Source organism: Lactuca sativa, chromosome 1, assembly GCF_002870075.4.
Source record: "Lactuca sativa cultivar Salinas chromosome 1, Lsat_Salinas_v11, whole genome shotgun sequence".
Taxonomy (NCBI): domain Eukaryota; kingdom Viridiplantae; phylum Streptophyta; class Magnoliopsida; order Asterales; family Asteraceae; genus Lactuca; species Lactuca sativa.
In genome coordinates this window covers 107,042,155-107,114,243 of record NC_056623.2, presented here as the reverse complement: position 1 = coordinate 107,114,243, position 72,089 = coordinate 107,042,155, and the positions used below count along the sequence as shown (strand labels likewise).

The 72,089-nt window shown below is 36.0% G+C and overlaps 2 protein-coding genes across 3 annotated transcripts; both read left to right on the top strand.

Moving 5' to 3' along the window:
• The first annotated feature begins 34,604 nt into the window (after positions 1 to 34,604).
• Positions 34,605 to 39,226, top strand: LOC111879296 (MACPF domain-containing protein At4g24290). Of its 2 annotated transcripts, none has more exons than XM_023875749.3 (7): positions 34,605 to 35,231; positions 35,356 to 35,594; positions 36,060 to 36,255; positions 36,542 to 36,589; positions 36,840 to 37,026; positions 37,349 to 37,512; positions 38,267 to 39,226. In XM_023875749.3, exons 1-7 carry the CDS (start codon positions 34,956 to 34,958, stop codon positions 38,939 to 38,941), a joined length of 1,785 nt encoding a protein of 594 aa, XP_023731517.1. In that variant the 5' UTR covers positions 34,605 to 34,955; the 3' UTR covers positions 38,942 to 39,226. The 2 variants fall into 2 exon arrangements, with proteins under 2 accessions (XP_023731517.1, XP_023731518.1); XM_023875750.3 differs by having other exon boundaries at positions 34,610 to 35,231; positions 36,060 to 36,252.
• A 17,664-nt stretch (positions 39,227 to 56,890) lies between these two features.
• Positions 56,891 to 58,429, top strand: LOC111879289 (STOREKEEPER protein). Its single transcript, XM_023875744.2, has one exon. The coding sequence runs from the start codon at positions 57,050 to 57,052 to the stop codon at positions 58,256 to 58,258; it is 1,209 nt and encodes a 402-aa protein (XP_023731512.1). The 5' UTR covers positions 56,891 to 57,049; the 3' UTR covers positions 58,259 to 58,429.
• Positions 58,430 to 72,089: the final 13,660 nt, after the last annotated feature.

The following is a 72,089-nucleotide window of genomic DNA, read 5'->3' as shown; positions in this document are numbered from 1 at the left end:
GTACTACAGTAAAGAGTCTTCGGAGCTACCTACACAACAAGAAAAGAAGTCGGATTTTGAATCTATGCTAGCAAGATCTCTAGAGGTGTTTGACAAAATACATAGGGAGACTAAGCAACTGGTGAAAAGAATCAGACCACGTATAGAAATTGCAATGAGGAACCAACAAGCATCTATCTTGAGCACGGGAAATTAGGTTGGAAATTTTCAAAGGTGTTGCAATTCTATTTCCTGGGTACTCTTTCGAGATACATGGAGACAATTTCCTAGAAGGTTTAAGTCGGGGAATGAAATCCAGCTAAAGACTCATTAATTAAGCGCTTCTGAGAGGCAACTCGGTGTTTAGTTTTTAGTTTTCTAGTTTGTTCTTTTAAATTTTAGACTTATGGGCTTTTGGATTATATTGATTGCATTACACCCTTCAAAAGATTTTTGGTCATGATTCTATGATGTATTTGGGCTATAACCAAGGTTGTAGAACTCGTTACTCGGTACCTGTTCGGCTGACTACCGAGTAGCGAGTACTCGCGAGTACTCGGATTTGGAAATTTGTGTAGAAATATTTTTAGGGAAATTATATATGTCAAAATCATAAGATAAAATCATAAGTTGATTGAAATATATAACAAAATCGGATACATGTGAATACACAAAAAATGAAAAACACATAATGGTCTCACTTCGTGAATAATTACTGAAAATTTAACATATATGTAGTAATAATGACACGGTGAAAACCTAACACACACTGTCCCAATACGGAACCCAAACCCGCCGATGTAGAGTCAACAATCCACGTCTATCATAATCGAAGGAAGCCACCTAACCCACAATACGCTCACTCTTTTGGTGCTCTTCTTTCATAGCGTCAACCCGAGCCTCACGAATCTTCTCCAACAACGGAGTAATCATGGTCATCCTCAAACATATGTCTTTGATCAGAGCCGCGACCGCCTTACGGCTGAGAGAACTGGTCACCATGTTGGCGTTCCCTGGGTGATAAAGGATCTCACAATCATAATCCTTCACCACATCCAACCACTGGCACTGCGTCACATTTAGATTCGGATGATCCATTAAATACCTCAAGCTCTTGTGATCCGTGTAAATAGTACAACAAACCCCATAAAGGTAATGCTACCAAATCTTGAGGGTGAAAACCACGGCCCCCAATTCCAAATCATATGTCGGATATTAGTCACCGAGTTGACCAAATTTCACAACACTAATCAGTTCATAAGGGGCCAATCGGGGAGTACTCGGGATTATGTAACTCACCTCGGCAAGGGGGAGTAGCGAGTACTTGGAGGAGTAATCGGCCAACTCAGCGAGTTTTACAACACTGGCTATAACTGATGTCGGGTTTCTTGTTATGAATAACTGGTGAAGTTCAAGTTTGAAAGCAATAGGAATTACGCGACGTGTCTTGAAGAAAAACATGATGCATAAAATGATAAATCTCGATCTGAAGAGCCCTTTGTCATAAAACGTGATGCGTCTGATGGTTATTCAAGATGCGTACTTGAGTTTAATAGGTTTTATCTTCTTCAATATGTAATGTCCCAAAAATAGGACCCAAAAGTTTCATTTTTAAGTTAATAAAACTAGTATCCAAAGAACACCATCATAAAAATCTAGATAAAACAAATGTATAAATCAACGTATCACATCAGAGTAAATCAAGAAAATGCAGAATGAGGTGGTGTGTGCCTTGCAATCATTCCGAGCTCTTCCCTTTGGAACTGGAAGTACCTTAAACATAAACTAAAGATCATAAGCACAAAGCTTAGTGAGTTCCCAAAAATACCACATACCATACATAATAAACATATAATAGGGCCCGTCCGACATCGTGCCCCGCTCGGTACACAGATCGGGCCCCTACCCGACATACATATAAACATATATCATATAAACACATACACATGCAATAATCACAAAGATACATAGCATAAAAAATGGTCATCGGGCCCCGCCCGGTAAGCATACAACTACATAATACATGCAGGAGTCATGCAGACATCTAGCACCCTAACATAACAAAATCATGGGTCGGCATTGGTACCTTCGGCCCGCTAAACAGAGTGAGGAAACTCACCTCGAACTGTTGAATCACACGAATAAATCTGGTTGTTGGTCCTACAAATCCCCGAGCTATCAATACCAAATAATATCCAACTAACAATTTGATTCCAATCCAGAACCTAGACTTATGCGCCTTCTCAATCAGAACCTAACATACACTGTCCCAATACAGAACCCAAACCCACTGATGTAGAGTCAACAATCCACGTCTATCATAATCGAAGGAAGCCACCTAACCCACAATACGCTCACTCTTTTGGTGCTCTTCTTTCGTAGCATCAACCCGAGCCTCATGAATCTGCTCCAACAACGGAGTAATCATGGTCATCCTCAAACATATGTCTTTGATCAGAGCCGCGACCGCCTTGCGGCTGAGAGAACCGGTCACCATGTCGGCGTTCCCTGGGTGATAAAGGATCTCACAATCATAATCCTTCACCACATCCAACCACTGGGGCTGCGTCACATTCAGATTCGGATGATCCATCAAATACCTCAAGCTCTTGTGATCCGTGTAAATAGTAAAACAAACCCCATAAAGGTAATGCCACCAAATCTTAAGGGTGAAAACCACGGCCCCCAATTCCAAATCATATGTCGGATAATTCTCCTCATGAAGCTTCAGCTACCTCGAAGCGTAAGCAATCACACAACCCCTCTGCATCAACACTTCCCCCAATCCTGTGATCGACGCATCACAATATACCACAAAATTCTTAACACCCTTCGACAAGGTCAAAATGTGTGCCTCGCACAACCATTTTCTCAAGGTCTCAAAAGTTGTCTGTTGCTTAGGCCCCCAACGAAATGTAACCATCTTCTTTGTCAGTCGGGTCAAAAGAACAACTATCTTGGAGAAATCATGGATGAATCTCCGATAATAACCCGCCAAACCAAGAAAACTTTGAATCTCATATGGAGACCTCGGAACCTCCCACTGCATCATGGCCTCAACCTTGGCCGGATCGACCAGAATAGCATTCTGGTTGACAAACAGCCCCAGAAACTGCACCTTGCGCAACCAGAACTCACACTTAGACAACTTTGTGAAAAGTCTCTACCACCTCAACGTCTCCAACACTTCCCTCAAGTTCTCCTCGTGCTGCTCTTGAGTCTTGGAATAAACTAAGATATCATCAATGAATACAATTACAGACTGATCCAGCATCGATTTGCACACGCGGTTCATGAGATCCATAAACGCAGCTGAAGCAATGGTGAGCCCAAAAGGCATCACCACGAACTCGTAATGACCATAACGAGTCCGGAAAGCTATCTTCTACATATCCTCATCCCTAAACCTCATCTAATGATAACCCAATCACAAATAAATCTTGGAAAACCAAGATGGACCCTGAAGTTGGTCAAAAAGATCATCAATCCTCGGGAGTGGATAACGGTTCTTCACCGTTACCTTATTCAGCTCCCAGTAGTCAATGGACATACGATGAGACCCATCATTCTTCTTCACGAATAAGATCGGTGCTCCCCAAGGCGAACTGCTTGGTGGAATGAATCGCTTGTCTAACAACTCCTGCAACTATATAGGCAACTCCTGTTGGATTAGGTGTCTAAGCCCATAACTAAATTGGTATGTACTTGACCCGAGAGAAACATGGTCCTTTTGGGTTGCCTTCATCAATGCAAATTGATTGGATGGACTTTTGAGAATAAGGTTATTTGTGATTTGTTAATATATTACAAGTATAATATATTAATATGAAATCATATAATTTAATTAGTATTGATCAAGAATAATTTGGAATTAATTTAGTGATCAAAAGGGACTAATTAAATATACGGGGACTGATTTGGTAAATCAATGATTCATATAGTGTGGGCCAATGATCCATTATTATTTAGGATGGGATAAACCAACATGGATAGTCCATGGAGGTTAACCCATGGAGCCTAAGTAATGTGAAGAGTCATGGTGCATTAGGGTTTGCATGGATGTAACCCTAGCACTTGTCACACTATAAATGGAACCCTCTAGAGCCAAAATTGGTTGCCACATACATTCTTGGAGAATGTGAATCGATTTTGTGCTAAGTAACTTATTCTCTCAAGCCTCCTTTTGCACTTGGTGTTTGTAACACATTAGAGGCATCACATTTGAGGTGCTAAAGCTTTTGAAGGCCAAGAACTACAAGTCCTATTAAGATGTAAGTTATCTAACTAGTTATTTTGTTCAATTGTATGCTAGTTAGGATGAATGCTTTGGAAAAACAAATTGCATGTATAATTAGAGAAAACATAGATCCAAAGCATCTAGGGTTGCATGTGCACCATAAGGTTGTTAGAGTGCTTAAAACCCATCAGTGGTATCAGAGCCTAGGATTGTTTTCTATTATACTTGATGCTTATTAGTTTTCCAAATTGAAAAAATCAATTTTCTAGCTTCTGACTGATGAACTCGCCGAGTCCACTGGCTGACTCGACGAGTCCACTCAGAAAAAGACCAACTTGATGATTTAGGTTCATGCACTCGTCGAGTTTATGGCTCTGGCTGCAAATTTTTGAGTTTTGGCCAGAATTGGATTAGGATCATTTCCACAAACTGTTTTTTGAAACATAAAATTTGTTTTCTTGATATGGTAGTGATCATGCTTATCCAATTAAAAGATAATTGTCAAAATTTCAATATTTGTATTAGTTTATATGATTAGGCTAATTTCTTGCAAATTGTTGATATGAATTATCCTGACTTATGAGTTTAACTAGATTATGGATAAATTATTTGATTATTTTGTTAATTAAAATATTGATCTAAATGCCTTTAATGAACTCCATAACTTGTCCTCAAGTTATGGAAATTGAAAAGTCTTTTTCTTTAAAAGTCATTAAACTCATAAGTTATGGAAATGAAAAGTTTTGATGAGTTTCAAAAGTTGCTCTCAAGTTTTGGAATTTGGAAAGTCACACTTATGAATACTTTAATTCCAAACCCTATAATATTAAAAGTTTAAAATTCAACCCTTATACTATTATAATATTAAAAGTTTAATAATTATATATATGTATAAGACAAGTCAGTCTTACCGTTAGTAGGCCTCATTCACGAAGTCGGTCTATAAGGGGGTATAAGGTTACTTCCTATAAAATAGTGGTTTAATGGATGTCCACTCTCACCCACCGCTTCCTTGACTAGTGGAGGGTTGTTAGCCAAACCGGTAGGATAGGACATTAATTCTCATTAAAAGTATATTGATAATTATAAAGTAACTAAATGTTTTATTAAATTCCCAATCTTAGTTACTTTAGGAAAAATGTGAAATTGATGCTAATCCTGAGGAGATCGTTGAGTTCAGGACTCATGAGAAGGATGCCACCAAGGTGTCTTGTATCCTGTTGGCCACTATGACAACTGAACTCCAAAAGTCATATGAGGACTTCTACCCTTTTGAGATGCACCAAGACCTGATGGAAAGATACCATCAGGGTGCTCGTCAAGAGAGGTATGAAATCATCGCCTCCATGATAACATCAAAGATGAAGGATGGAGAACCCATCATGGGCTACTTGCAGAAAATGCAAAGATTTGTGGACTGCTTGTTGAAGTTGAATCTGGACTTAGATGAAGAGTTGGCGATAGATATCATTCTACACTCTTTACCTCCATGTTATGATCAGTTCCGTATGACCTATCATATGAACAAGGAGGAGCTCACTCTTAGCAAGCTACAAGGCCTTTTAAGGACTACTGAAAGTAGTCTCAAAGGTAAATCTGTTTTTTCTACTCCTACTACTACTACCTCTGTCTTGGCAATTGGACATGGGAAAGGGAAGAAGAGGAAGGATCCCTCTAAGAGTCGCAAGGTAAATTCTCTTGATGGATCCTCTTAAAGTGGAACCAAAGGTGGTTCTGTTGCTCCCTCTACCATTCCTAAGGAAGCAGAGTGTTTCTATTGTCATGAAAAATGGCACTGGAAGAGAAGCTGCCCCAAGTACCTGCAGGATGTCAAAGATGGGAAGGTTAAGGCCACCCATTCATGTATTTATACTATTCTATCTAATAACTCATCACATTCTTGTTCTTGGTTCCTTGATACAGGTTGTGGATTTCACTTTTTTCTGATTTGCATAGACTAAAAAGAAATAAGGATGTGGAGCACGGAAAGATGAACTTGATCATGGGGAATAGGAAGGTTTCACTTGTCACCAAGATTGGAGTTTACTCTTTATTGCTTAGTAGTGGGTTAGAATTAGATTTGAATAATTGTTGCTACTCGTCTGATATGGCGAGAAATATTATTTCCTTTCATGGTTTGTACAAACAAGGTTTAGTTTTTCATTTGATAATGAAATTGGTGCTATTAATGCTTTCATAATGGTGTTTTTTATTTTAAATAATTGCCTTGTAATGGTGTATATGAAACTATGATGGTTGTAGACAACTTAGGAAATAATGTGTTGCATATTGATTCTTCCAATGTTTTGGATAAGACATGCTTGTGGCATTATCGTCCTTGACATGTCAGCAAGAAGCACATAGGCCAACTCCAAAAGACTGGAGTTTTGGAGTCATTTGACTTAAGGTCGGATGACACTTGCGAATCTTGTTTTCTTGGAAAGATGACCAAGTCACCCTTCACTGGTACTTATAAAATGGGTGAAGGTTTGTTGGATCTCATACACACCGATGTGTGTGAACCTTTCAGAACCGCCACAAGGGATGCTAACCTCTTCTATGTGACTTTTATTGATGACTAAAATAGATGTGGATATATCTACCTAATCAAAAATAAGTCAGAAACCTTTGAAAGATTCAAAGAGTTTAAACAAGAAGTGGAGAATCAGTTGGGCAGGAAGATAAAGATGCTTTGATCCGATCGGGGTGGTGAGTATCTTAGTATCGAGTTCCAAGACTATCTTAAGGAATGTGGGATTTTTTCACAATTGACGCCACCTACGACACCAAAACTTAATGGTGAGGCTGAGAGACGAAATCGAACCTTGGTGGATATGGTTCGTTCCATGATGAGTTGAGCTTCGTTACCTATCTCATTCTGGGGGTATGCCTTAGAGACTGCCGCCCATATCCGTAATATAGTCCCAACTAAGAAGGTTTCCAAAACACCTCACGATATGTGTACATGGAAGGTTCGCTCGTTAGCACACATCAAGGTTTGGGGTTGCGAGGCTTTCATGAGGCACGAGACTCACAGCAAGCTCGAACCTCATAGTGAGCTGTGTATTTTCATCGGCTACCCACAAAAATCCTTTGGATATCTCTTTTATAGACCGAGTGACAATGTTGTTTTTGTTGCGAGGAGAGGAGTCTTTCATGAGAGAGAACTCATAGGCACATGAGACAGTGGGAGGAAAATTAACCTTGAAGAGCTTCAAGAGTCAAGCGGCGAAGGAACCTCAAATACTAGCAATCAACCTGAGGAGGAAACTCATGTTGAACCAGTTGACGAGTCTGTGCCTCTGAGGCGCTCCAGTAGAATTAGTGTTCCACGTGTGTTGTATGGTTTCCATATAACATCTCAGGGTGATACATTTATCAGTGATAGCACACTAGTAAATTTGGATGAACCTAACGGTTACAAGGAAGCCATGACAGGCCCCGAGTCTGCAAAGTGGAAAGAGGCTATGGACAGCGAGATTCAATCCATGTATAAAAATAAAGTTTGGAACTTGGTTGACAATGTACCGGTCGTAAGACAGTCGGGTGCAAATGGATCTTCAAGAAGAAGACCGACATGGATGGGAAAGTACACACATATAAGGTGCGACTGGTTGCGAAGGGCTTTACTCAAACTCATGGACTTGACTATGACGAGACCTTGTCACCAATAGCGAAGATTAAATCTTAGGGTTATGTTAGCCATAGCTACATTTCATGATTATGAAATATGGCAAATGGATGTCAAAACCGCTTTCCTTTATGGGAAGTTGGCTTAAGATGTTTACATGAGTCAGCCAGAGGGTTTTGTCAATGCAAAGTACCCTAATATAGTGTGTAAGCTTGAGAATCCATTTATGGATTGAAACAAGAATCTCGCAGATGGAATCTTTGTTTCGATGAGAAAGTCAAAGAGTTTGGATTTTTGAGAAGCAAGGATGAGTCTTGTGTGTATGTCAAGGCTAGTGGGAGTATAGTTAGCTTACATGTGTTGTATGTGGATGACATACTACTCATAGGAAATGACATTCCAACCTTGCAAAAGGTTAAGTCCTGGCTTGGGAAGTGGTTCGCTATGAAGGACCTTGGAGAAGCTTCTTACATCCTAGGGATAAGGATATTGAGAAACAGGAGTAAAAGACTAATTCGACTTAGTCAAAGTACCTACTTGGACAAGGTATTGAAACGATTCAGCATGGAGAATTCCAAGAAAGGTGACTTACCCATCCAAGGCAATACCAAACTGAGTAAGACTCAAAGTCCGAGTCCAGAGGCTGAAATAGCTTAGATGAGTCGAGTACCATATGCTTCTACGGTTGGCTCGATCATGTATGTTATGACTTGTACTCGCCATGATGTGGCCTTTGCTTTAAGCATGGTCAACAAATATCAAGGGAATCCTGGTAAGGCTCACTGGACTGCGATAAAGAACATTCTTAAGTACCTACGCAGGACTAAGGACAGGGTCCTTACTCTTGGTGGGAGTGATGACTTAAGTACCTACGCAGTACTTATAAAATTCATGAGTGCTCATAAGGTCTGAGTATTGGATTAAACCCACGCTCACTTGAATCACTTCATGGAATTTATCACGAGTGATTGTGAGACGATAATATCATATAAGTCTTCAAACCAAGATATATGATTTGTTGACTATGAGTTGCTTGTACATTGATAGTGCGAAAACGCATCAGTAACCTTATGTTATAAAACCCACTGTTGTGTATGATTTGATGAATAGTTAGTACAAGCATATAATGTCGAAGTTTATATGTTCCTTTTAATTATTGGAGGATTAAAAGCGATATTATGGGTCCCTCGATGATTTTGTTTTGACTTATGTGTTGGGTCCGGTCAAGACTAAATTGATGTGTTCAATTATGTTCTCTGTCAAACAAATTGGAAATCGAGAAACAAACTGTTGGGCAATAAGTATGACATTGTTCCATGTATTTGTCCGGCTGATATCTTGAAGAACATAGGATTATATGATCCCTTGTCTAAAGGACGCGTCACTAACTGGGTCAGATTTCGACAGCGGCTTTTAAGACCTACGATTGCTAGTCGGTTTTAAGTCGTACTTGCAGTTATAGTTATTAGACTTATCCAAGTGGGAGACTGTTGGATTAGGTGTCTAAGCCCATAACTATAATTGGTATGTACTTGACCCAAAAGTAGCATGGTCCTTTTGGGTTGCCTTCATCAATGCAAATTGATAGGATGGACTTTTGAGAATAAGGTTATTTGTGATTTGTTAATATATTACAAGTATAATATATTAATATGAAATCATATAATTTAATTAGTATTGATCAAGAATTAATTTTTGGAATTAATTTAGTGATCAAAAGGGACTAATTAAATATATGGGGACTGATTTGGTAAATCAATGATTCTTATAGTGTGGGCCAATGATCCATAGTTATTTAGGATGGGCTAAACCTACATGGATAGTCCATGGAGGTTAACCCATGGAGCCTAAGTAATATGAAGAGTCATGGTCCATTAGGGTTTGCATGGATGTAACCCTAGCACTTGTCACACTATAAATGGAAATCGGTTGCCACATACATTCTCGGAGAGTGTGAATCGATTTTGTGCTAAGTAACTTATTCTCTCAAGCCTCCTTTTGCACTTGGTGTTTTTGACACATTAGAGGCATCACATTTGAGGTGTTATTGCTTTTGAAGGCCAAGAACTACAAGTCCTATTAAGAGGTAAGTTATCTAACTAGTTATTTTGTTCAATTGTATGCTAGTTAGGATGAATGCTTTAGAAAATCAAATTGCATGTATAATTAGAGAAAACATAGATCCAAAGCATCTAGGGTTGCATGTGAACCATAAGGTTGTTAGAGTGCTCAAAACCTTTCAACTCATGCATCTTGGGAGGAGCCAACCGATACGGTGCTTTGGCTATCGGAGTCGCACCAGGAACCAAATCAATCGTGAACTCAACTTGCCTCTCTGGAGGCACCCCGGGAAAATCCTCTGGAAACACATCCAGTTAATCATGCATAATCGACACATCATCCATAGTCACCTTTCCCTTATCCTGGGTATCCATAACATAGTCGATATAACTGGAACAACCCTACTAAAAATACTGTCTGGCCTTCGCTGCTGAACACAAAATTGGCCCACGCTGAGATCTATCCCTATGAACCACTAACTCTCCCCCACTTGGAGTCCAAACCTGAACTAACTATTACTCACAATCGATCACTGCTCGATTAGGGCTCAACCAATCCATACCCATAATAACCTTGTTCCCACGTAGAGGAATGGGAACCAAATCGATTGGATGCTGCTCATTGAATAACTAAATAGTACAACCTCGATGAACCCTCGCAACTCGAACAGACCTATCTTCAGCAATCTTGACATCAAGAGGACAATTCAGCTCCCCCGGAGCTCCAGCATACCTGTTGCTAAGTGCAAGCGATACAAAAGATCAGGTAGCCCCCGAATCAAACAATACCAATGCAGAAACACCGTTCACAAGGAATGATCCTAAAATAAAACACATAAATATAAGCAAGCAAATCAATATAAATAAAGAGATAGGGAGAAGATACATACTTGTCTCCATATCTGGTGTCGCGCGAGCCTCCTCGGTTGTCATCTGAAAGGCCCAACTCTTCACCACAAGTGAATCTACCCGGCCCTGGCGGCCATTAGTAATCCGAAGAGTTGCAATAGTGGGTGCTTACATCGATCCTGCTATAGCCAAACTCGGACAATGGGCCTTCTTGTATCCCCACTGATTGCAATGAAAGCAAATCAGATCAGATATCGGGGTGGTGGTGGAGGTAGCAGTGCAATCTTTGCTAATATGACCAGTCCGGCCACACTTGAATCATCCAAAACCAACCACCCTGCACGCTCCCTCCTGCATCTTGCCGCACTTGCCACAACGGCCACGGACCTGATGGCCTCTCGATCTGGAATCAGATACCTTAGGCCTTTTGCCCGAACCCTCAGCACTCGGCACATAATCTGGCTTCCTCTTCGTCTCCATATCCATATCAATCTCCCTCTTCCTAGATCTCATTATCATATCCTCCAACGTCTTGCAGCTGTATCGGTCACAAACTGTCAAATATCACTCCTCAACATCTAATGATACCGAGCCTTCTTCATCTCCTCATCTGCCGCATACTGCGGAACCAAAAGTGCCCTCTCCCGGAACATCGCAATGATCTTGGCCCCCATCTCAGTAGTCTGGCGGAGATCCTAAAACTCTCACTCCAACTTTTGCACCTCAATCACCGGTACAAACTCAGCCCTGAACCTGGTCATAAAATCATCCCATGTCATCGAATCATCCTAATAACCACTAAGCGCCCGACCTCCTCCCACCAATCTCATGCACTATCCTTCAAAAGACAGGAGGCAAGAGGCAAGTCTGACCTTTATCTCCTCGGGGCAACTGCTGGTGTGAAAGGCGTTAGCAACATCCGCTAACCACCTCCTTCTCACTATTGGGTCCTTTTCCCCGTGATAGTTCGGAGCTCCACATTATCGAAACTCCCTGAAGGTCAATGAACGCGCCTGCACCAAGGCCACCATCTCAGAACGAAAGGCGCTCAAGCGCTCAACCAAAATCTCCAGAATACCCTCCTTGACCGTGCCAAAGATCACATGAGTCGGCTCAAGAATGCAACGTGTAATCTCAGATGAGATGAACCCCCTAGTCTGATCATCTAGCCGCCCGACTCCTGATCCTGAGCCTTAGCCCTCTCCAGCACAAGAACTGCCAACATGTCTGCTCACAATGTCACCATACTAAAAATAGACCATATAAACCATCAAGGGATCACAATATTTACAAGCTTCCTGGTTTCTTTGCAACCCTCCGTGACTCAAGTACAGATCTTCTGCTTCCAGTATTACAGGCCCATACTACCTTCCACATCTATCCGTACTTTCCTCAAGGATTGCCTTGAATCTGCCAAGTCGCCGTATATCCATACAAATAACCCTCAACAAAATAAGGCTCCCAACACTATATCTCATCCTAGGTTTTTCCTAGGGTAAACTCCACACCACTCTCCGCCATTAGCTGTGGAAGGAACTCCTGATAACATCCTCTAACTAGCTCATGAATACAATTACATATCATAAAGACCAGATAATTATTTGAATTAAAGGTCTCGCACTACAACGGTTGGACTCAAATAAGAGTTGTGTAATAGAGTTAAAATCTAACCTTCTAAAATTATTTAGTTCCCATAATATGTAACTTAGCATATTTTCTTACTAGTTAGATGAAGCTAGTAAGAACTCCTAAAAGCATAAAGCGAGCAGCATTTGAGCATCAAGTAACCAAAACCAACCGTCACCTAATCAATCCATCCTATCACTGACTGATCAATATTAGCATGCAAGTCTACAATAGGCATACAAATACATCTCTCCTAATCAATCCATCCTATCACTGACTAGTCAATAGGAATACAAAGGCATCTCTCTTAGCATTCTATCATGCAAAAATTGAGCAAATCCTTAGCCCTAACTAGCATGCGATTCAAAGATCAAATCATATCAGATAACATGTATGGGTATTTTGGGAAAACTTACTTGAGACCGGTTGATTGCATGCACCACACCCTTTCTTCGCTTACGGAAAACTCTTTTATTAAATATACATTTATTTTTGAAAAACTTTACCAAATCCTTAGTTTGAGTTCAGACACACCCGATAGTATGTCTGAATCTCTCAAACCAATGCTCTGATAACAACTTGTAACGTCCCAAAAATAAGACCCAAAAGTTTCATTTTTAAATTAACAAAACCAGTATCCAAATAACATCATCATAAAAAATCCAGATAAAAAAAATGTATCAATCAGCGTATCACATCAGATTAAATCAAGAAAATGCGGAATGAGGTAGTGTGTGCCCTGCAATCATCCCGAGCCCTTCCCTTTGGAACTGGAAGTACCTGAAACATAAATTGAAAACCATAAGCACAAAGCTTAGTGGGTTCCCCAAAATACCACATAACATACATAATAAACACATATTGGGCCCCACCTGTCATTGGGCCCCGCTCAGTATACAGATCAGGCCTCGCCCGACAGACATATAAACATATATCGTATAAACACATACACATGCAATAATCACAAAGATACATAGCATACAAAATGATCATCGGGCCCCACCTGGTAAGCATACAAGTACATAACACATGCAGGAGTCACGCAAACATAAAGCACCCTAACATAACAAAATCAGGGGTCAGCATTGGTGCCTTCGCCACACTAAACACGGTGAGGAAACTCACCTCGAACTGCTGAATCACACAAATAAATCTTTGGTTGCTGGTCCGATAAATCCCCGAGCTATCAATACCAAATAACATCCTATTAACAATTTGATTCCAATCCATAACCATCAGCCCAAAGTTAGGGTAAAAATACCATTTTACCCCTTACCTGGTTTGGTCTAAGACTAAGGCCCAAACCTACAATCTAAAAGGCCCAAATACCAAAATAATTATCCAAGGCCCAAACATGCCCCAATTTTCCAAATTGGGCCCAAACCCCTTTCATGGGCCTTAATCCAAGGTCCAAAATATTCCTAGCCCAAAAAACATGAATTCAAATGGCCGAACAAAGCCCAAAATATGGCCCAAATCGAAGACCCATGTAACACCCAGAATCAGGAAGACCGGGAAAAGAAAGAAAAGCCCTAAGTTAAAGGAGTCAACTCATCGAGTCCAAGGAGGAACTCGACGATTCGGAGCATGACCAGTATCGCGGATTAAGTGACCGACTCGGCGAGTCGGGGAGACTGACTCGGCGAGTCTGGTCTGGGTTGGGAAACCCTAATTTCCGGACTTGGTACCCTATTTAAGCATCATTTCAGGCCTCCATCCCAGCCTCCATCACTCCCTTTACCTACTCTCGAAACCCTAAGCCTCCATTATAGTGCTCTCAAGCTTTCTTTGCCATTTTTGGGTGCTTTGAAGCTAGAATGAAGAAAGGAACCTTTGGTGATTCAAGAATTGGCAGTAGATTCTGAGTTGGTGTGATATTTCAGATCATTTGAAGGTATGAAGCTCATACCTTGGCTGTTATTCATTTAGATCCCCTTTCCTAGTTAGATTTTATCATTTTCGGGCCATTTCCAAGGCCAATTCGTGTATTGTTCCTTGGTGAGCAAAGAGAACTTCATATCTAGGTTTGTCTTGGCCTAAAAACCCATAAAGTATCAGTCTTTGGTGCATTGGTGAAGCATGTTTGTCTCAAACCCTAGCCCTAAAGTATTTCAAGCCTATAACTCCTTGGTTTCACGTAAAGTTTGCAACTTTACGTGAAGGGTGGGCCTTAGAAGTGTGGATCTACAGTTTGGAGCCCCTGCATGGCTCTAAAAGTCACTATATTGATTAAGAACTAAAGCGACTCGGCGAGTCACATGGGTGGACTCGGCGAGTTGTATGAAGATGGGCAGGAACTCGACGAGTTGGAAGAACATCTCGGCGAGTCTGTTGAAGATTACATTGGACTCGACGAGTCTGTTCTTGAACTCGGCGAGTCTGGTCGCAGAACCCTAATCTTCTCTGGTTAAGACGCAGATCAGTGAGTTGAGTGGTGACTCGGTGGGTTTGGTCCGGATGGGACTCAGAGATCGTTGAACTCGACGAGTCTTGGGGTGACTCGGTGAGTTGAGTGGTATTTTGAAGGATTATGAGTTTAAGAACACGGCGAGTTTACAGGTTGACACGGCGAGTAGAGTCAACTGGAAGGTTGACTTTGACTAGAGTTGACTTAGTTTGACTTCTAGAGTTCAGCTTAGGCTAAGTGTTATTGTTGGTATTGAAGCTCAGGGAGCTAGAGGAGCAGCATTTCGGAGAGTCGTCGGATAGCAGCCAAAGGGTTATCGGCCGAGTTCAGCAGTCCAGGTGAGTTTTCCTTCCAGTAGGAATGGGTCTACGGCCACAATGTCAACCCGTCTAGTTAGCAGTAGATCCGGACTCCGGTCCGATGCAGTAGTTTAGTGTGCTTGATGTCTTTGTGATTCAAGCATGTCTTTGTGCTATGTGTTCCGAACTTCGGTCTGATGCAGTATGCAGTATATGTGCTTATGCTAGTTGATATGTTATGCTCAGTCAGTTTCCGGACTTCGGTCCGATGCAGGGGGCAAGGTCCCAGTTAGTCCGGACTTCGGTCCGATGCAGTTAGCCTGACTTCGGTCCGATGTAGGGGGCAAGGCCCTAGTTAGTCTGGGCTTCGGCCCGATGCAGTTTCCGGACTTCGGTCCAATGCAGGGGGCAAGGCCCCGGTTAGTCCAGACTTTGATCCGATGCAGTGGGCAAGGCCCAGTATGTGCTTTATACGTTATTATATGGTATGTCGTAGTTGGGGGAGACTCACTAAGCTTCGTGCTTACAGTTTACATTTTTGGTTTCAGGTACTCAGTTTTCAAAAGAGGAGCTCGGGAAGATTGCAGTGCACACACCATTTGTTCAACCTGGGATGTTTATACTCTAATATACTTGACAGTTGTTATAATATTTTGAGATACATTGCTTATGACTTTTATATGAGGTTTATCGACTATGGTTTTTATTATTAGATTAAACGAAACTTTCAGACTGTGTTTTTAGGTTGTTACAACCCAATAATCCAAGGCCCACTCTACTGACTACGCGGGGCGTACTCAACTCATACGTGCAGCGTACTTGCCTTAGGGCTTGTACGCTAATCGTACCTACTTGTACGCCCAGCGTACTCTCTTATTCAACCATCTTCCATTTCCAGCTCATAACTAATTAATACATCACTCCACAACTTAGATCTGACTTCTTTGGGTTGGTTTATCACATATAAATGCCATCTTTATGTGCATGCATGGCTTAATGAAGCTCTTAAAGCTCAAAAGGACATAATAGATGACTTAATTCATGCATGAGGCCATAAACACCATAAAGTTTGCACCTTTAAGCTTAAGAAACTCACAATATGCTCAGATCTAAAAGAATAATCCCCACAAACGACTTAACCCCTCAAACTAACCCAAAAGGGACCAAAAGCATAAAAAACCAAGACATGAAGAGATCTAAGCAAGAAGAAGACAATGTATGAACTTTATACCTCAAAAAGACTTGCAAAACGAGTGATGATTATGGATCTCTAAGCTTCACACTAAGCAAAGCACCTTCAACTTCTTCAATCCCTTCAAAATGAGCAAAATATGCATCAACTTCTTCTCGAGAGCTCAAAGACACAACAATGGAGGCTAAGGGTCGAGATTTAGGATTTTAGGGAAATGGAGGCTGGTGAAGAGGCCAGCCCTAGGGACTTAAGGACCATATATAGGGTTCAACACCCTAAAATAAGGGTTTTCTTATCCATGTGTTACGCCATGCATAACCCTTGCACACCCAGTGTACGAGGCTTCGAACCCGCAATCACTTCCCTCCTTAGTATGTTAAGTGTACCACGTGGTGCGCCCTGTGTACTACTCTAAGGACCAATAATGCAACAAATTAAAGATAAAAGGGAAAATAAGGAACATACTCTAACAAGCGTTACATAATCCTTTTTTTAACTTTTTACCACTTCTCACATCACATCTACGTCATCAAGAGCTCATCATTCCAACTTTGAATTTCTTCATTGTAACGCCCGTTTTCTTGGTCGAACCGAATTAAAATTTCAGAGAGTCAAAAGGTTGGATTTTTGGAAAGAAAGTGGGCGATAATCCTAAAGGGACCAATAAACCAAGGGAGATTTGTAACACCATGGTTTCCATGTATTTACACTTTTAATCTTGTTGTGTTAGTTTTTGGGACTTTGGTCCAAACGCCAGGCGTTTGGCATAAGACGCTAGACGTTCTATGATGGACGCTAGGTGTTTGCACACAGAGACCAAAGCCTAATTTTTAGGGTTTGCACCCTATCTAAAGAACATTATGGCCTCAAAACCCTTCACCACTCCAGCCTCTATCCTCATTTCGAAAACCCTAAGTGTGTATGAGAGTTTGAAGCCTTGGTTCATCTTTTTGGTATCATTTAGTATTCTTGATAAGAGAAGGAAGATCTTTGGAGTATTATGGTTGCTCCCTAGCTTGTGGATATGGACTCTTGACATCTTGGAGCATCATTTTGAGGTATAAAGTTCAGATCTTGATGTCTCATTCGTTAGATCTTGAATTAGGCCTAGTTTATCTTCTTTTTGGTCCCAAAGAATTGATCTTTATGAGTTTGGAATGCTCCAGAGGTTTGGACTGTCCTTTCAAGCATAATATTGAGTCTAGAATCATAAAAATGTAATATTAGGTCTTCATAATCTTCCATGCAAGAGTTTTGGAGCCTTATAGTGATTTTGAGTTAGGATCTTGGTGTTGGGCTTATTGTAGCCATGCATGGCCATAAAGTTTGCAACTTTATGGCTTTAGACGTTCCATTATGATTAGATGTGAAGTTTGGACATGAGATCTTAAGCCATTAAGACATTGTTTTGGAAGTTGGTAATCAGCTAGCAAATGCTTGGTGTTTTCATGGGAACGCCCAACGTTTGGACTCTAGGCGTCATAGGGTGGAACGCTAGGCGTTCTCAGTAAAAGCCTAATGGATCGATTTTGGGCCTCGGGCCATTGGGGCTTTTGGGCTTAGTTTAGTTGGGCTTGTATATAAAGGGGAAAATGGTGTTTTTCCCTCACCATGATGAGGAATGGACTAGACCAGGGGTTTAGGTTAAACCCTAATTAGTGATTGGGTTTATTTCTGGTTTTTGTTTAGCGTAAGGAGCAGTGTTCGCCACATATCCAGTGTTGTTTCAATTATCATCAGTAGAGGTGAGTCTTCTCACTATACTATGTAGGGTGCTAGTTTTCTTTGTGATACTTGCAAGGAAGACCCCCGGGGTAGCCCATGGCATTTGTATGAAAGACCATGGGGGTAACCCATGACATTTCAATGAAAGACCATGGGGATAGCCCATGGCACTTGGATGTTAGACCATGGGGTAGCCCATGGCATTTCAAGGAAAAACCACAGGGGTAGCCCATGTCACTTGGATGTTAACCATGGGGGCATCCCATGACATTTCAAGGAAAGACCATGGGGGTAGCCCATGACACTTGGATGTCAGACCTGTTGGGTTTTGAGCATTCTAACACTCCTAAGTGTACATGCAACCCTAAATACCTTGGATCTATGTTTTCTCTATTATACATGCAAATATAAATATTCCAAGGTATTATCCTAACTAGCATACAAAACATTGATTCATATGCAATAATATAAGTTAGAAGACATACCTTTTGATGTAGCTTGATTCCATGGAGCTTAAAAGCCTAGTGCCCCAAGTGTGACACCTCAAATGGTTCACACAACACCAAATACACTTAGAATAACTAGAGAGAAATGAGACACTTCATGAAATCGACTAGCCCTCACCATTCCTTCATAGTGACCGATTTTTGGGAAGAATAAGATGCTTATATAGTGTTTCACAATTAGGGTTGCACCATGTAAACCCTAATTGTCATGGCCTTTCATTTCCATGATACATGGGTACAAAAACACCATGGAGCATCCATGGAGCATTAGCCCACTATACAAGTATGGATGATTTACACAATCAACCCATATATTTAATTAGTCTCCTTTTGATCACTTAATTAATTCCAAATTAATTCTTGATCAATAGTAATTAAATAATCTTATTAATATATTAGAACTTATAATATATTAATAAACCTTAAGTGTTACTTCTCTCATTTTAGTCTATCCAAATGCATGATGCCATGCAACCCAAATGGACCATGCCAATCGGGTCAAGTACATACCAAATATAGTTATGGACTTAGACACTACTCCAACAGTCTCCCACTTGGATAAGTCTAAAAGTATTATTGTGTATGACTTCAAAACCCGACTAGCAATCATAGCTCTTAAGAGTTGCTGATGTCGAACTCTGAACATATCAATGACGCGTCCATCAGATAAGGGATCATATATTCCTCCATTCTAGATATCATATGGATTGAGACGTGGATTAAAATCATTCTCTCTGTCCATTTGTTGTTTCCCGATTTCTGGTTTATGACGACCGACTAATTGAACAAATCAAATCAGTCTTGGATTGGCCAAGCACTTCGGGGTGTCATCACTAAATCATCGAGGGGCCCACAGATATCACTTTTATACCTTTAAGGGTAAAAGGAATGGATAAACATCGACTCATATGCTTATTCTACTACTTATTGAATCATACACAAAGGCACATTTTATAACACCGAGTTACCAAATGTGTTTTCGTGCAATCAATGTATAACCAACTCATAGGCAACAAGTCGTATCTCTTGGTTTCAAGAATATAAGAAATTCTCGTCTCATGATCACTCATGATAAAATCCATAAAGTGATTCCAATGAGCATGGGTTGAATCAAATACTCAGAACTTATGAGTACTCATGAATGTTGTAGCACCACTTGCTATGTCCCATACCTTGGACATCTACAATCTAGTTTCATGACAGTCTTGATTCATATCTACTTCCAACAAATGACCGATTGTGGATAGTTTGAATAACTTAGTCATTCAGGAAGAACGGCCTAGTTATTCTGGAAGTCAAAATATGCAAAGTGAAACACAAGAATAATCAAATCCAATATGGTCTCAAGACTTATGAATATAAATAAAACACCTTTTATTTATCACCATATTGATTACACATTATTCATTGCATACTGTTTCAAACTATCAACTTTATACTTGAATTAAAATAATAGTTGTCCCATGCTCCAAGCATGTACACTATATTTTCTAAACACCAGTCATGCCATACACCAAGTATGCACACTATATTTGTCTAAACATTAGTTATGTCATACACCAAGTATGCATACTAAGTTTGTCTATGATCTTTACTTTTTGAAATAGATCGATTGAACATAATTCTAATGATTCTCATTTCACAGTCCCAAATCCTTACCGCAAATGCAAGAATTCTATATTCATGCCATTTACCGAAATATTGTTAGATTTTAAACTTATATGCATTGATCCTCTTGTAATGATTATGCACAAAGTCGCAATGACTTGTCAACAGACATTACAGAGTATTCCAATGGAGATCAACTCCATGGAATCATCCTTCTTGTATTAAGTTTTTCTAATATTACACAAATTGAATAACTTCCACCTATGGAAACATTTCCATATTCCCATTTTGACTATCACTTCTGAACAAGAGTTGCCTCTTTTCAGAAAATGTCAATATGGTCCTTCCAAAGTTAACATTATACTTCCAACTGTCCCTAAGCGACCAATCTTTGGTAAACCTTAGATTGTCCTCGACAATTGCTTAATCATTTTAGTCATATCCAATTCTAGACCTTTTCCCTTCTTAATGCCCCATGCATTTGGAAAATTTTAGAAATGATGAATATTATAGCACATGTAATCGATCCTATATCCGAAGCATATGGGACAAGATTCATGATGTCTCACATAAAGACATGATACTAGACCGGTCCTTTTGCTACAATATTTCTATTTGCCAAGTTCTCATAATTCAAATTATGAAAAGGGATGTCGTAATCATAATCGAATTTTAGAACGCAAATAATGGACCCATATATAGAATTTCCTTATGTTGAGCCATTCCAACACAAAATTCATATATATCCTTGACTAAAGATGATTAAAAGCTCAATCTAAGCTTTTAGAATTGAAATGAAGTATAATTTCATCTCCCTTACTTATAGCAAAAAACTTTTCAACCCCTACAACTTCACGAATTGAAACTTTTGTTTTCTATAATTAACATTGCTATCTTGCAATACTAATAATAATTATCATGCTCCCACTAACATGATGATTATTAGCATAACACTTATGCTCCCACTAGCTTTGACATGTACTCAGAAATCAGCTGAACTCTAGAAATCAATACTTTATTGACTTTCTTACCAAAGTTCAGATTTCTGATATGAGATGTTTTGATAAGACTTTATCAAAATCACACACCTTTCCTTAGATAGCTCACATGTGTGTCTAAACAACTTTTAGAACTATGAAAAGGGATGTCGTAATCATAGTCTCAATTGTTTAGAACTTTTCCATTTCTCACAAGTCCATGTTAGTGTGCCGGTTAACCACACACGCTCCACTAACGACTTTGAGAATGCAAATATCACAATGTTTATCTACTTAAAATCTACTTAGTGAAAGTGTTTCCTCACCATCATTTTCATGAATCGGAGAGAAACGTTATGACACTTAGATTTTATGGTGTATGTGTTCTTATCCACCATAATCACAAGACATGATAATGACAAATCCAAACTCATATGGACTGAACTCAATCTTAATTTATTGCCACCTGGCAGCACAAGGACCTGCCATTTCTTCCAAGTTGTTATACAACCAATTGAGAACTCTCGGAACTCATATACAAAGCCAAAATTTAACTGGAATGGGCACAAAAATAGAAATATATCAACACGATAGGTTATAAACCTCACGTCGTTTGCTAGTGTCAAACTATAAGTTTTTATTCTTGATTAGATCTTGAAATTCTTTCAAGATCTTTAAGACTCCCACTGTCCTCTTGACATATATGACTATCTTGCCAAATATTCAAGAGATAGTGTGGATTCTTTATCAAGACAAACACTTCACACAATTGGCCTTAGTTGGTCTTTGTTTTATCCAAAACATCACAACTTACCAATTTCAAATTTACAAGAGTAGAAAACATTTTGCTCTTACATTTGACAAGTGTTATAAACCTTCTTTAAGATGTGTCACTCAAGTTACAATCTTGGAGTATGACTCTAAGACTTGTTTTGGAACGAAGTATGACTCATCTTCTTGACTTAACCATTTCAACAATTCATGACTCCTCTTCTTAGCCATAAGAATGCACTAAGATGTCCTTAGAAGACCAATTGTGATATGGTTGTTTAATCATTAAGATGATCACAAAACATGATACTAAAGTACTCTCCCATCTTTTCATTTTTGAGAAACTTTTATCTTTCTTCCTAATTTGATTCTTCTCATTTGTTCTGCCATACATCAAAACTTTTCCAATGTTTCAGTATTATACTTAATCTGGTAAGTAAAACCATATGTACTAAACTTTAGTAAATCATGACGAATAGTCTTAACGATCTTTGTGGTGGACTTGATCAGTGCACAAGAATGTGTACTCGATCCCTTAGTCCTTTACTTGACTCACATATACATGTGAACAAGGAATTAGTCTTAATTTTCCAAAGGTGAAAATTCTCATTCATCATACTATACAACTTGCATGATTCCAAGTTTCGGTCCAATTAAAACTTGGGTTATGAGAATCTTTCCTTATTTGGTAAATTAGACATTACCACAATTGAAAGAAACAAATCCATTTTCCAACATTGCTATCAATGGAATCATATAAGAAACAATTTTTCACAAATGTCATTGTAAGGATACTTAGAATAAATAAAATCAAAAATTTTCCTTTTATTTTAAAACTTTGCAGAAAAACTTATCCTTACAGCGCAAAAGCATATGAAAAGCTTGTTGTTATCTATTCCTAAGAAATATATCATAACTCCTAAGCAACAGCTCAAAATTCTGATCACCGAACCATGCGATCGAAATCCATCTTCGCAATCAGAATCAGCATATACTTCCTTTAAGTTTCTTCACTTTTCGTTGATTCTTAAAACATCAACATGTGACCCAGTCAAATCATGTAATAAGAATCTCAGAATAGAAACTTCACAGAGTTAGATAGTTGACTTTACCTGAAGTAGAGTCAAACTTCTTGACTTGATCAACCTTATGATCTTTCAGGTAAATAGGCAGCTTCGCAATCAATGCCCCTTCCTTTGGCAAGAGAAACATATGGACTCTTTGGGAATTGTACATGGGACTACCTCAGACTTAGCCTTTCTCTTTACCATTTGGTCAACCGAGTTGACTGTGGCCGATCCCTTTCCATTGGGAAGAGAAAGACTTTTCTAGATATCCAAGAAACCAATACGTCTAAACATAAGGTAGGTGTTATCGTTGTCAATGTCCATTGGGAATTTGATCTCCTAATCAAATTTGCTTTACTAGTCCTCAAATCATTGCTGATTCAGCAGCACCAAGCAAATAGATAAGATCATTAAGGGTCATGTCATAGTCTGTTTCATAGTAGTCCCAAAGGAACTCACTATGTGACTTAGAAAGTGATTGAACATCCAACTTTCTTATGACTTTGACACCCAACTCTCCCGGCTTGTCAATATGTGACTTCATCTCCAAGATGCGATCACACATAGACTTTGCTTGCCAATAGGGCTTGAGTGACCTTGAACTTGTGGGTTAGGGAGAATAATTGGAGGAGGTGGATGAAGTGAAGTTCCAAGAGATTTGGGAAGATCATAGATGTCTGAACTGGACATCTTTTAGGAGGTATTCAAGATAGTTGATCTAAAGTACTTAATATAACACCCAATATGAAATATTAAGGCTAGGACCCAACACAATACTTTTATAACTTGGAAGAGGGATGCAGTAATCCAAGCTATAAAATATTTGAAGGTAGGCGAATGATGATTCACCAGTTTCCGCCATGAAAACAAAATAATTTAATTAGGTTTTACTCTGATTTGAAACTCCTAGATCTTTTGAGATTCATTGAACTCTTCAATGGCATGTTTCAATCTCAATTGTGCCCTCTCAAATTTTGTGACTGGGATGCCGAGGATCACTAAACAAGGTGTGAATAACCATGCAAATATACTTGGTACCCTTAATATTTACCCCTCAATCGATGTGTCGGTTAACCACACGCGCTCCACCGATACTATGATAAACATTAAGTTACCCTTTGCCTACCTTGCTAAATCCAGGTTAGTGTGCCGGTTACCCACACGCGCTCCACTAACGACTTAAGCAAAGTGCAAAGTGTAATTTCATGGGTTAGCACCAAATTCACATTTTCCTAAGTAACTAAGATTGGGAATTTATAAAAGTTTAGTTACTTAGTATTTATCATTAATACTTTTAATGAAGGGAGAATTATAGTCCTTGTCCTACCCGTTCGGCTAACGACCCTCCACCAGTCAAAGAAGCGGTGGGTGAGAGTGGACACCCATTAAGCTGCCATTTTATAGGCAGTAACCTTATACCCCCCTTACAGACTGCCTTCGTGAATGAGGCCTACTAACAGTAAGACTGACTTGCTCTTATACATACATATATATATATATATATATATATATATATATATATATATATATATTATTAACTTATAATACGATAAAGTATAAGGGTTGAATTTTAACTTTTAAAATTCTAAGGTCTTAACTTGGAATTAAAGTATTCATAAGGGAAAACTTTACAAATTCCAAAACTTGAGGGCAAGTTTTGAAACTATTCAAAACTATTCAATTCCATAACTTATGTGTTTAAAGTAGTTTTAATTCAAAAAACTCTTCAAGTTCCATAACTTGAGGACAAGTTATGGAAGACTTTAAACTATTAAAAGAATATGACTTTTCTTTATTCATAACCTATGGAAATATTTATGAGTTTTATGAATCTTAAATGTGACTTTTCATATAACTTGAGGACAAGTTACAAAAACACATTTTAGAACCAACTCTTAGATTAACTTGGATTGAAAACAACAATTTCAAATAACTTTTCTATTAATCTAAGCAACTCATAAGAACAAGATAATTCAATCAAAATTTTTCATGTAATTAGCCTAACCTTTAAACTAACACAAAACATGAATCTATTGACAATTATCTTTGAAATTGGATTAGCATGAACATTACCACATCAAAAACAGGTTTATAAGTTGAAAGACAGCTTAGGGTAATGTTCCTAGTCCAATTCCAGCCAAAACAGTCGAAGATATGCTCTCTGGGGGTCCAACTCGTCGAGTGCATGAACCAAATCGGCAATTTGGATGATTTTAGCCATGGACTCTTCGTGTCCCTTCATGGACTCGGCGAGTCTGCTGAGCAGACAGCAACAAACTTTGATTTTTCATCCAATTTTGCAAGTATAACTAGAAAACAACCAGGCTCTGACACCACTATTGGGTTTTGAGCATTCTAACACTCCTAAGTGTACATGCAACCCTAAATACCTTGGATCTATTTTTTCTCTATTATACATGCAAATATAAATATTCCAAGGTATTATCCTAACTAGCATACAAAACATTGATTCATATGGAATAATATAAGTTAGAAGACATAGCTTTTGATGTAGCTTGATTCCATGGAGCTTAAGAGCCTAGTGCCCCAAGTGTGACACCTCAAATGGTTCACACAACACCAAATACACTTAGAATAACTTGAGAGAAATGAGACACTTCATGAAATCGGCTAGCACTCACCATTCCTTCATAGTGACCGATTTTTGGGAAGAATAAGATGCTTACAGAGTGTGTCACAATTAGGGTTACACCATGTAAACCCTAATTGTCGTGGCCTTTCATTTCCATGATCCATGGGTACAAAAACACCATGGAGCATCCTATGGTTTTTATCCCAACTTGATAATCCATGGAGCATTAGCCCACTATACAAGTATGGATGATTTAAACAATCAACCCATATATTTAATTAGTCTCCTTTTGATCACTTAATTAATTCTAAATTAATTCTTGATCAATAGTAATTAAATAATCTTATTAATATATTAGAACTTATAATATATTAATAAACCTTAAGTGTTATTTCTCTCATTTTATTCTATCCGAATGCATGATGCCATGCAACCCAAATGTACCATGCCAATCGGGTCAAGTACATACCAAATATAGTTATGGACTTAGACACTAATCCAACAAGACCATGGGGGTAGCCCATGGAATTTCAGGGAAAAGACCATGGGGGAAGCCCATGGCAAATGTATGTATGGTATGTGGTATTTTGGGGAAATCACTAAGCTTTGTACTTACGGTTTTCAGTTTATGTTTCAGGTACTTCCAATTCGAAAGGGAAGGGCCCAATATGACTGTGACGCCTGCGTTTCTAGGCTAAGCATTATTATAACGATGTAATAGTTAGGGTCAATAATTGTTGTAACATCCCGAATCCCAGGTATGAAATTTTATGGATTTTGCTCATTACATAAGACCTACTCAACGAGGTTGAGGCCCCAACTCATCGTGTAGAAACTAATAAAGCCGCATGGATTTTGGAACCTACTCGATGAGTTGGAGCTGAATGGGAAAACCCTAATTTTTAGGGTTTACACCCTATTACCTACATTCTTTAGCCTCCCTTATCACCTCATTTCCCAGAGAAGGAAATCCTAGTCGTGCTTTACTACTTCCTTGTGTGTGTGAGCTTAGAATGTCATTTTTGTGCTCTTTTGGAAGGGTTTTGAAGTTTGAAGAGGTTATAGTAAATGGAGAAGTAGTAGATTCAACATCTACTTGGTTTTGGCATCCAATTTGAGGTAAAAAGTCTTTACCTTGACCTCTTATTTCTTATATCTTCCCTTATGCAGGAATATGGTTATTTCTAGTGCAAAATGGAGTCACTCTCGGTTTTGAGCTTGTCATGAGGACATGGTCTCATATTTAGACTCCTCTAGGCCCCATCGATATAAAGTGGTCGAATTTATCTACTCTTGGCCCTTCTCCATGCCCTAAACCTCTTCCTAAGCTTAGTTTTGGGTGTTTTAGCCTCTTGATGCCTTACATGCACGTAAAGTTAGCAGCTTTACGTGGTAACTACACCCTAGGGGGCTAGATCTACAATATGGAGCCTTGATTTCACTTAAAAGCGTCTGAATAAGAAAAGGGCTAAAGGAACTTGACGAGTTGCTTAGCCAACTCGACGAGTTGGATAAGGGTTTTCCCGCTTTCTGGATTCTAAGTGAACTCGGCGGGTTAGTGAGATAACTCAAGGAGTTGGTTAAGGTTTTCCCAATCTTCTAAATACTACATGGACTAGACGAGTTGCTTGGCAACTCGGCGAGTTGACTCGAGTTTTCACAGTTTCTGAGTTCTGGAGGAACTCGACGAGTCAGTAAGCTGCACTAGACGAGTTAGGTCAACATGGACTGTTGACCTTGACCGTTGAGTTTGACTTTGACTTTGACCAACGGCTGACCAAGTTTGACTACTGAGGGTATTTTGGTAATTTGGGATTTTGATAGAATTAGTCATATGGTGGTTACAGGCGGTTGAGTTCGGAGCTATGATTTGGAGTTGGATATTGTCACTACAGCACTACTTGTCAGGTGAGTTTTCCTCATTATACTAACAGGGTCGAAGGCACCAATGCCGACCCTTTTTGGAAAGTTATCCTGGTTATCGCATGATGATATGCTTGGTGATCTGTTAGATCTGTATCCTGGTATATAGGATGATGTTATGTTAGTGACCCGTTAGGTTGGTATCCTGGTATATAGGATGATGCTATGATTAGTGATATGTTAGATCTGTCTGATTGTTTGTACATGCTAGCTAGCGTTTGATATTTATGTGTTGATTGTATGTTTGGGGATGGGTTGATGCGGTCCTGCTTTATGCCCTAGGCCAACATAACCAGGGCGACCCGGATAGACTGAAGGCCCAATGGGGCGTACCAATCAGGCTGAAGGCCCGGAGAACGGTCCAGACAAGCTGAAGGCCCGGTAAGGCGGACCAGACATGCTGAAGGTTCTGAGAGTGGGCCAGACAGACTGAAGGCCCGATGAGGGTGATCCAGTAATACTGTAGACTTTATATGCATGTTGTTTGTTATGATATTGTTCTGGTTGTATAGTGTTGGTATTTTTGAGAAACTCACTAAGCTTTGGGCTTACAGTTTTGGATTATATTTCAGGTACTTTGGATGATAGCAGGAAGGCGAAGACTTGATCGTGCACCTACTCACATTTTATGACTTTAAATTCTGGGATTCTCTAAAACTATTTTGAAAACATTTTGTAATAAATAATGGTTTTTGGATGCTTGAAAAAGTTTTAAATTTTTATGAATTTTATAGATGTTATAATTGTAACCTATTTTGAAGTAATGAAGAAGAATTATTTGAGTATTATGTGATTTTTTTTTGCAAAATACGTACTTATAACGATGTAATAAATTAATAATAAAAATATGCGCCAAAAATAAAATAATAGATAGACCCAATATCTATGAAGAAAGTTGAAGTATTCACAACAAGGATTTCGGGGATATAAGGAACATTGAAATCCGACTTATAACAAAGAAGTTATGACCCGTCGAAGTTTTACGACTAAACCGGCATGACACTGTGTATCGTAGAAAGTGAGTTTGCGATAAAATAATTTTTACCCTTAGTAATCTAAACGAAATCGTATTATACATTAAACCGAGAGGGGACATAAAAATGACATCTAAATCTGACTTCGTATGAAGAAGTTATGATTTTTCTAAGATTTAACATAACAGTGTACAGCCCGGAAATCGAATTTTAGATCAATCAATTTTTTGCGGACACAACCTAAATGAGAATTGAAGATCTCATTAATAGGAGTTCAACGATAAAAATACAGTCGAAAACGAAGTTCGTATGTAGAAGTTATGAATTTTACATAACAACGTAATTTCTCATACTATTAAAACTAAAATTGGTCAAGAATTAGCCGATGGAGTCAAAATGAGAGTTGTAGATCTTGTCAATACCTACACATGTATATAAATAACTTCAAAAACAGAGCTCGTATGCAAAAGTTACGGATTTTAGAAGATAATTAGTTTTTGGGGTAATCTGCGAGTGACACATGGCGCGATCTGCATCTTCCCTATGTCTTGCCACCAGATGGTGACACTTGACACCTCAACACGACGTGTTGGGGCTTAGAACACGCTATTTTGGCCATTTTCAACCTATAAATAGAAGCGTAATTCACCCTATTTCTTCACACCTTTCCCATTCTTTCTCTCTCCATACTCCCAAACTCTCTCTCCCCTTCCCTAGTACTTCCTAAGTGCTAGACGCGAGTCCTGGAGCGCCAGAAGGCTCCAAGAAGAAGAGCTTTAGGCTCAGAAGTTTTTCCCCCGATAGAGCCTGGTTCCTAGCCAAACCCCCATAAGTAAGTTATGCTTACCCTACTTTAAGTATAGCCTATGTTTGAGTTTGTTATCTTTATTATGAACCTATAAACAATATATGTAATATTATAAAATATATAAAGTGTTAGTATAATATCTTTTAACTACTCGCGATATGGGGAATCTGATTTGAAGGGCAGCATAGGTTTGTTGGATTTCAGAACAGCTATAATGCCAAAATGGTCCTTCCCTCCGGTGTTTCATGTATGGCCCCTGTCTATACATAGTAGTTGAAAAATATTGTTTAACACTTATAAAACAATATCGCTCAAAAACAGTCGCAATAAATATTAGACTAAAATCTAGTGGTAATAATACTAGGTTTCATCGAAGAAAAAATAGAATTGTTAGAAGCGAAGCGTTGCCCGAGTTTGGAATCATCACTTTAACAAGTGTGTGCATAGTTACTTTCAACTTACACATAGATATGAAGTATTTAATATAAATTACGTGCTATGTGTGCATATTATATGTGTTCTTGATATCTACGTTGGATGAACAAAATATACATGTTTTATTTGATTTAAATTGTATATACATTTTATATCTATGAATATGTGGGGAAAGATGGGTAGATGAAATAGATGATGAGCAATGAAATAAAATGACGAGAGACATCGATGTTTAAGCTGACTTAGTCATCTATCGGAGTATAGATGACAACCACGGACTATTCTAGACAGTCTAGTGGAACGTTGTTAGGCTCGCAACCTGTAGGTGTTTGTGAACGATGTGTTCACCTGTGTACTCCATCCCCCTCATGGTTGCCTTACATACATATATTGTTGAGGAATCCCCTAAGCAGTATTGTCTTCCCGATGATGATCCTTAGGCTAGGTCCCTTGAATTAGATGCTTTAGGGACAGAAAGTGAGGATAACGGGAATGAGTAATCGGGTTGAATGATTTGATGAAGTTAATAAACGTAATTATTATAGGTTAAAAACCCTATGTGCTCACCAGGCTCTCAAGTCTGACCCACTCAGTTTCTTGTATTACAGGTAGTAACACAAGAGCATAGATGTGATGATCTGATGAGAGATTGTGGATTATAGGCCAGTAGAAATAAATAGAATGTTGTAAGTCATATTTTGTTTCTGTTTATGCTTTTGATTTGTATTGACAATGACATCCAGAGGTTTTTAATATAAGGAAAATACATTTCTTCGGAAATGCTTTGATAAATTCTTTATCATATTTTTGGGAACAAATTCCGCAACATTTTCTCAAAAAGGTACTCTGGTTTTCAAATAAAGCATAAACAAATCGGTCTTTTCTGGCTGTGAAATTGGGGATGTCACAGTGACTACACTGCATCCACCCAAGTTTCCGCAATGTGATGATTTTTTGGATTGTACTCTGATAATTGCTTTTACATTAATATACTTTTGAATGATTGGTATTACTAAATGGTGTTTTATGGTTGAATTAAAAACAAAATTTTTATATTGAAATTTTGGGATGTTACATTCATTTTCTTGTTTAATTTGCACTCCATGTATGATTCCTCTGTACTTCTTGTTTTATGGGTTTTTGAGTTATTTTGATTGCATTTCACCCTTCAAAAGATGGTCATAGTTATATGATGTATTTGGGTTGTCATTGATGTGGGATTTATTGTTATAAAAATTGGTGAAGTTTTTGAGTTTTAAGAATTGTAGACATTACACGACATGCCTTGAAGAAAAACATGATACATACAACGATAGATCTCAAGCTGAAGAACCCTTTGTCACAAACACGACGAACCTGGTGACTATACACAACGTGTATTTGAGCTTAATAGGATTTTATCTTCTTTAACCTTTTTTGACTTTTTACAACTTCTCACATCACATCGACGTCATTAGTAGCTCATCATCCCAACTTCGAATATCTTTGTTTTTCTTATTTAATCTTCACTTTTGTATGATTCCTCCACTACTTTTTACTCCATTGTATTAATTTCATGGAATTATGAAGTACGTTATACATATCTTTGAAAACTAGGGCTTTGTTCAATTTAGTGTGGTTTTATGCTTTATAGTTAAATCTTTGATTTGAATGGACTTCCCTGGTTGCAATATTGAACTTATGGTATGATTTGTTGTATGTTTGTTGATGTATGAAGGTACTTAGATATAAAAAAGTAAACATTACATAATCAATAAGTAAAATGAAATAGTTAGGAGGGGTTAAATGGTCTAACGTAAGACAAAATAATTTTAACTAAGTTTATATATCTAACCTAACTCTCCATATAACATAGACCTATCACTATTTCCCATCGTAATATAAATTTGTTAAAGCTTACATTTCCAACACCAAATCTTAACTTACTCAAAAATATGTCCACTAAAAAATCCTACATAAATATAGGGGGTGAGGTTCAAGCTCATTCCCCAACCTATTCCAAAGGTACTAGAGGATGTCTGAAGAGATGAAGATTATTGTGCAAGATCAAGATTGTTGTGAAAGCTTGAGAGACAGATGTCGAAAAGCTTTGTGAGGATGTCTACACTGCAATCAAAGAAAGGACGATCTTCTTCAAGAAGTTCAAGACTAATGAATTGATCAAGAAAAAAATTATAACCAAATTCATCTGGCAAGCTAATCTTTAAACTTCTATTATCCATGGTATTCAGAAATATATTCTCAAAAAACAAGCTTGGGTTGACAGAAAAAAAAACATTTTTTTCGTACAAATACACACCCTTTCGGAGAAAATAAAATATTAGTCAGTGTCTATATATTTGTGCTATGTACAAATTGTATATTGTTAACCTCAAAATTGTTGAATCATTTTTCAGAAAAAACTAATTGTTAAGTTCGAAAATTGAGTATTTCCGAAAATAATAGTTATTTGCAAAAATTTCCAAAAATGTGGGTGTAGTCTTTTCATTTTTAATCTTGATATAGTTATTGTTGAGTTGTGGAATTTAATTCTTCTTTCGACTTCATTGTCAATACGGAGACCAAGCGTGGGGTCCTATTCCTTGTAGGGGTCAATTATGGGGGTGGGGGCAGCACCCCATGAAGAAATTTATTGGAGCAATTGTATTTCAAAATCAAAGGCTTAGCAAAGTTGATGGTGCAAAGTTTTGACCGGAATCCTTGGGGCGAAGCCAATTAGCGAAGTTGTTGAATTTTGTTTATGAGCGAAGCTGCAAACCATGGACGAATTCAAGATCCAAGAACTAGAGCTTCAAATTAAGTTAAAAAGCAAAGTCTAAAAGACTTGGCAGCAAAGTTAAACACCAAAGCGTAGTTGTGAAGAACGAGCTTATCATCTTCGCCTTCATTGTACATCCGAGCTTCGCTTTTGGTATACATCACGCTTAGCCTTCAGAAGTAGTCCTAGACTTTAAACTTCAATGCTGACCTAGTAACTTTAGGACCACGTCTGTCATCATAGGTCATGTCATCATAGGTCAACTGATGTATGTTATATCATGAGCCTAGTCGAGAAGAAATTAGGTCAAAAGTCTATTATCAATTGACCTCTCATTATAATTGTAACCAAGGTTCTAAATAACGTTAGACGTCACTTGACAGCTAAGTCAAGCCTCAAGCTTTTACGAGCCGTGGCGAGCCACTTCAAATTTTTACGAGTCTTGACGAGTCACATCATTTGTAAGGCATGACTTAAGACATTAATTTGTAACCCTAATACAAAAAGTATGCATTCAAAAGTATAATTCAAATATCTCTATAGTTTGTTGGGGAAATATAGTTTGATTAGTTTAATCAAAATCTAACCTTTGAATTCTTTATTCTCATTTGCATATTTAGACAAAATTGCAAAAATGGTCCCTATGGTATGCATATTTTTGGGGTTTTAGTCCAAACCACGACTTTTTTGGATTGATGGTCCTTTTGAGCTAGTTTCATTGCGTTTTTGGTCCCCCTAAATAGTGGAATGACTATAACACCCTTATGTTATTTATTTTTCATTTCTTTCATTTTTTTAAATGTAAATACTTATTTATTTATTTAACTAATTAAAAAATAAATCTCTCTCTCTCATGTTATCCATCCTAGACCCATCTTCTTACCCTTCTTCTTCTTCTTCCTTTAGAACACTCAAGAACATCTTCGCCGCCACCACCGTTCGATCACCGTCTGCCACAACTACAACCCACCACCACTACAATCCACCACCTCCGTATCCACCTAAATCATATCAGATGAACACACAAACATACACAATATCAAATGAATAGACACATGAGATCGATTTTTTCTCCTGGTGAACTTAAACCAAACTTTCCAGATCTGATTAACTCAAACAAAATTTCCAAAATTTCTAGATCTCATGAACTCGAACCAAAAATTTCAAAGCTATAATTCAAACTTTAGATATATCAGATCGGTAAACCCCTACCATGTGTCTCTCTTACTGATTCATACACATACATACAAAGATGAACAAAATAAATATCTAGAAACCATATGAAGATTAGAAAATTCAACACAAACATACATATAAATCCCAGATTTAACTGATAATTTCTCACCCACTCTTCCACCGACGAAGAAAGGAGGCTACCGACCACCACCTTCACAGCCCCTCCCTTCTATGCTTCCCTCTGATCGTGTAGAACCACCAAACACTCATCATTTCACCCACTACTCTGCTGGCCCCCTTAATCGATGGTAACAACCTCGTCAAAAGGCTTAACAGACGAGAAGAAACTCACATCCTAACCCTCGGAAAAGAAAAAGAGATGGGGTGAGGCTAGAATGGTTCTATGGTGGGCGGAAATGTAGCGGTTTACGGTGGAGTTTGGTGGTCGAATGGAGGCTAGCAGGTGGTGTTGTGGCTATCTCCAGATTGTTGGAGGTAGCACAGCCCCTTCTTGTTCGTTGAAATCGGGAACGAAAGAAAGAAATGGGTATATGACCCGGAGAGAGAGAGAGAGAGAGAGAGAGATTTTTATTTTTTTTTTAATTAGTTACATAAATAAATAAGTATTTAGATTTTAAAAAAAATGAAAGAAATGAAAAATAAATGAAAAATAAATAACATAAGGGTACTACAGTCATTCCACTATTCAGGGGGACCAAAAACGCAATGAAACTAGCTCAAAAGGTCCATCAATCCAAAAAGTCATGGTTTGAACTAAAACCCTAAAAATATGCATACCACAGGGACCATTTTTGCAATTTTGTCGCATATTTATCATTGTGTTTGTGTTTTCAAAGTCTATAAGTGGTGAATATTTTGTTTAAAATATAAGAACCAAAATGAATATAGAAACCAATAATTAACCTTTTTATGGAAAATGGGAAGTAAAGAATAACATTGAATCTCCGACCACCAATAAAAAGTGTGTTTACGCCGGCGACGGGCGGCATCAAGAACAACCAACTTTCTTTGACCTTTTGCACTCCTCTTGAAAACCAATTACAGCATTTCTATTTTGACTTTATCTCCAAACCCCAAATGATTCCGCGTATTGTACCAACAATATACGCGACAATTAATTATATAAAATACATCCACGATGTAAAATCTGACGAACATTTCATCATCTTCCACCTGAACATTATTTAAATTCACAGTCAACAAAACACCAAGAAAACGAGTTGACTACTTCCGATTCAAACCGTAGCAGGTGAAAGAAAACCATAATCGAAGGAAAAATTCCACGGATTCACCTAATTTTGCGGTTTATTTGTGGTTTACACAACTAATTTTGATGGGTAGTAGTAGTAAGGAGGTGGCGTTACGGCTGAAGACAGCGGCGGAGACGGCGATCGGATCAATTGGGTTAGGGTATGACTTGACTGAGGATTTGAGGTTGAAATACTGCAAAGGGAAGTCGCCGGAATCGAGATTAATCGGTATAGATGAAGAACAGGTGAGAGATATACTGATTCCAGGTGGGATTTTGATTCAAAATGTTTCAAAATCGATTAATTGTGATAAAGGTGAAAGGATGCGATTCAGCTCAGATACCCTCTCTTTTCAGAAGGTAAATCCACAAATTTTCATTTTTATTTGTACGATAATAGTTTAATTTTCCTTCGTGTAATGATTTTATGTTATGGGTTCGAATCTTTGATATATCAAAGGTGTCGTTTTTCTTGTTCTTGTAGATGTCGGAGCAATTTAACCAGGATGTATCACTTTCCGGCAGAATTCCGACCGGCCAACTGAACGCTGCATTTGAATTCACGGGATCATGGCAGAAAGATGCTGCAAATACAAAATCCCTCGCTTTAGATGGCGTCTTCATTACACTTTACAATATCAAGCTTGAAAAATCCCAAATTGCTTTACGTGATCATGTCAAAAACGCAGTTCCTTCCTCATGGGAACCTGCAGCATTGGCCAAGTAAGCAAAAATCGCTACTCTTATGATAATTTTAGGGATATTTTGGATAGCAAGATCACAAGGACATTTACGTCTTTTTTACATAGAGAACGGTTAGAGGCCGATTCAGTGTCCCACCTTATTCCACATTTTTGTCTAGTAAGCAAAAGTTATGACTCTTATGACAATTTTGGGGATATTTTCCATAGCAAGATCACAAGGGCATTTATGTCTTTTACATAGAGAACAGTTAGAGACTGACTCAATGTCCCACCTTATTCCACCTTTGGGCCAGAACAATCTCGTTTTTGTCTAGTTGACATCAGTGTCTGTTCATGTCAAAAAGTGTTATGTCATGTCATCATATCCTGTGTTTGTTCATGTCAAAAAGTGTTATGTCATGTCATCATGTCCTGATATATTCTGTTATCTATTTTAAGCATCACAAACTTGATTTTTAGTTTGGATTTTTTATGATGTTTGTAGGTTTATCGAAAGGTTTGGTACCCATGTAATTTCGGGTGTAAAAATGGGAGGAAAAGACGTTGTGTATATGAAACAACAACATTCATCAACTCTCTCATTGGATGAGGTGCGAAATAAGCTAAAAGGCGTAGCGGAAAAGAGATTTAGTGGACAACATAACGATAACCCAAGAGAGACGCATGATTCGGAGCTGGTTGTAGCATCTTTTCTATACTTTTATTAACACAATACATTTCACTTTCTTCCCGTTTATGGCAAAACTATCCGTTTCTAAAATTTATCTCATTTGACAACTTACATTGAATAACCCTTAACTACATTGATAAAAGAGTAAAAAAAATTAAGTGGGAGAGATAAAGAATAAAAGTTTGATCCAAGTGGTCTACTAATAACATTCACTATGGTAAAAGAACAAGATATATTATAAAAGTTTGTGAAATCTCTAATCTCATATTCTTATATAATACTCTTTTATGTTTCAGCTTGAAAGAAACGACTACGGCTTGATAAACTTGAATCCACCAATTGAGGTTAGAATTTGGTATTGTCTCGTTAAATTTTGCGATAGTCGTGTTCTATAAACATATCCGCTATTTGCCTTTGGACTCCGTTTGTTACACCAAATAGTTGTACTGTATTTGACGTGTATTGGACTTGGACCGATGTTAATGAGACAAAAATTTGTGTGGACTGCTTTTTCCAGTCTTGCACAACCTTGGTAAATAAATAGTGATTATACTGAGATTCTGCATTGCGTCGCTTTTGGTCGTGATTTTGCAGGATATAACTCTTTTTTGGAGGAGAAGAGGGGGAAGCTATGGAAAAAACCTCGACCATCGCACATGGTGTCAAACAGTTCAACTCGAACCCGAAGTCATCTCAATGTCGTTTGTTCCAATCACGTCGTTATTAAGTGGAATAGATGGAAATGGATTTTTAACTCACGCCATCAATCTTTATATACGTTGTAAGCAAAAACATCCATATCTTTCCATTTATTTGATCCGACCAATTGATGTATAAACGCTTGACAAACACAAAGTCAAATGCCTAAAATACCCTTTATGCTAGGGACATCATGACAAGGGCATTTTAGTCTTTTGAACAAACGAGAGACCAAGAGTGAGTCATGTCCCCGTTTCTAAACCGTTTGGGGTGGGATAAAAAATTATAATTTTTTGTTTTAGTGACATAAGTCGTGTGACAACAGGACAATGCATACCTAACACAGTACAAAAGCTTGTGTTTAGTGCTTTTGTCGTCTTCTAATGGCTACATGTGTTTTGCAGATAAGCCACCAATTGAAGAGCTTCAGCAGTTTTTAGAGTTTCAACTTCCGACAAGATGGGCACCGGAGTTTGGTGAGCTTGCAGTGGGTCCCGAGGGTAAACAACACAACGCAGCTTTGCAGTTCAGATTTTTGGGTCCGAAGCTCTATGTTAACACGAATCAGGCATGTTTTTATTAATTACTAAAATCTTACAAAAAATTACTTTAATATCCATAAAAATTAAACAAAATTACTATGAACGATGAAAAGATACACTTCAACTTCAATATGTAAAAAAGTCTTGGGGATTTGAATCCAAGACCTATCGCTCCAACTATACACACTTAAACCATTTTTGTTACATCTTATTTTGTTTAGATTTTTAGGAAAAACATTTCTTAGTAGATTTCAAGACTTTTTATCCTTGCGAAAAGTTCATTTGAACTCACAAATATAATCAAAAAATTCCAATCTTAAGTAGTTTCGTGGCTAAAATTCACGAGTTTTTTGACGGAATATTTAAAAAATTGTCGATATTTTTTCGTGATGTTTGTGGTCATTTTGTTACAAACAATTATCTTGATATACAAACTTTCAAATATGGCAATTTTAGCAAATAACTTTTATAAATTATATACAAAATTGTAATAACATTAGAAACCATATATATCTAATATCTGTATATAATAATTATTTACATACAAAGTTGTCTCCTTCTAAACCATGCCTAAAATACATCAATTTGATTGTAAAGCTCCTAAAGCATAAAGGTTAGGCTATTTACAACCTTTAAAAAAAAAAAAAAAAAAAAAAAAAAAAAAAAAAAAAAAAAAAACGGTCCAAAGAATTCCCAATTGAGAACCGGTCCAATCCGGTCTACGTATGAAACTCTGCTTCCAGTATACTGATTCAAATTTTCCGGCGATAAAATCCGCAGGTGGATGTCGGAGATAATCCAGTAACAGGCCTTCGTCTTTACTTAGAAGGAAAACGAAACGACTGTTTAGCGATTCATTTACAGCATCTTTCCTCCATGCCCAAAAGCTTCAAACTCGAAATCGAACCAAACCCTAACTCATCCACAAACCCTAAAGACAAAAGGTACTACGAGAAAGTCCAATGGAAAAGCTTCTCACATATTTACAGTGCTCCGGTGGAATCCGACGACGACCTCTCCATCGTCACTGGCGCCGAGTTCGAAGTCAGCGACTCTGGTTTAAAACGAGTTCTCTTCTTACGCCTCCGGTTCGCAAAAGTGGTGGGGGCGACGGTGGTGAGGCAACCGGAGTGGGACGGGTCACCGGTTTTATCTCAGAAATCCGGGATCGTTTCGACGTTGATTTCGGGTAGGTTTTCGACCGGTCAGAGACCACCGCCGGATCCGAGAGTGGTGAACATGAACTCGGCGTTACCTGGTGGACCACCGGTGTCGGCTCATGGAAAGAAGCTTTTGAAGTTTGTTGATACGACGGAGTTGACGAGAGGGCCGCAGGATTTGCCGGGATATTGGGTGGTGTCGGGGGGACGGCTGGTGGTTGAAAAGAGTAAGATATCGCTGCGGGTGAAGTTTTCTCTTTTGGCGGTGGTTTCCGGTGATGAGGAAACGTTGTAATGAAGATTGAAGCGTCGTCGTTTCCGGTGGATATGTGGATTTAGATTTGTTATTTGATTTGTTGGATCCAAACTTAGAATTTTGTTGTTTTTTTTTTTTTTTTGTATATTTTGATGTTGTGGTGAATGATGTATAAATTTTGTGTTGTAAAGTGCAAAGTAATGCTTTTAGGATGTTAATTAGGATAAATTTTATTTTGGGTGAAAATTATCTTTGAATTTTGTAACATTTTTTTTTTTGTGATTTAACTTTGTGAATTTAATAAACTGTTACACTTCATTTGTATATTATTTTATTTTTATTAAATCCATCTCATTTAAAATAAATAAATCATTACAATAACAGAATAACTTGAGAAAACTACTCGGATGGTCCCTCTGGATTGGGGTTACTATCATGTTTAATCTCTAACTTAACTTTTTAACTCGAACAATCCAAATGTTTGATATTTGTTGTCAGTCTGGTCTTAAGACTAATCGATATGGGTCTATCAATTGCATTGATAGGTTTATACGACCTCCTTTTATGCCGTTAAGGAGAGATGAACACCACCCTCATTCAACATCTCATTACTTCTCGTTGCCACTACAACACCCAGAAATGTCCATTTCTTTCTTCTTCATCTCTGTTTTTCTTCTTTCTTAGCCTCATGACGGCGTTTCTCTCTTCTTGTTGTGTTAATAGGTCTGTGCGATCTCCTTTGACACTGTGTTTTTCAGTTTGTTACAATTCTAACCACTTGACCGATCAACCAGGTTACATGCTGACGTGGCATGAAGACGTGTCAGTTTTGATGACGTGGCATGCTGACGTGTCAAAATTGAATTTTTTCCACAAAAAACATTAAGTTTTCATTTTTTTCTCGATTTCGACACTAAGTTTAATTTTTTCTTTCAATTTTAACACTATGTTTTTTTGTTCCAAATCGAACATCATATACCAAATTTTGTTCAATTTTGACCATTTTCCATTTGAAACCGTATAAATATATTTTTTTATTACATTTTAAATTGTATAAATATATTTTTTTGTTTAAAAACCACATTTTTATTAAAATACAATGTGTTTTTTTTTTGTTTTTTCTTGTTTTTGTTTGTTTTTTTTTTTTACATTCAAAACATAATGTATAAATACGCATTAGTTATAATATGCATTTATAATATGCATTAGTTATATCATGATAATCAAACTAACAATAATCTTCTAATAAGATGTAAAAATTTCACGGGTTGCAAACTTGACATCCGGGTTTTGATCGACTACACGCCTTCAAACCTTCAAACTCATTTTAAAGTTGCGTATTTAATATAAATACAGTTTTATATATAACTAATACATATTTATACATAAAATTATGGCTTGAATGTAAAAAAAAAAAAAAAAAAAAAAAAAAAAAAAAAAAGCCATTGTATTTCTACAAAACTATGGTTTTTAATTGAAAAAAACGTATTTATACGGTTTCAAATAGAAAATTATCAGCATTGAACAAAATTGAAAAAAATGATATTCACTTTGGAAAAAAAAACTTAGTGTGAAAATTGAAAGAAAAAATTAAACTTAGTGTCAAAATCGAAAAAAAAAAAAAATGAAAACTTAGTGTTTTTTGTGGAAAAAAAATTCAATTTTGACATGTTAACATATGATGTCAGTATGTCACTTCAGCATGTAACCGGACCGTTTAAGTGGTCAAAATTATAACAAATTGGAAAACACAGTGTCAAATTTGAGAAAAAAAAATACAGTGTCAAATTAAAATTTTAATGTAACCTGAATGTCTTTTGTGTTATTTACCCTAAAAAATCAAATTCTAACCAAAGACAAACATCATATGATTTCACTCTTAAATAAATATGTATGTTTAAAACTAAAGTACGCAAATTAACAATAAAACAATTTCACAGTCCTACTCCGTAATTAAATATGGGCTTTTTAGTGCCAACAACCACCAAAAAAAATAATGGATTTGGTCGGGAGACATTTCAAGAACTTTTTGTGTTAATTCCTTGTGTAGATTGATTGAGAATTTGAGATAAAGGTTGCACGCAAAGTAATTATATCCATTGGTGGAACAATTGGGTTCCGATTAATAACAAACTTCTTTTGTTAACAAATTTTTAGTAGTGAAATGACGGCTTATAGCCAGGGATGTTGTAACACCCATAAAATTTACGTCAAATTTAAACTTTTAATACTAACAAAAGAGTCAAATAGTGATTGTTTTTACAAAACATTTCCAATTCATTTATCATCATAGTGTCCCAAAATAGATCATGAGGATGAGGAACGGTACGGTTACGCCTTTGTCTTCCCTCGCTCTCATGAAGTACCTGAAACAATAAACTGAAAACTGTAAGCCAGAGGGCTTAGTGAGCTACCCCCAAAATACCAATACCACACTGGCAGGAACCATAGCCATAACGATCAATCAAACAACATACATACTGAGCCATTGGCCGGACTGGTCCGCCCTACTGTGCCTACAGTCTATCTGAATTTATCCCGAGCCTTCGGCATGACTGGTCCGCCGCGTGGGCCTACAGTCTCCCCGGACCGCTCAGAGGGTGTGTTGACCTTCAGCACAAAGCAGGACCGCCTCAACCCAACCAACGAGCAACTAACCATGTACGCATACTATCATATACTGGCACATACACATAGCAAACATATCTATCTCATTTACCATCAATCATAGAGTTTCACTCATAACTAGAGCATCGACCTAACAGGTCACTAACATACCAATCCTGACGGATCATAAAAGCATATCATACTATCTATCCTGATTTCGATCTAACAGATTAGAATCATATGTGGCATACCATGACAACCGATCTAACCGATCTCTAGCATAACAACCATCCTAAACAGGATGAATTCTAACATAGTAATCACATAACACCCATCCTAAACCAGGATGAAATCTAACATGGCAATAACAAAGCAACCATCCTAAACCAAGATGTAAATCATAAAGGGTCGGCCTTGGCGTCGTAGACCCTATCGATATAGTGAGGATAACTCACCTTGCAGATGTCGATTCGAAATGCAACTCCGACTATCGGATCACTTGACACCGGCTCCACCACCTATAACCATAACACAATATACTCATAAGTTCTTACTCTTATGAGACACCCCATAACCTTTTAGTGATTCCTGATCAAGGTCAAAATCCTTAGTCAAGGTCAACAATCCATGTTGACCTCAACTCGCCGAGTACACTCGGCCACTCGTCGAGTCCATGGAACACATTCCAACTCGCCGAGTCATCGGAGTGACTCGTCGAGTTCCTTCGAATCCTGATCAATCCTTAAGGCCACCCGTCGAGTTTCCTCCTTGCCACTCGACGGGTACACATGCATGCATATCCTAGGGAAAAGCCATCCGACTCGCCAAGTTGTTCTTCAACTCGTCGAGTTTTATGGCGATCTTCATCGAACTCGCCGAGTTGTTCATCCAACTCGCCGAGTTCAATGACCATCTTCATGTGACTCGCCGAGATCATTCTTGCGACTCGCCGAGTCCATCCAGTCCTCTTTCCATACAGACTTGTTTTGAGCCATGCAGTGGCTCCAAATCACAGATCCAAGCTTCTAGGGCATACTTACCAAGTAAAGTTGCAAACTTTACGTGCATGCATGGTTATAAAGGCTCCAAATGTCTATTTTAAGTTCTTAATGGAGCTTCTAGTCCAAGAGGAACTTCAATCACAACCAATACAACAACTTTATGACTCTAGCATCCAAGGAGGGTCCAGATCTGAAGTTACAACTTCAGATCTAGCCCATAGCTCAACATCCCAACTTGAAAATCCATAAAAAGCCCTAGAACTCAACAAAAGGGAAGAAAAGGAAGTAAGAATGGCACTTTGATACCTTCAAACGATGCTTGTTGAGGCAAAACCTGCTTCCCAATCCTTTCTTGCTTCAATTTCCTTTGCACTCTTAGCTTCCTTCCTCCAAGATCCTCTTTTCCAAGCTTCAAACCCACACCAAGGCACACACACACGAATTAGGGTTTTAAGGGCTCTCAAAGACTGTAAGGAGACCCAAAGGAGGTTGAGGCTCCTTTAAATAAGGGTGCAAACCCCGGGATTTAGGGTTTCATCTGTCAGCTCCTACTCGCCGAGTCCCAATAGTGGACTCGCCAAGTAGGTCACTAAACACGTGTTCTCACCCCGCTGCTACTCGACGAGTAGGTCGACCAACTCGTCGAGTAGAGCTTCGTCCAGGAATTCTTAATCAATTCTCCCCCACTTGAACTAGACTTCGCCCTCGAAGTCCGCTGAAGAAAACAATGTCGGGTAATGCTCGCGCATTTTCGCTTCCGGCTCCCACGTCCACTCGGATCCCCTCCGATGTTCCCACTGCACCTTTACTAAAGGTATTTCCTTGTTTCACAGAATCTTCTTCTTCCTTTCCAAAATAGCTACAGGCCTCTCCACATAGTTCAGGCTCTCATCGACCTGAATGTCATCCAACGATACCACTGCCTCCTGGTCCATGATGCACTTTTGCAATTGCGAAACATGAAATGTGTTGTGGATTCAGCTAAGTTCCTCCGGAAGCTCTATCCTATAAGCCACACTGCCAACCCTGGCAACAATCCTGAACGGCCCGATGTATCGGGGACCTAATTTTCCCCTTTTCCTGAAACGGATCACACCCTTCTAGGGTGAGACCTTCAGGAGAACCATGTCACCCTCCTAAAATTCCAACTCAGATCGACGTCGATCTGCATAACTCTTCTATCGACTCTGAGCGGTCTGCAGCCGCTGTCTAATCTGTTGTATCATCTCGGTAGTTTGCAGAACTACCTCTGTCCGACCTATCACCCTGTGCCCAACCTCGCCCAAACAGACTGGGGTCCTACACTTCCGCCCATACAACAGCTCGAAAGGCGGGACACCAATACTGAAATGATAGTTGTTGTTGTAGGCGAACTCTACAAGTGGTAGGTGGGAATCCCAACTCCCATCGAAATCAATAACGCACGCCCTCAACATATCTTCGAGGGTCTGAATGGTCCGCCCACTCTGCCCATCAGTCTGCGGATGGAACTCTGTACTAAAATGCAGCCTCGTACCTAGTTCCTCGTGGAACTTCTGTCAAAAACGGGAAGTAAATCGGACATCCCGATCGGAAACTATGGAAACTGGAACCCCATGGCGAGAGACAATCTCGCGGACGTATAGGTCGGCCAATTTCTCTGCCGACGAACTCTCCCGTATAGCTAGGAAATGGGCACTCTTGGTCAATCGATCCACGATGACCCATATAGCGTCGAATCCCTTTGCCGTTCTTGGCAATTTCGTGATGAAATCCATCGCGATCCATTCCCATTTCCACATGGGAATCTCCAGAGGCTGCAGCTTACCATGCGGCCTCTGGTGCTCAGCCTTGACCATCCTACAGGTCAAGCACCTCTCAACATACTGGCGATATCTCGCTTTATACCAGGCCACCAATAACTCAAAATCAAATCACGGTACATCTTGGTAGCCCCCGGGTGAATAGAAAAACGAGACTTATGAGCCTCCTCCATTACTGTCTGCCTAACTCCTCCGGTCATCGGAACCCAAACCCGACCATATTGGGTCAATAGCTCGCGGCTATCCTGAACAAACCAGGCGCTTTCGCCCTTAATCCTTTCCAATTTCCAGTTCTCCGGTTTCATACCCTCGATCTGAGCATCCCTAACAAAACCCACCAGCGGGGAATCCACCGCTATCCTCATACACCTGGCTGGGGTAGAAGACCCTGCTGACTTGCGGCTCAGAGCATCCGCAACCACATTCGCTTTACCAGGATGGTAAAGGATCTCGCAATCATAGTCCTTGACTACATCCAGCCACCTGCGCTGCCTCATATTCAAGTTCGGCTGATCCATTATGTGCCTCAAACTCTTATGATCCGTGTATATGGTACAACGGACCCCGTACAGATAGTGCCTCCAAATCTTGAGAGCGAAGACCACCACTCCTAGCTCAAGATCGTGCGTGGGGTATCTCATCTCATGCGGCTTCAACTGCCACGATGCATAAGCCATCACTCGCCCCCTCTTCATGAGGACTGCCCCTAAGCCTGTGATGGACGCATTACAATATACCACGAAATCCTCCACTCCCTCGAGGAGTGTCAACACTGACGCCTCGGATAACCGCCGTCGGATGTCTCAAACGCCCTATGCTGCTCTGGGCCCCACCAGAAATCTACTCCCTTCCTCGTTAGACGAGTGAGGGGTACGACAACCTTGGAGAAATCACGAATGAATCTCCGATAATACCCTGCTAATCCCAGAAAACTCCTGATGTCTGAGGGAGATCTCGGAGTCTCCCGCTGCATAACCGCCTCCACCTTGGCCGGATTGACCAAAATCCCATCCTGGTTAACGAGATGTCCAAGGAACTGAACCTCTCGCAACCAGAACTCACACTTCGAGAACTTGGCATAAAGCTGTTCTCGTCGCAGCACCTCCAATAGCTCCCTGAGGTGCTCCTCATGATGCTCTCGGGTCTTGGAATACACCAAGATATCATCTATAAACACATTGACCGAGCGATCGATCATCAGTCTGCAGACTCGGTTCATCAGATCCATGAATACTACTGGCGCGTTGGTGAGTCCAAACGGCATCACCACGAACTCGTAATGACCATAACGAGTCCAGAACGTGGTCTTCTCCACATCTTACTCCCTCACCCTGACCTGGTGGTATCTTGATATCAAATCGATCTTGGAAAACCAAGATGCAACCTGCAACTGGTCGAAAATATCATCTATCCTCGGGAGTGGATAACGGTTCTTCACCGTTAACTTATTCAGCTCCCTATAGTCAATTCTCATCCTGTGCGAACCATCCTTCTTCCTGACGAAGAGGATCGCTACTCCTCAGGGTGAGCTACTCGAACGAATAAACTGCTTACCCAGCAGTTCTTGCAGCTGAGATGATAGATCCTGCATCTCTGGCGGTGCCAAACGGTATGGCGCCTTGGCAATTGGGGCCGCACCTGGCACTAGATCAATCCTAAACTCAACCTGCCTCACCGGAGGCACTCCGGGTAACTCCTCCGGAAACACATCAGCAAACTCTCTAACCATTGGGACCTCTGAAACTGAGATCTACTCTCTAACCCGCGTATCTACCACATACGCCAAATAACTGGCACACCCGTGCTAAATATACTGTCGAGCCCTGGCCGCCGAACAAAACCCTGATCCCGACCTGGTTCCCTCACCATATACTACCAGTTCTCCCCCACTTGGGGTTCGAACCACTACCCGTTGTCCCTCACAGTCGATCATGGCGCCAAAACAGCTAAGCCAATCCATTCCTACAATCACGCATACATCCCCCATGGGAATAGGAATCAAATCTATCGGGAAAGACACCCCAAAAATCTCCAACTCGCATCCTCGGTAGACCGAAGAAGCAGAAACCCCGTGCTCGTTAGCGATCGAAACTCGCAACAGACACTCAAGATCATCTATCAGCACAATGAACCCTCTAAAGAAAGTCTGAGATACGAACGACCGACTCGCCCCCGAGTCAAATAAAACCAAAGCAGGCAAAGAATTTACTAAAAACGTATCTGATCATGGGCACAACCAATAAGCATAGAACAAATACAATAACTGAGATAGAGAATAGAAACATACCAACAACCACATCCGGTGCTACCTTGGCCTCCTCGGCCGTGAGCTGGAAGGCGCGACCCTGAGCCTTCGGAGGCTCCATCTTGACTGGCCTCCCATCTCCAATCTTCATAGTAGCTGGCGCGGAACCCTGCGCCGGCTTGGCAGCGAGCTGCGGACAGTTGGTCTTCACATGACCAACCTGATGACAATGGAAACAAATCCTCATATCTGCTGGAGGGGCGGACTGACGACAGTCCCTGGCATAGTGCCCCTCCTTACCACATTTGTGGCACCCAACTCCTGCTCGACAAACCCCTGAATGAGCCTTGCCACACTTTCCATAAGTGCGGCTCTGATGACCCTTGGCCCGTGTATCAGCGGTTTTAGACCGCTTAGGCGCCGACTGAGACTGTGTCGGTGCCTGACGCTGCTCCTTTAGCTGCAGCTCTATCTCCAACTCACGCCGCCGTGCGGCTTTTTGAAGATCCAGAAGGGTATCGCAACGCTGTATAGCCACAAACTGTCGTATATCCGTCTTAAGCATACTCAGATATGGTCATCTGAGATTGCCCCGATGCAAACACCAGGAAAAACATAGCCCTCTCCGTGAACATCTGAGTAATCTCCATCACTGACTCCCCATCCTGTCTCAAAGTAAAAAACTCCTGAGCAAGCCGCTCCCGTTCCACGTGCGGAACGTAGCAGGTGCAAAACATATCCCGGAACTGCTCCTAGGTAATAGTAGCCCTCTGATCATCAGTATACAACCCAGTCATCAGCCTCCACCAGTCCTTCGCCCCAAGCCTCAGCAGGTTCAGGGCACACCTGACCTTCTAGTCAGCAGGGCATGAACACGTGAAGAAACATCCCTCCACGTCAGATAACCACCTCATAGCCCGAATAGCATCCTATGTACCATCAAATGTCAGGGGCTTCGTATTGTCGAAGTCCCGGTACTGGAAAGCCCTGCCGGCTCCTCCTCCAACCCATGCAGCAGTTACAGCCGAAGTGGCTGCAGCGGCAGTTGTCTCTACTAGAGCGGCATACCGCTCATCAAAATACTTGACCATTGCGATCTTAATCGATCCAAACATCTCTGGCAGCTGCGCTCGGAATGCAGCAGCAATCTCGTCGTGCATGATCTCTCGAATTCGAGCATCCAACTCCTCAGTCCCTATCTGAACGACGGGCTCAGGTGCTACCGGCACCTCCAATCCTCCGTCTCCTGACCCTGACCCTGATCCTGATCCTGATCCGGATCCCGAAGCAACACGTCTCGTCACCACCATACTGCAAACACACACAATGTCTCAGACAAATCATATAATGACGGAAGACGAATTACCCTCAATCCCTCGGGGTTGTGACTTCCTTGATACGCGTATGGGTCCTGTGCTTTCAGTAGTATGGGCCCCTACTACCTTCCACACCTACCCATATTTGTCTCAAGTATCACCACAACGCCCTAAACTATATTTAACATAATATGCGCTCAACCCTCACTAACAGGGGACATCGCCTAACTAGCAATTGATCCTGCAGTTCCGCACCACTCACACATCAATGAAACTTCCATCATCCCCTGTAGCGCTAGTGTACACTGGCTGCACATAACGCTGGACCGATAGACTTTTGAATATCTGATCCTACACTAAGGTCGAATTGGACATTCTCAGGCTATAAGATCTTGACTACACACAACCGTGATGCATACACTAAACATCTACAGTTATGATGTCAATCCCATATACAAGAAACCCTAGGCTAATAGGTATCATACAATTAGGCCAATCTATCATGTGATTCCTGAAATTCCCTAGCCTAGCACTAGCATGTTGTTCTAACATATCAGAATATCAAATAACTGTATGGTATTTTGGGGCTTACTTACAGGCTCCGGCTGATCGTACCCTCTACATCCTCCATCCTTTATTTTGAAAACCATTTTAAAACTTATTTTCCGAAAATCTCCTTGATTTGAGACTGGATTCACACGAGTGTTCCTCCAATTCACTCAAATCAAGGCTCTGATACCAACTTGTAACACCCATAAAATTTATGCCAAATTTAAACTTTTAATACTAACAAAAGAGTCAGATAGTGATTGTTTTTACAAAACATTTCCAATTCATTTATCATCAGAGTGTCCCAAAATAGATCATGAGGATGAGGAGTGGTACGGTTACGCCTTTGTCTTCCCTCGCTCTCATGAAGTACCTGAAACAATAAACTGAAAACTGTAAGCCAGAGGGCTTAGTGAGCTACCCCCAAAATACCAATACCACACTGGCAGGAACCATAGCCATAACGATCAATCAAACAGCATACATACTGAGCCATTGGCCGGACTGGTCCGCCCTACTGGGCCTACAGTCTATCTGAATCTATCCCGAGCCTTCGGCATGACTGGTCCGCCGCGTGGGCCTACAGTCTCCCCGGACCGCTCAGAGGGTGTGTTGGTCTTCAACACAAAACAGGACCGCCTCAACCCAACCAACAAGCAACTAACCATGTGGATCGGGGCGTTACAGATGTGATCTTAAATTTAGCTGCAACCCGTATTAGGGTGTGTCATGAGTCGCACATACATGTCAAGGGCATAACTAGTTAGTTGGCAGGGGTAGCCGTGCTATCCCGAGAAGAAGATAGACACTGGATAGGAGAAGGCAGATCAAGTGTGTGTGTATGTCAAGGTGCTACTTGGTATGAAAGGAAATTAATCACATATTGAGAGGGAATGAGAACTCTATAATTCCGATTTTACTCTCTTCATATACTTGGAAGCATAATCAAAATCATAATTGATTTCTATAAGCGAGGGCTTTAATCAAGTTATAGTATCAATTAATCTCTATAATAACTTCTTTTTATTCTAGTCGATTTCCATAAAGCAAGGGTTTCAGTAGAATTTCAAGTTAGCATCTCATCACCACATATAATGTTGCTTAATCAATTCCTCTGCCTATTCTTCCTTTTTTGTCCTTTATTTTCAACTAAAATTTATAAGGTTATCATCTCCTTAGAACATTCTAAAGAGCCTCACCAATCTGTACTTATAAACACAGTTTTTGTTCTTATTAGATTTACATATTTTGTATGCATACAAACTGTTTGATGAAATGTTTAATGTATTATTATTTTTTTATTTTTAATAAAACCTATTCTATCTAAAAGAGTATATAAGTTGTTATTCCTAAAGAGTATAATTAGTAATGGCTACTATCACACCCCAAAACCAAGAACGGCGGAAACGTTCTGGGGCGGAGGACGTCATGTAAAATATCACAACAATGCAAAGTAGTAAACAAGCAACAACATCACCCATTGCATTAATAGTATAATTTTCAATACAAGTGTGTTCTTTCATAGAATAAGACAACATAATGAATAATCAAAATGAAAAGATGAGTCTTGACTGCTCCGTTTTCACAAAACCTGGTCATCGTACCTGTCTACTGGTAACCTGAGAATACAAGTTATTTTGAAAGCGTAGATCAGCATTTAAGCTGGGGAATTCATAAGTATTTCAATGTCGTTGATTTGTAAAACTGTAAAGAAAAGACTTGTAAATGTTTGAAGAACAATTTTGTATAAGTATGAAAACCCTAGAAAATCTCATATTTCCTACTAGTATAAAAAGTAGTCTTCTACCAAGACTCGACTGTTTTGAAGGTTTGAACCTCTGCAAAAATGAACGTTTTTCCCTTGTACAACTATTATTATTAAAATCTAGTCCGCCTCATCGATTATGTGAATGTGTCACAAAATAAAGGTAATAAGGAAAATAATATAATTATTGAAATCGTATCCTTTTGTACTAGGATAAACACGACGTGGTAACTCGCCGAACAGTACAACCGTAGACATCCGTCGATGTGCATTTTTCCACTGTAGCTAACAACCAGGTGTAGAATGGTCAATCCCGTATTGTATGTAATAGTATCTTTTCATATAGTATGTAATAGTATCTCTTCATATAGTATGTAATATATTTGTATAGACTCATGAATGAACTGACTCTATTGTGATTCCTTGTACTAGGAATAGTATGTAGTATCTCCTAACTATTATAGTTACTAGTAATGTACGTGTATAACCGAAAGTATGCCTTTGCTACCCAAAGGTACTAAATTGACTGATAGAACTTTTATGTCTATATATGTATACATAATATATAACTAATATTTAGACGATATTCGGACAAATAACCGATACCCTAAGGCCACATCCAAACAAGGAAAATGAATTAAAGCGAGCTAGCAGTCCTAAGTCCTTTAAACATTGCTTATATAACTATACATATATAGGCATGCATTTGACAATATAAAAGTTTAAAAGAAGTTTTGTAAAACCTTTGAAAAGTTTAATAAATAAGAATTGATTACTTGATGTTGATTTATAAAACAGTTTAAAAGCAGTTTGTTTGATATAAACAATTTAAAGTATAAGAAATCTTTTGTCTGAAATAGAGTTTGAAATACATGAAAACCTTTGTTTGAAACACAGTTGTAACAGGGTTTGAAAGGAAGGATACAATATGTAAGACAGTTTGATAAAGAGTTTAACATGTAACAACGTTTGAGAAAATCATTTTAGAAGTAGTATGCTTGGTAAACAGCTAAAAGTGTAGTAAATCCATTTGTATGCTAGTTATTAATCACATGTGATTGATATAATAACTATCATGATTCAACTTGTATTCCCCCCCCCCCCCCCATAAAAGCATTTAAAAACATTTAAAAGGTTAATTAAGGGGTATGAACTCACCTGTAGTGAGTAGATTGTATGGAAATGTTGGACAAGGTGCTAGGTGTCAAGTGAAAACTTGAACACACGCAATTATCCTAGTTAACATATAATAAAACATATATGTATCCAATTAGTCATTTAACAACTAATTAACTAAGTTAAGACACCCTAGGACATGGAAACACTTTGATTCAAGTGCTATAGGTACTAAAGGGTTGCATTTAAAGGTTGCATGGCATGGCTTTGGAGTTTATGGCCCAAGGACCATTCCTTATGGAGTTTACGGCCTATGGTCATTTCCCCCATGAGTTTACGGCTGTAAACTCATGGTACTAAGTGCCATTTGGTGATTTAAGGTCTTATAAGTCAAGAGTAAGCATTCTATGATCAAGTCCAAGCCTTAAGAAGTATTAGGGGCACAATATCACCTCTTTATAGAGTTTACGGCCTAAGGACCATTTCTTTATGAGTTTACGGCCGTAAACTCTATGTGGACTTGGTTATAACTTCTTCGTTATAACTCGGATTTCAACATTCTTTATATATTCGGAAACCTCGTCACAACCACTACCACATCCTTCATAGATATCGGGTTTATCTAACATTTCATTTTGACGCTTATTTTTATCCTTAATTCATTAAGTCACACAATTAAGCACAAAACACATAATACTCAAATAATACATATTTATTATTTCAAGACGGGTTACAAATGTTAACTTAGACTATTACATTGTCATAAATTCCTAGCCTGGAAACACGGGCGTTACATTGTGTCCATGACGCTCAAGTTGTTTGGCGTGACAAGAATTGAAAAGAATGATTTCGAGGACGCAATCTAATTTAAGTGTGTGTGTGGGGGGGGGGGGGTAGTTGTAACATCCCGCTATTAAATAAATAAATAGATAAAATTAATGAATGAATAGTAGCCCAAAAATCCATAATACTTAGTGGGGTGTTGGTTTCGGGGAGCCAAATTTTATAATTTGGATTATTCAGGGGTTAAAATATAATTCTAGGATTTATTTTGTAAAGATTTTTGAAGACAGGGGCTGCTTGGTAATTATTAGGACATAAATTGAAAAGAGTTAGGAATGCTGAGGGCTGAATTGGTAAATGTTGGATTTAATTTGAAAGGAAAAGGAGAAGGAGGGACTGAAAGTGTCAATATGGTCAAATGTTTGGATTTGTACAAGACATATAAACCCGTCACCCGTGCCATAACCCTAACCCTAATGACTTCCCAGCCACCATCCTCACTCAACCAACTCCGGCTGCTTCCACCATTCACCTAGTTCGTTCCGACCAGCTAGCGGCCACCAAGTGACCACCCGGCTTCCTTCATTTCCGACCTGTCGAAGCTCCGATTAACCATCTTCATTAGCGGACGACCATGCCGCCGTGTGAGCCACCATCCAGCGTTGTCATTGTTCCCTTTGCCGGTGACGACGAAGACCACTAGCAGGTTCTATCCCTCTGTCGTTGTTGCTGTCGTTCGCGGTCACCACATCTCTTCCCCATTCTTCTGCCAATGCGTCGTCTCATTAAAGAAGAAGCCATTGTTGCCACCGACAACGCCGACTGTCGGCGCTACTATTGCCGGTTGCTCCACCCGTTGTCGTCGCCGCCCACCGCAGGTGGGTGATTGGGTTCGCTTTACGAGCAAAAGACGAGTGTATATGTTTCTACTGCTGTTGTACATACCGTGTGTGTGCTTTGTTTGGCCGGACACCACAAAAGGAGCCATCACCACCACCGTGAGGTGGTGGCTATCACCTCCGACCACCGTCTGCCGCCACAAGGGTGGCTGAGTGTGTGTGTTATATTGTGTGTGTGTGTTTATTTTGGAACATTATGTTGTATAATTTTAGTTTTGGCAGGAATAATCAAGGAAATCACCACAACCACCACTGTGAGGTGGTTGTTGCCACCTTCTGTCGCCATCAACCGCCGTGTTGGGTGGCGGTGTGCATTTGAGTGTGAATGGATTGCTATCTGTGATATGCTTGGATGTTTTCGATCTAGAATCACAACCACCACCACCACGAGTTGGTGGTTTCTGCCATGAGCCGCTGTTGACCACCACTACCCGAGGTGATAGTGGGTGGTGCCTTACCTAATGAAACCCTAATTGATCTAAAGAATTAGCTTTTGGGACTGATTGGCGTGGTTTGGGTTGGAAACCCTAATTAGGGTTTAGAAAACCCTAATCTTGGAGATTTTAATTTTGGACTTGGCGGGACCTACATTTTGGACGACTGGATTGGAATTGTGAATTAAGCCCGACCACACTTTATGATTGACCTAGTAGATTGATGGACTTAATGGATTATGTCCTTAATGTGTTAAGTGTTTCTAATTAACCCTGATCGTCATTTCATGTGAAAACCCTAATTGTGTTGGGTTTTGAGTTGGGCCTAAATGTCTGGACTCTTGATGGGCCAACTATTAACAAATATATGGACTAGAACATTTGGATTGGGCTTAAGGATAAGGGCCATTGGAAAGGTTTGGGCCTAATTTGAAAAATTGAGCCATAGATGGGCCATAAATGGGGTTTGATGATTATGGGATATTAGACCATCAGAATGCCAAATGTTTGGACTAGAACAAATGGTCGGGTCTTAAGTTAGGACTATGTAGAGGTTTGGTCCTAATTTAGAAAATTGGGCCGTATGTTGGGCTTTAGTTCATTTTTTGACTTTTAGGCCTTCAGAGAATGAGTTTGGGCCTTGGTCTTGGACCAAGCTAGGTTAGGGGTAAAATGGTCATTTTACCCCAAGTGTGGGTTTACGGTTATGCATTGAAACCCAAATGGTTAATTGAGTTTTGTTTTGATATTGACAGTTCGAGAATCTGTCAGTCAGTAGTAAGAGATTTATTCGCGGGGCTTCAACAGTGTGAGGTGAGTTTTCCTCCAGTAGGAACGGGTCGAAGGCACCAATGCTGGCCCGTTTATGTATGTTAGCATATGCCGGACTTCAGTTTGATACCGGGGTTAGCTCGATGTAGGTTATATGTTTCTGGACTTCGGTTCGATGCCGGGGAAAGCCCGAGGGATGTTTGTATGCTTGATGTCTTCGTTATTCTTGCATGTGTTTGTTTATGTGTTTCGGGATACGGTCTGATGTCGGGGCAAGCCCGAGGAATGTTTAACTTACATGTTAGGTGTATATGTTCCGGGCTTCGGTCCGATGTTGGGGCAAGCCCGAGGAATGTTTAACTTATATGTTATGTTTATATGTTCCGGGCTTTGGGCCGATGTCAGGGCAAGCCCGAGGAATGTTTATATGTTTATGTTGTGTGTTTATGTTATATGCTTGTTGATATGTTATATGTATACCTGACTTCGGTCTAATATCAGGCGAGGCCCGATGCTGGACTTCAGTTCGATGTCGGACAGGGCCCAATGTTGGATTCGTCTGATGTGGGGCGGGCCCCGATGTAGTGGGAAAGGCCCAATGTATGTTATTATGTGATTATGTGTATGGTATGTGGTAGTTTGGGAAGACTCATTAAGCTTCATGCTTATAGTTTTCAGTTTTGGTTTCAGGTACTTCCAGTAGCAAGGGGAAGAGCTCAGGATGATTGCAGTGCACACACCATTGTTAGCATGGGATGTATATACTCTGAAGTATTTTGATAGATGTTATGATATATTGAGATACATGACTTATGATTTTTATATGATGTTTGATAACTTATGGTTTTCTTAATGATTTAAAACGAAATTTTTAGACTGTATTTTTGGGATGTTTCATATTTCCTTCATCTGACGAAGACTCAGGTGTGGTTGTTGTAGTTGCACCTCCAACCCATTGAACATTATGGTCAATGTTCATGTGGAAATCATGCATATCAACATCTACATCATGTATCATATTATCTTCGTCCACAAGATAACACTCATCATTACTGCTGGTATCATGTTCACTTTCCATGTCCATATTGGTTCCAAAACTATCATGATTACTTATATTTTCCATGTCCACATTACCTGTAAAACTGTCATGATCAAATTCATTAGTTTGGTTTGTGGTACTATCTTGCCCAAGTGCCACTTGGGGTTCAATAGTATCATGCCAATTCAAAAACAATCGTTTATAGCAAGTAAGATGTTGCTTAATTTCAATTATATGCACCTTACATGGATTGGGGGACATTGAGTATGTATGCAGTTTGGTTTCACCATGCTCCGTGTACACATCTATCAGCTTATGTTGACCAACATATCGAGCCAAAATAGCGAACACCATCATCAGAACCCAAAGCAAAAAAGATCAAAATCTAAATTACATAAAGGTCTTTGAAAATGATAGTACATCTTCTCCGTCACCATGTGGGGTTAAACATACCCTAGTTTTTCCATTATATCGTCGATGTCATGCACCGAAAATGTGTCAACATCAAGTAAGTCAACATAATTTCGTTTTCCCCAGATATACTTTCTTTCTGGAAAACCAGTAAATTTTCCATTATGATGTAACCTTATGGAAAATACAGTCGGATGCCCAACTAATTTAAAATGAGAAGATTGACATTAACCTTCTATGTGAAAAGAATGGAAAGATTACAAATTCCAAAATCTTGGTTTTTAAAACATACCGTATCTAGAATGAACATCAATTTCTTCCATGTTTGCATGTATCCTCCAACTTGCCATGCTTGTTCTTCAATGCCACAGTAGGGTCTTAACATCAATTACGGTTTTTATTGGGATGGTGATTTTATGGGTTTTCTTATTTGTTCGAATAACTTGTGATTGTGTAGACGTTTTTCATTCTAAACGACGCTAGGAACTGTCTTAATGAATAGACGAAACGTGGGGTATTCTAACTGAGTAATGGACGAAATGTTAAGTTAGGGACCAGATGGGTAACAAATGTCAAATGTTTGGATAGTCCGAGTTTAAAAATTAAGTTATTGACAAAGCATGAAAGTAACCCCAAATCACAGGGACCATCTGAGTAGTTTTCTCTATTTTTGAAGTAAAAAACATTAAACAAAACTGAATAAATCAATAAACATAGTCTAACACTAAGAAAATGACCCTTCCTCCCCCTCTTAGTAGTTTACTACCAGATGCTAAGGGTGGTTTCATGGTATAAGTTTTGAAATATCTTAGTTGAATTTTTTTTTCTCAAATTCTCATATAAATATTGGTTATCAAAAGAATTTTTGATTTTGTTTATATTTAGTCATCTTTTTTTTGTTCTACATTATATATCATTTAACTTGTTGAAACTATACACATATTATTCTTATACCCTACGACAACCGATTGCAAGGATAAAATATAAACAACTTTAACAAATTGAATAATATATGGTGTAAAAAAAAACTAAACATGAACAAAATCAAAAGTTCATAATCATCCTGAATTATTTTCCATAGTATTTTTAGATATAGTTTTTTAAAATCTTCTAAAACGAATATTGAAAAGTTATATGTTTTTTATTTTAAAAAAAAATACTTTTTAAATAAAATTATTTTTTTGTGTCCCAAAAACCTAAAACTTCTAGTGATACTATAGGTGAGAATGTGTATCTCATCTAACAAACTTCTTTTTATCAAAAATAAGAAGTTAACTCGTATCCCCGCATGCCGTACATAGAACTATAGAAGCGTGAGGGACTACACATCGATAGAGCAGCTGGCACCCCTTTTCTTCCTCCTGTCGCTTTACAAACCCTAAATTGGAAACCAGCAATCTCTCAAAATAATGGCGCACAATCGGCAATCTGACCTCAAACCTAACCATCCATCTTCATCGGACGACGAAGAAGAAGAAGAGGAGGAGGAAGAAGTCTCTGGTTCAGAAGATGAACAAACATCCGACTCAGGATCAGAAGAAGCCTCCGATTCAGATTCCGAACCGAAACAGAAACAGGAGCCAAAGAAACCATTAATTCCACCTCGTCAACTCGCCACCAAACCACAACCACCAGATCTATCTTCATCTGAAACGGAGGAATCAGGTTCTGATACCGATTCCGATTCGCAACCCAAAAAATCCATGGTCGCTGATCCCAACATCAAACCTATCTCCTCGAAACCTATGGAGCGAGAGGACGTAGCGAACGTCGAATCGAAATCAGCCAAAAAATCCGGATCGAAAGCTAGCTCAGTTCCATCTCCGGCGAAGGCTAAGCGACCAGCACCTCCTCCGGTGGTTGAGAAAGATACGAAGAAAGCTAAGAAGAGCACGACGACAACCGATGACGACTCGAAGAAGCAGCTGTTTCAGAGGCTGTGGAGTGAGGATGATGAGATTGTTATACTGAAAGGTATGATTGATTACAAAACTGAGAAAAACGGTGAGAATCCCGTTGCTGATATGGGTGCGTTTCATGAGTTCATCAAAAAGTCATTGCATGTTGACGTTAGTAGAGCTCAGTTGGTGGATAAAGTCAGGAGGTTGAAGAAGAAGTATGTGAATAACGCAAGTAGAGAGAAGGATGGCAAAGACAGAAGCTTCTCAAAGAGCCATGAACAGAAGGGATACGAGTTATCAAAATTGATATGGGGTAGTAGTAACAGTCCCAACACTGGAACAGAGAGTAAGAAGACTCAACCTCAAAAGAATGGTGGTGCTAAAGGTAATGCTAATGCTAATCCTAGTACTAGCTCTGTTGTTGCTTTGGAGAAAACAAATGGTGTTGACGAGAAGGAAGGTTTGACCATGGAGGCTGAGAAGAACATGGATGTTTCTAGGTTTGTTCAATATGGTAGAATGAGTTATAGTCCTGTAATGGAAGAGGAGATTATGAAAGCTGGATTGGAGTTAGTTGAAGGGTCTAAAAAGGAGGAGTTGAAAGAGAAATGGAATAAGTTGAAGATGCAGGAGCTTCAGCTTTATGTTCAGAGAATGGATTTGATTAAAGAGCAAGCAGCAGTAGTTTTTGAGGCTATGAATTCAGCAGGAAATTGAGGTAATCAATGTCTTTATTTCTTTCTGATGATGCCTTTTTAATAAGATGTTGTAGTTATGTTAGAAGTATGATGGTTGTGAATCTTTTTTGTTTCATTATTTGAAGTTGTGAACTTGGTATTATTTTTAGCAATTTGAAGTTAGAAATAACATTTTCCATGTTTTTGTTGATTGGTGAGGATTTTATTTTTCATTCCATACTTTGATAATTTTTTGCTTGATGTTTCAATTAGAGAATTTTGGATGTGTAGATGTGATCATAAAATATGTTGCTCTTTCTTCCATTATTTTAACCCTTAAAGATTTTCAAAGTTCAAGATGCCTCCATCACCAAAATAAGTCATCACACATGAATCTTGTTTTTCCATCTTTAAAGAATATGCAGCACCAATTGCATGTGGGATTTGTGTTCTGAAGTACAAAAAAAAAACTGTTAAAAAACTAAAAATCAATTTGGATAATCATGAAGTAAAAAAGGCAAATGATCATTTACTCGTATTTAGAAGATTCGAGTCCTTGGGTCTAAAAAACAAAAGATAAATCTTTATTTAAACGATATTATATTATGTTTGGTAGACAAGCTGAAAGGTAGTTGATAAAAATATGGTAAAAACTAGTTCAAAAATGGAATTTATACCTCTTTTTAACCTAATCCCGATGAAGTTGAGGAAGAAAATATGTAACATAGAATCAATCAGAGGAAATTAAGCAAATGAAAACTACCTATTGCTCATGACTCTTACACTGAGGTGATAATATTGAATTTGAGGTTCGATTGCATACAACTTTTTATCAATATATCGTGAATTAAAAGTTGCGATTGGGAGTAAAAAGTCGCACCAGGTAAAACTCACGTAACACGGACCAATTAGATCAGAATAAACAGAATTCAAACAAACGAAGCACAAAAAGTTGCAAAACCTTTCTACAAATTACGATGATGAAGATAATACAAGCCTGATAGACGACATTGCTAACACTGGTAGTAGAATGCAATCATGCAATCGTCTGACCGATTTGAAACGATTGAGAAAAACCGTGGGAGTAATTCGCGAAGAACTTGGAAATTTCTGTACTGCTAATGGTGGAGATTAGATTGAAGGTGGAAAGATGGAGTTAGTAATGGTAGGAGTCTATAGTTGAGAAGCTTGTTGGATTTGAGATTGTTGATGATGAAAGATTTGGATTTTGTTAAGCAATAGAGAGGAGTCGGAGAACAAGAACGGGAAGTAGGTGGAAGTCATCGTTTTTGTTTTTTTTAATATCACAATTAACATTTTAAATAATAAAATAAGAAACAAGTGTATTAATTTTTTTAGAAAAAAAAAAGTCTAATCAACCACTTTACATTTTTTTTGAAACGGCAAATTATTATATATTTATAAAGGAAACATTTTTCCTTTTATCACATTCATTTAAAACTGTCAATCATTTTTCCTTTCACCACATTCACTTGAAACTGTCATTACTTTTCAATTTTTTCTAATAATGATTATAAGTTGGTTAATAATGTTAAATAAATATAAAACCTAAAGTGTAATCATATATAAACTAAATTTCAATATTAAAAAAATATATTTTCTTTTACTTATAAAGTTATGTTTTTAACTTTTAACATATTATACTTAATTTATTAGGCCTAATATGTTGTTGCATGTAAACCATTATCATTTTAAAGCTACAACTTTTGAACAATTTGTATAAAATATTTAAATTGTTAATTTAAATATAACATTACAGGATTAACTTAAATATAAATTTTAGTTCAACTTAAACAACATAAATAATATTTTGTAAATAGTTAAAAGTGATAAATTATAGTGTCTTTCTAATAATTACTATAAGTTGGTTAATAAGGCTAAATAAGTATCAAACCTAAAGTATAATCATAAATAAACTACATTTCAATATTAAAATAATATTTTTACTTCTACTTATAAAGTTATGTCTTTAACTTTTAACATATTATACTTAATTTATTAGATTTAATATGTTGTTGTATATTATCAGTTTAAAGCTACAACTTTTGAACAGTTTGGACAAAATACTTAAATTGTTAATTTAAATATAACATTACAGGGACATCTTCAATATAAATTTTAGTTCCACTTAAAAAACCCAAAGAATACTTTGTGAATAGTTAAAAATGATAAATTGTAGTGCAAAATGTAAAAACTAAACTGTAATATCAATTTAACTAAAATATTTCCTAAATATATTTTTATAATCATTAAAAGTTTTCAAATAACTAGCTTAAAATAATTACAATAATAATAGTAAAAAATAACTCTATAAATGATTATATTGTTAACTTTAAAATAAAAAAAAAACTGATTGATGTTTTAAATAATTACAATGATAGAAATTAAAAAGTTAAGCAAATAAATTTTTAAAAAATTAATTAACAATAACAACAACTATAAATAACATTAATCCATATATTATATTTAATTTTATCCATGAGTAACCCGCTGGTAGAAGTCATTTAAAAAATTGAGATTATACAGTTTTAATATATGTATATACTATCATATAATTGATAATAATCAATATATTATATCAACTTAGTATACAAATTATTATATCAAATTTAAAAACATTATTGTTATATTTTAAAAAAACATATATTTGTAAAGATTTCAGCTAAATAGAAGCTTTCGCACAACGCGTGGGCATTCGCCTAGTCATATATATACTTATAAATCTAGCATTTTTTCTTGAATCTCATGCATTTGAAACCCCGTTTTTTAACTTCCTCAAACCACATTCATTTGAAACCTTTTTTTTTTAACTAATGCAACTCAAAAGTTTTCTTAATTATGATTTAGCACTCAGAAGTTTTATAACTTATATTATGTTTAATTAGCATTTTGTGAAAAGTTTACTATAAAAAGACCAATCTTTTGGGAAGAAATGCATACAAATCATATACAAATTAAAAAAAAAAAAAACAAACTTAAAGGTTTTTGTGTTAGGTTGAGGTCTTATGACCACTTTTGAAGATATTCTATTATATTAGAGCTTTTAATTTGTAAGTTTGTTATACTAATTCGTTTTTATATTTTCTTCATTTTTGGATTATTGTAATACAGTCGTTGTATATTGTGCTTTAATCGTTAATATATTGATTACATGTTATATAGGGTGATGTCGAAAATATTTAAGTAAATATGTTAAATATTTTTTTTGTTTTGTAATTGTACCGTTTCAAAAAGATAATTAATTAAAATTCATACATATGTTATACTTTCTCTCTCTCTCTCTCTCTATATATATATATATATATATATATATATATATACATATATATATATATATATATATATATATATATATATATATATATATTATAAAAGAGGTCAAAACACTTCAACCAAAATTCATTTAAATTTTTTTAACATGTGTTACTTAATTGATTGATTAATAAAAATATTAATGTTTTGAAAATCTTAACTCTTAAACTTATATTATTTAATTTGTTAGTTAACTAAAAATATTTTTCCTACATAAAGATAGCATTTTAATTTGTTAGTTGTTAGTTAACTAAAAATATTTGGAGATATTCTATTATATTAGAGCTTTTAATTTGTAAGTTTGTTATACTAATTCGTTTTTATATTTTCTTCATTTTTGGATTATTGTAATACAGTCGTTGTATATTGTGCTTTAATCGTTAATATATTGATTATATGTTATATAGGGTGATGTCGAAAATATTTAAGTAAATATGTTAAATATTTTTTTTGTTTTGTAATTGTACCGTTTCAAAAAGATAATTAATTAAAATTCATACATATGTTATACTTTCTCTCTCTCTCTCTCTCTCTATATATATATATATATATATATATATATATATATATTATAAAAGAGGTCAAAACACTTCAACCAAAATTCATTTAAATTTTTTTAACATGTGTTACTTAATTGATTGATTAATAAAAATATTAATGTTTTGAAAATCTTAACTCTTAAACTTATATTATTTAATTTGTTAGTTAACTAAAAATATTTTTCCTACATAAAGATAGCATTTTTATGTTTGGTTACTCATATTTGTTTATGTAATTAGAAAACAAGGTCTACATAGAATGACTACTTCAATATCACATAGGAATCGATACCACTAGAGATGTATGTTGTCTTTAACCGGTGGTAGGAGATCCACATATCCTTTTTAATTATTTTTATTAACTAGGAAGAAAGCCTAGGCTTCGGCCCGGGATGTTTTTTTGTGTTTTTTTATGCCAAAATGTAAAAGTTTTGACTGTAAGGACCAAAAGTGTCAAAGTGGATAAATAATTGTGGCGAAAACCTAAATGCTTTTTGTGTATTTCGTGCCAAAATGTATAATTTTTTACAATAAAGACTAAAAGTGTCAAAGTGGCTAAAAAATTATGGCAAAATCAAAAGTTTTTTTGTCCTTTTTTTTTTACCAAAATATAATAGTTTTGATTGCAAGGGCCAAAAGTGTAAAAATAACCAAAAAACATTGGCAAAAATCCTAATCCCAAAAAGTTACTATTCCTAACTCCTTTGTGCTTTTATACCAAAATATAAAAGTTTTAATTGCAAGAGTCAAATGTATAATTTTTTACAATAAGGACTAAAAGTGTCAAAGTGACTAAAAAATTGTGGCAAAATCTAAATTTTTTTTTGTGTATAAGGACTAAAAGTGTCAAAGTGGCTAAAAAATTGTGGCAAAATCTAGAGTTTTTTTTTTTTTTTTTTTTTTTTTTTTACCAAAATATAAATGTTTTGATTAAAAGGGTCGAAAATGTCAAAATAACAAAAAAATTGTGGCAAAAATCATAATACCAAAAAATTACTATTCCTAACTCCAATGTGCTTATATATATATATATATATATATATATATATATATATATATATATATATATATATATATATATACACACACACAAACACACACTCACCAATGCTTAGTAATATCTATTTTATATTCCTATCGACCTTAATTTTTTATGTACAAATTAAGGAAGAGGATTGTCGGCACACCAACATAATGTCAAACGTACGCTTTGCAAAATATGTAATTAAAATTAAATATCATATTATGTAATTAAAATTAAATATCATATTTACTAATCAACTTATTTTAAAACTTTTGATGACATTTATGTATAATGATATATTTTGTATGACTTCAAACTTAATTTCAATGTTTAATATTTGAAAGTTCATATATGAAACCTTGGATGTTTTGGTGTAATATAAATAGTGTAATACAAAGTTTATTAGTTTAATATTGTTTATTAATAGCTCATTCAAAACAACTTATTTCTTATTTTATCCAAAAAACATTATCGGACATAAGAAAAGTAGATTATATTAATGTTATACAAAAACTTATAATATATATTGGATATTATAAAAGTAAAGGTAAAGTTTATAAGGTATGAACTATATTAGATAGTATCAAAATATAAGTTGATGGATTTTTATGTTATTTGATAATTCGGTTAATGCCCAAAAATGACTAAAACGTAAATTTCAACATATTTCTATTTTTTTTTCCATAATTATTTTAATCACTTAAATGCATTCTTGCTCAACGCGCGAGGTTACACCTAGTCTTTATATATATACTTATAAAGGAAATATTTTTCCTTTCACCACATTCATTTGAAATTCCCATGATGCATTTTACTCAAACCATATTCATTTGAAACCTCTTATTTGAATGAATACCACTCAAAATTCTCTTAATAATTATTAACCATTCAAATTTTTTATAACTTATATAATATGTTTAATAAGCAATTAATGGATAGTCTACTATAATATACCAATCTCTTTGAGTAGACACACAAATACTAATCACATACAAAATTCACAAAGAAAACAAGTCTAAAGGTTTTTTGTGTTGGTTTAAGGGCTTTTGACCATTTTCAAGCCATGTTATTATGTTAAAGTTTTTTATTTGTAAGTTTGTTATATACTAATTTTTATTTTTATTTTTCTTGGTTTAAGTATTCTTTTAAGACAATCATTGTATGTTGTGGTCTCTTTTGAACTGGATATGTCATATTATTAATGCAAATCTCTTTTGAAATGCAAACTGTCAATTTTATCACTTTATTATTTAATATATGTTTCATATTTGAATAATAATATTAAGTGTTTCTTAAAAGTCTTCTTTAACTTATTATTAATAATAAGTGGTTTAAAATTAGTGAACAATAATTTTAAATGGATAATAATATTTGAATAATAATTTTAATGAACAATAATTTTAAAAGTGACATATTTCAAAGCACAACATTAATTTGAAACTTCCATGACATTTCAATTTCCTTCTAATAATGATTATAAATTGGTTAATAATCTTAAATAAGTGCAAAAACTAAATTTTAATCCTAAATTAACTAAATTTGAATATTAAACTAACATCTTTTACTTCTACTTATAAAATAATATCTTTAACTTTTAACATATTATACTCAACTTATTAGTTTAGATATGTTGTTGAATCTGAATTATTTTTATTTTAAAGTCACAACTTTGAATAGTATAAAATATTTTAATTATTAATTTAAATATAATGTTAAAGGGTTAAATGCAAAACCTAAATTGTAATCCCAAAATAACTATAAAAGTCCATAACTATTTTTATAATCATTAATAGTTTTTAAATAAGTAGTTTAAAAATAAATTACAACAACAATAGTCAAAAGTAACATCATGTAAAAAATTATATTGCTACCTTTAAAAAGAAAAACAATGTTTGATGTTTTCAGATAACTACAATGATAGAAATTAAAATTTTAAGCAAAAAAAAAATTAAAATTAATTAACAATGACAACATTTATAAATAACATTAAACCATATATTTTAATTAATTTTTTCATGAGTAACCCGCGAGTAGAACTCATTGAGACGATGGATATTATATATAGTTTTAATAGATGTATACATCGTAATATCATTCAAAATAATCAATGTTTAATAATAGGAATTATTATATCAAAGTTAACAACAACCTTATAGTTATAATTAACAAAAACATATATATTTTAAATATTATAACTATATCCTAATATTCTACGCAACGCACATGTATTCGTCTAGTATACTTATAAAGGAAGCATTTTTCCTATCACCACATTCATTTGAAACTCCCATGCATATTTCCTTTCACAACATTCATTTGAAACTCCAATGACTTTTCAATTTCTTCTAATAATGATTATAAGTTGGTTAATAAGGTTAAATAAATAACAAACCTAAAGTGTAATCATATATAAACTAACTTTCAATATTAAAATAATATATTTTCTTTTACTTATAAAGTTATGTTTTTAACTTTTAACATATTATACTTAATTTATTAGGCCTAATATGTTGTTGCATGTAAACCATTATCATTTTAAAGCCACAAATTTTGAACAATTTGTATAAAATATTTAAATTGTTAATTTAAATATCACCTTACAAGATCGACTTAAATATAAATTTTAGTTCAACTTAAACAACCGAAAAAATATTTTATAAATAGTTAAAAGTGGTAAATTGTAGTGTCTTTCCAATAAAGATAATAAGTTGGTTAATAACATTAATTATCAGAAGAATTTGTTAATTTAAATATAAGATTACAGGGCCAACTTCAATATAAATTTCAGTTCCGCCTAAAAAAACCGAAAAAATATTTTGTGAATAGTTAAAAGTGATAAAATATAGCGTTAAATGCAAAAACTAAATTGTAATATCATTTTAACTAAAATATTTCATAAAGATATTTTTATAATCGTTAAAGTTTTCAAATAAGTAGCTTAAAATAACTTACAATAGCATTAATTAAAAATAATTCTATATAAATGATTATATTGTTACCTTTAAAATAAAAAAAAGTTGTTTTATGTTTTAAATAATTACAATGATAGAAATTAAAATATTAAGCAAATAAAATTTAAAAAATTAATTAACAATAACAACAACTATAAGTAATATTAAACCATATATTATATTATATTTTATTCATGAGTAACCCTTAGGTAGGGTCGTTTAAAAGATTGAGATTATGCCATTTTAATAGATGTATATATTTTCATATAATTCAGAATAATCAATATATTATATCAACTTAGTATATGAATTATTATATCAAATTTAACAACAAAATTATTGTTATATTTAAAAAGAACATATATTTGTAAAGATTTCAGCTATATAGATGCTTCTGCGCAACGCCCGACAATTCGCCTAGTATATTTATAATAGAGATATTTTTTTTCAACCACATTTATTTGAAACCCTCAACTTTTCAACTTCTTTTTAAATTAATACATTAAATTCAATATAGTTGTAATTTCAATATTAATTCTTTATTCTCACTACAATATATTAGTTTTTCAATCTACATATGATGTTAAATTTAAAACATAATTTTTATAATATATTCAAAACCTATTTTTTCTAAATAGTTGTTTTAAGAGATTTTTTTAAAATAGTTAAAAAGTTTAAATATAAGATCTAAATAACAATGTAAAATTAACAAAAAAAAAGTTGATTAAAATTTACTCTTTATAATAATAATTTTTTTCTCAAAATAGATAGTTTAAAATACATTAAAAATATTAAAAATTTAAATATAATATTGAATATAAAACATGTATTAAAAGATAGTTTTAAAATTAATTAAAAATAACAAAGGTATAAATAAAATGTTAAATATAAACCTACATCGTAATTCCAAATTCACACACAACCTATAGATATATTTTATTAAAATAATATCACATAAAGTATATGTATCTAATTTGAGTTTATTTTTATTTTCACGGGTAGCAGCCATTGAGATGATATGATTTTAAATAAAATAGTATGGGATCTATTATTTGATACTCATAAATGCATTATGAAAGTAATTTTGTACACCCATGTTTGATAATGGTTATCATTTATTTAAATTACTTAGAATGTTTTATAATAAATTAGTCTAAGAATTATTAATTTAAATTTACTAACAAGAATACTTTTATTTTAATAACATATATTTATCAATATTTTAATTATAACTGCACAACCCGCGAAATATCGCATAGTCTATATCTATCTATATATCTATATCTATATCTATATATCTATGTATCTATATAATTATATCATTATCTTTATCTTTATCTTTATCATACATACTTATATAACTAGCATTTTTTTTTAAATCTCATGCATTTGAAACCCCATTTTTTTAAGTTCCTCAAACCACATTAATTTGAAACCCCCATTTCTAAGTAATGCAACTCAAAAGTTTTCTTAATCATGATTTAACACTCAAAAGTTTTATAACTTATATTATGTTTAATTAGCATTTAGTGAAAAGTTTACTATAAAAAGACCAATCTTTTGGTAAGACATGCATACAAATCATACACAAATTTCAAAAAGAAAACAAACTTAAGGTTTTTGTGTTGGGTTGAGGTCTTATGACTACTTTTAGAGATATGCTATTATATTAGAGCTTTTAATTTGTAAGTTTGTTAAACTAATTCGTTTTTATATTTTTAGAAAACAAACTTAAAGGTTTTTGTGTATGGTTAAGGTCTTATGACCACTTTTGGAGATATGATATTATATTAGAGCTTTTAATTTGTAAGTTTGTTACACTGATTCATTTTTATATTTTCTTTGTTTTTGATTATTGTAATACAGTCGTTGTATATTGTGGTTTAATCGTTAATATATTAATCATATGTTATATAGGGTGATGTCAAAAATATTTAATTAAATATTTTAAATATATTTTTTTTTGTTTTGTAATTGTACCGTTTCAAAAAGATAATTAATTAAAACTCATACATATGTTATACTTTCCATCTCTCTCTCTCTCTCTCTCTATATATATATATATATATATATATATATATATATATATTATGATAGATGTCAAAACACTTCAATCAAAATTCATTTAAAATCTAATATTTCAAATGCTTTTTAATAATGATTGTAAAAATTTCAATATATGTTACTTAATTGATTGATTAATAAAAGTATTAATGTTTTGAAACTTCTAACTCTTAAACTTATATTATTTAATTTGTAAGTTAACTAAAATATTTTTCCTACATAAATATAACATTTTTGTGTTTGGTTACTCATATTTGTTTATGTAATTAGAAAACAAGGTGTACATAGAATGACTACTTCAATTTCACATAGGAATTGATACCACTAGAGAGATATGTTGTCTTTAACCGGTGGTAGGAGATCTACATACCATTTTTAATTATTCATATTAATGCTTAGTAATATCTATTTTATATTCCTATTCACCTTAATTTTTTAGGTACAAATTATGGAAGAGGATTCTTGGCACACCAACATAAAGTCAAACATACACTTTGCAAAATATGTAATTAAAATGAAATATCATATTTAGTAATCGACTTATTTTAAAACTCTTGATGACATTTATGTATAATGATATATTTTGTATGACTTCATTCTCAATGTTTAATATTTGAAAGTTCATATATGAAACCTTGGATGTTCTGGTGTAATGTAAATAGTGTAATACAAAGTTTATTAGTATAGTATTGTTTATTAATAGCTAATTCAAAACAACTTATTTCTTATTTTATCCAAAAAATATTATCGGACATAAGAAAAGTAGATTATATTAATGTTATACAAAAGCTTATAATATATATTGGATATTATAAAAGTAAAAGTAAGGTTTATAAGGTATGGACTATATTAGATAGTATTAAAATATAAGTTGATGGATTTTTATGTTATTTGATAATTTGGTTAATGCCCAAAACATAACTAAAAACGTAAATTTCAACATATTTCTATTTTTTCCCATAATTATTTTAACCACTTAAATGCATTCTTGTGCAACGTGCGAGGTTCCGCTTAGTATACTTATAAAGAAAGCATTTTTCCTTTCATCACATTCATTTGAAACTCCCATGATGCATTTTAGTCAAACCATATTCATTTGAAACCTTTTATTTGAATGAATACCACTCCAAAGTCTCTTAATAATGATTTACCATTCAAAGGTTTTACAACTTATATAATATGTTTAATATGCAATAAATTGATGGTCTACTATAAAATGCCAATCTCTTTAAGTAGACACACAAATACCAATCACATAAAAATTTCACAAAGAAAACAAGTCTAAAGGTTTTTGTGTTGATTTGAGGGCATTAGACCATTTTTTGAGCCATGTTATTATGTTAAAGTTTTTAATTTGTAATTTTGTTATATACTAATTTTTTTTCTTGGTTTATGTATTCTTTTAAGACAATCATTGTATGTTGTGGTTGAAGTTTTAATGTAAAATAGATTAGATTCATGTTATCGATCATATTTTATGGAATGTGATATAGATAATATTTAATTAAATATTGTATATATGTTTGTGTTGCTTCAAACAAATAATCAATTAAAAATCATGGATATGTCATATTATCGATGGAAGTCTCTTTTAAAATGTAAATTGTTTATCTTATCACTTTGTATTTTAGTATTTTTAACTTTTTAAGTATAATAATAAGTGTTTTTTAAAAGTTTTATTTCACTTATTAATAACAACAAGCGGTTTTAAAATTAACGAACAATACTTATAAATAATAAAATCAAATTATAAAAATCATGGATATATCATATTATCTATGCAAGCATCTTTTGAAATGAAAATTGTCAATTTTATCACTTTATTATTTAGTATATGTTTCATATTTGAATTATAATATTAAGTGTTTCTTAAAAGTCTTATTTAACTTATTAATAATAATAAGTGGTTTAAAATTAATGAACAATAATTTTAAATGATAGTAACATCAAATTATAAATTACATAACGTTAGCTACAAATAACTTGTATTTTAAATAAACATCATTAATGAAATTAGAAAATAATTGCATAAATAAAAATCTAAATTAATCAATCATAACAATTGTTAAAAATAATAATAAATAGATAATTATATTTAATTTTGTTAATGAGAAAGGTGAGTTGATGTCAATGAATATTATTGTTCAAAATAGTTGAGATTATATATATATATATATATATATATATATATATATATATATATATATATATATATATATATTAGTGTAAAAATATTACGTCAAAGTTAATGTCAATAACATAACCATTATAAACATATATTTTTCAATATTCTAACAATATATTTTTAACCTGCGCCGCACAATGCGCGAGAATTCGTCTAGTCTATATCTATATATCTATATATAACTTATAAAGCTAACATTTTTTCTTAAACCTCATGCATTTGAAACTCCTATGACCATTTTTCCTTGAACCTCATGCATTTGAAACTTCCAAGACTATTCAAACTTATACAAATTAAGTTATGATTAATTGAAATATTATGATTTGTAACTCTTAAAAACTCTTCGAATCATGCTATTTAATTGATGAGTTAAATGAAATATTTAGCCTATATAAGAAATTTGTAGATTACATATTGCATGTATGTCAACATAAAATGATAGATTATCTTTGTAGGGTTTGAAGAGTTATATAAGTGGTTCCATGGATGTAAGAAAGCAATTGCAATTTTTCCAAATATAAATTCATGTAAACTCAAATTGGGTGCATATAAAATTTTAGATATTAACCAAGGTTTAAATTTAGGTATGTTTGTAAAGGTATACTTGAGATCGTTTTTTAATTTCATGTGTTATGCATCTTTCTATAATCACAGGATGATGAAGTGGGATTGATAATTACTTCTCATGCACTTTTGGTAAATCAACCATCAAGCTATTTATAAGTTAGAGCAATTAACTTTTTTAACATGTATGCATCTTTATATTGTCTCTCTCTTTTTTATGTTAAGAAAATATATTTTATGTACTAGAGAACATTATTCAACATGTATTTTATGCTATGTATATATTATGTTAGTTTCTATCGTTTATTTTGTTGTAAATTACATCGATGGAGTTTTTTATAATTGATTTTGATGAAAGGAGTTTACAATTATTATTCCAAATTGTTAGTGATAATAACGAATTAGAACAGGTGATTTTTAATATGATATGACTTTATGTTCTACCAAAACTTATATGGATGTACCCAATTTTAAATGTTTTTATAGTAATAAAAATAAATTATCTTATTACATTTGTCAATTTCCATTTTTTTTTTCTATTCATTCTTTATCGTAAAGGATAAGTAAAATAAATAAAATATTAATATTTTCAAAAGAAAAAATAAGTGATCAAAATATACCTCAAATGTAACAATCCTCCTCCCCTAACCCACTCTTAACATATTTTTTTTAAAGATTGGTCGCAGTACATAATAATTACTATAGTTTTGATATTCAAATCGCCATTTTATTTGGACCGTTCATTATCTTCCAATATTTCATAGCTTTAGGAAAAAAAATGAAAGTACAATAAAAAAGTATGATAGTTTTTTTTAAATATAATAATGAAAAATTTTCAAAGAAGTAGTTTTTAATTAGTAAAAAGTAATAATTGTTTAAAATAACATAAAAATAAAGAATATATTATATTATATTAAAAAATTATTGTTATTTGAAATAATAATAATAATAATAATAATATAGGAAATAAAAAATATTTAAATAAATTATTTATAAATTAGTTAAAAATAAATATAGTTTAAAATAATTTTAAATCAAAAACTTAATTCAATTTCATTCAAACACAACTTTTTATATCTTTCTTATCATATACTTAAAATTATTATAATATTAGTTACAACTTAGCATAAAAATTATTATTTCAATGCCAAATACTTACAATATTCTTTTTATAACATATAATTGAAATTTTTTATATTACATTATTGGAC

Excerpts from the sequence above, each read along its gene's own strand:
- LOC111879296 (XM_023875749.3), top strand. The coding sequence starts at position 34,956 with ATGGGTAGTAGTAGTAAGGAGGTGGCGTTACGGCTGAAGACAGCGGCG. Across the intron at positions 35,595-36,059 it reads GAACCTGCAGCATTGGCCAA|GTTTATCGAAAGGTTTGGTA; the intron begins GTAAGCAAAAAT and ends TGATGTTTGTAG. Across the intron at positions 37,027-37,348 it reads CATCAATCTTTATATACGTT|ATAAGCCACCAATTGAAGAG; the intron begins GTAAGCAAAAAC and ends TGTGTTTTGCAG.
- LOC111879289 (XM_023875744.2), top strand. The coding sequence starts at position 57,050 with ATGGCGCACAATCGGCAATCTGACCTCAAACCTAACCATCCATCTTCA.